The following is a 57,049-nucleotide window of genomic DNA, read 5'->3' as shown; positions in this document are numbered from 1 at the left end:
TTCTGTGTCCCGCGGCCAAAAGATTGGACGGAAGGACATGAACTTCTACCGAAAGTAAATTCCAATCGGAAAAGGAACACAATTAGGATACAAGATAACTTTTTTCAGAGCAGCAGGAATATTGCATAACACACCGTCGAATCACTACATGCGAAACAAATCGGTGAAACGCAAAAACAACCGTAAGGGAAAACACGTCATTAATTCAATTTCGTCGTATGATGATGGAAAAGACGATAATGAAAATGACAATGATGACCACGAAGATAGTGATATCGGCGATGATGACCAAGGTTTTGATGGCAACGGAATAAATGAACAGGAAAACGACTTTGATATGTCTGACGTCGATGATATGTGTAACGACTGGGATGACTTTCTTTTAGACGAAACATGTAGAGGTATTTATGGAGGTGGGAATGACGGAGGAGGTGGTGACTGAGTTGGATTTGATAGCGGTGGTGCAGCTTGCGTGAGCGCGGGAGGAGGAAGTTTCTGTGGGGGCGGTGGGGGCGGAGATTGAGGCTGATTGGGAAGTAGTTGTGGTGGTGGTGGAGGAGGAGGAGACGACTAGCTGTTTTATCATACACCTTTACTTTGTTTTCACATGGCTAGCTTAGACTTATCTATTACATATACTGTATGACGGATGAACATTCGGTGGCTTCGGCGGATGTGGTAGCAGTGATGCAGCTTGCGGAAGCGCGGGAGGAAGAAGTTCCTCTGGGGCGGTGGTGGTGGAGATGGAGGCGTATGTGGAAGTAGTTGTGGTGGTGATGGAGGAGGCGTATGTTGAAGTAGTCGTGGCGGTGATGGAATAGGCGTATGTGGAATTAGTTGTGGCGGTGGTAGAGGAGAAGAAGAAGATAAGCTGTTATGTCATACACATTTACTTTGTTGTCACATGATGAGCTTGTACTTATATACTACATATTTATTATACTGATACGTTTATGTTTCGTATTTTATATTTTGTACGATTTTTATACTTATGTAAATAAAGTTTACGAAAAATAAAGCTGCCTCCGTAAATGACAAGGCACACCTTAGATCCCAAGACGGCATAGATGTTGAAATCAATAAAGTGGCGACGTTCTGCATGTATCAACGCACAAACAAACACGGGTGTTTTGATACAGGTTTACACACAGTTAAGTTCTAATACTTTAACTGAATACATGTCTATAAATATGGTCTCTTAGAGAAATCTTAGAAAATGTTTTAGATTTTTAAATCGGTGTAATTTTATTTGTAGTTAGTATCTATATGTTATGATATAGAACTTTTTGTATCTTTCATATAAATGTTTAGTGTTACCATTAGGCCACACCAAATTAATCTTCTGTTCTACTGTTTTTCAAGCAAAACAAATTTGGCGAGCGATTGATAAGATGTATATATTATTTACCTCCACATATTTGATGCAGAACACATTATACTCTTATATATGAAGGTTTTGTTGGCATATTCTCATTATTTATACAGGTAAAGCAATTGAAATCAAATCACCTTAGCAATTATTGTACATGTTCTTTAACATCGAAAATAGAAGGTGACATCAGGGAAAGAAAGATGTTTGCGCAGCAGCAGTCTATGCAAAAAGAACGTAAATCGAGGAAATGTTATCTGAAGATTGTTACAAGACCGAATAATCTACTTCTCCCATTGCCTATTGTACATTGAGTCGATGAAAGCTTTTCCAGAGTTTGAATCCTGTTTAAATACTGATGTCTATTCTTCACTCCAAATGCTCAAGTACAATCTGTTTTCTGCCACGACTGGTAAATGTTGCCCATCTAATTTCTTGTCTTGGTGATATCTTAAGAAGCAGAACATATTATGAAACTGCTTAGCACAATCACATTTTCTTTTTTCAATGTGCTTACAATATCGTTTCTAGGTGTCTTATGAACGGAAATGAAATATAATCTCCTGTTAGCCATGATAAGTCGCAAGCAGAATGATATTCGAAAACTCAACATGTCCGAAATGAATGACAGCAATTAACTTCGGCATTAACTGCTTTACCATACGGCCTTTATCAACCTGGTTTCAGGTTCAGTTTCAGGATAGTATGTTCCATCTTCATGTGTTAAACCAAAACATACAGACAGTTTGACAAAAACGTTATATCCAATAAAATGCGGCTTTTTAATTTCCAATTTGTCATTGTTGAAATTTACAGGGTATCGACTTCAGTTTCTGCCGAGGATGATTAAATTTGCCTGTTTATTTGAACATTTACTTCTCAAAAACAAAGCTTATATGTTTTTTTTTTACAAATAAGCATTAATAATTTTATCAGAAAGTTGAAAGAAAATGTTTAAAATAATGCACTTTTTCATTTCGATAAAAAAGCGATTCTGTAAATTACTTCACACTAATTTTATTCGTGCTATTGTGCAAAAGTCTTACCCTCCGACCAGTTTTGAACTCTTACACGACCGGTCATTTCCCAGAAAGAGTTTATTGTCGTTTCATTATAAAAGTATTGAAACAGATACCCTGACGGATTTATCACATGACAAAATAACGATGCTTTATTGGTGCGACAATATTTTTTAGTTTTATACGTGTCATTTCAATACCTCAGTGAAAAACGTTTTGAGTAGAGTTGACGCTTGTGCCCCCCCCCCTCTCCAGTTATGAATTCCAGTACCATCATTATTCGGGCATGTTCTTTATCATATTATTTTTGGAGTATTTCGTCTCGAACCGCAAAAAAAATCAGCAAACTGGAGGCTCTGCACACGGACACCTAAATTCTATCATATTATAGTACACTACGTTTCGTTGCTGAATATTGACTCTGGTATTAATAACATACAAATCTTAAACAAGAATTAAGTGCGTTTAAATTCTTGTTTAATAAAACTGTATTGACCAAATATACACATTGAGCGAATACAGCGAGGAGTTGAATGCGATCAATGCCAGTTCAGGTATTTGAATAGGTATTTAAAGCTGGCATATCTCCAAATAGCTTAACTCCTTCAACCGCGAAGATGCACTTCTGTCCAAGTAGACAGTCATACCTGAGTTTGTACAATTACTCAAATACTTTTTAAACTAGAGATTATTTAATGAAAAAGTGCCTTTATTGGGCTGATTCGTTCTTATCGACTAAATAAAGAGTTACTATACATCGGGATTATTGAGAATGTAAGTTTGTTTCGTTTTCAGTTAAATAATAACTTTCAACTGATATTTTTAATCAATAGTTTTTCTAGGTCCGACGAGATCAATGGCGGACTTTGAACTATAGCAAAACTATTGATCGATCAGTATATTTACGTTAGCAAAGGGAAGCTAGAAGCGATGAAAATACTATTGCTGTCGATGAACAGAACAGTTTCTTTTAAACCGAACCTTCTCTTTTTGTCGTTTAAAACAGTTCTCATAGCTCTTGTTTATAGTGTCTTGCCTTCCCGATGTATACATATGATTTTTTTTTGCTTTCAGAAATAAGGCATGGTTGTGCTTCCGAGAAAATCTCTTCAATAATAGATTTTTTTTGGATTGTACGTTTCTATGATTATTACAGTTATATTGGAGAGATAAAAAGGAGGAGTCTGTATATGTTTCAGGTGAATTAAAATTTGACAGAAAATGTTTTCTCCAGCGGAAAAGGCTAAAAACCTTTACCTGATCGGTGACTGTAATAATCTCGATACACAAGCGATCCACTTGGTTGACTTCTTAAGGGAAGTGGATCAAAACAGACACATCTACGAATTGAAGAATATAAAACGGGCTGTTTACAGGTATTCAAATATACACATCACTGTCTTATTATTTATAATGCGAATCTGAATAAGGAATCACATATATGACAAATAATGCAAATCGAACAGGGAATTTATTTGAGCACAATATAAGTTAAATGCCCGAACAATTATTAATGTATGGTAAATGTACATTTCTTATTACTTACATAAGATAATCTGTAACAAATATTACTAAGAAAATATTGATATATGGACTTCAGGTATGAGCATTTCTGGCTCCCATTAGCTGCTAAATACCCGGATGAAACATTGTGTGCGCCGCTGGATATCCAGTGGGTGTGGCATTGTCATATGCTAGCTCCTAGGGCCTATGTAGAAGGTTTGGAATATCAATTATATATGTTTAATATTGTAGTGCAGGTACTTATTTATTGTTTTGCAATCACATTACTTTATAAATAACTGTTATCCGTTTTTCTTGTACGATGTACATATTATTAGAAAATACAAGAATTTTAATGATTATGACACTTCAATTTCAGACTGCAAGGCAATTGTTGGGACCGTGCTTGACCATGAAGAAAAGAACAGTTATGAAAGGCACATTTCGTTGAACAAGAGCGCTTCTTATTGGGAACGATTGTACGGAGATGAACCGTTTAACGTCAACTACTCGGATACGTTCGATGAAACGATGTTAGAACACTTTAAATCTAAAATATCATATGATATTTTATCATCTGCCAAGCGGCAGTCTAGTTTCTACTATCAGGTATCGCTGCCTCATTACAAAGACCGCACGTATCTGCTACAGGCGAAAGAAAGGTATAAGAAGTTCCTCTACCTTCGGAAACAAAATGTTGGCGATTATCTGGTGCCTTGTTATGATATTGATCTGATCTGGCACACACATATGAAAACGCCGCTTGCCTACAAAAAAGACACAGAGAAAATCCTGGGCTACCATTTTAATCACGACGACTCAACTACTGACAGAAGCGACGGATCAAAACTGAGCAACGGCGATCGTGTCACTAAGCGCAAATGGAAGGATTTATATGGAGAACCATATGTCAAAGCAGGTGCAATGTATCGCGGAGAGCCTTCAGTTGGAACACTTGAAACAATATCAAAAAAGTCTTTGTTTGAAATGTCTGAAAAATACTGTTGTATTTCGATTAAAAAGGTGATTGCAAGACGAACACCATCAGACAACCGAAGGAAAAGTAAATTCAAGATTGATTGTTGGTCTCGAGAAGTAGATGGTACAACCAAAGATGACCATCTGTTCCATTTGACGAGCAGCAATGCTATTAAAATAGATGATGATATATTTGAATGGGATGTTAGTGTACCTGTTATTTACCCTAAAAACAAAGCAATTCCATGTAGTAACCTGTTGTCTTTGGTCCTAACTGAAAAACGCCGTGTTGCGTTGTTTTGGTCGTCCAGAAAGGAGACAGGATCTATGGAACATGTATTGAACGTTGACAAAATCTACAAGGAAACTGAAGGCGACGTATCAAGGGTCATCACCTTGTATTTTAGACTTGGCTGTCTTGATGTTACAGTAGAAGCTAAGCATACGGACATCAAGGCTAAACCTCTGAAACTGCATTTATCACCCGGATGGTATACTAACGCAATCATCCCAGAGAATATCAGACAACTTTGGGGTCCTGTGCCATTTCATAAATTGCCTGTAGGAGTTGACAATTCTTGTATCGTAGCCACACACAGGTATATTTGACCGTAAATGTGTACATTGTGTCGTTTTAATACAGCGCAGTTGTTACATATCCGTAAGCGTCTTTCTTAACAATATTAACGAATGCATCATGAGATCATTATGTGAATAGTCATCAGCTTTATATGATTGTATCTAAGTTAATGCTTTGTTGTGTTCTCTTCTGTACAATATACGCACTTACAGGTTGAATGCACGGCTTGCTCACCACTTCACAGTCCGTGTGGTTCATAGTGTACCACTGATGACTTCAGTCGTGCAGGTGTTTCACGAAGATCAAATGCTGGCAATATCTCACTTGATTGGTACCGAACAACTTCCATTACCGACACAGGTACTAATATAAAATATATCTTCAAATCTGTTCGTTTATTTTTGACGATAACCCTTTTTATTGTTACCGTGTGAAGTAATGTGTAATTGTATTTTAAGTTTGCACTCCTTGTTAGAGCCATAGTAAGGTTTAGGTCAGAAAACCAGTTTGCACGGATTCAACATAAGACGTTAACATTTTAAAACCAGATAATCCAGTCACAGTCGGAAATACCAGCACTGAACCCTAAGATAGGACAGCGGGCAATGTTGATCAAGAACACAGGCGGAGACTGGGGAATAGTGACGGGCGAGTGGCATGGTTTTAAGAAGGGCAAAACCGCTATCAGAGGTTGGTTAATACTTTGTCCCATTTTGGTACTAGTATATGGGGGCATAAACATGCAAATATCTATAGGTCTGTCTGTCTGTCTGTCTATTTGACTGCTTGTCTGTCTGTCTTGTCTGTCTTGTCTGTCTGTCTGTCTGTCTGTCTGTCTGTCTGTTGTAAGATCATGTCTTTCCACAAAAAGTAGAAAACAAACTCACCTAAGGAAATGGAACTTTAGAGGTAGGTTTACCCTGCAGGTAGATGATGTGTAATAAGATTAATGACATGTCAAATATCAAAGTTCCGGTCACGGTCAGCAGTCATATGAAATTCTCTAAGCACAATCACTCGATGGCCCATTTTGATTTCTATGTAATTAGGTGAAAGATCAATGTAGCAGTCAGCAGTGTAATTATGTCTGCAAAACAACTCGAGAACTGTTTGACTTAGCAACATGACACTTCAGTGTTAGGTTTTTCATGATTAGTCGATGACGCCTTCTTGTCGGATCGTCTATCTGTTGGTTATTATTCTGTTTGAGGCTAGTTTTTCAATTTACGAGGTCAAGTTCAACAGTCGTCAACACAATAACTCGCATATGGGTTGATCGAGGACCAAGATACTTTACAGGATGTTCACCTTGACATGTAGATTACCCTTGTAATGAGAGTCAACGGTCTTATGGAAAGCTCATTTACTTCATACACATTTTCTCGCGAACGGTTTGATCTTGGACCTCAGTGGTAAATTTTCCTTAATTAGGCTTTTAGGTCAGTAGGTCAAATGTTAAAGCTGTGGGCAGCGGTTTTATAAAGAATTCGTACGCTGAAAAATAAATGAGAATGATTTTATTTAGGACCATAAAACTTCGATTGTAGGATTTCAATGTCCAGAAAATGACAGAGTGGGGTTGTATGCGGTTGTAAGGCTTTCATCAGATCAAAGAACACATTCAACAATCTCATGAACACTTTGTCCGCCTTCCAAGGTCGAAATGTTTGTCTTGAATTTGTGAAACCGTTTTAGAAAAATACTCGATGCATTTTCTTCACAGAAAGCCCCCAACATCCAATCAAACTAAAAATGTTTCTGACAAAGCGGCGCTCAGTTGGCATAATGTTTGAGAAACTGTTTTTAGTTTGAATAAAAACAATTTATGTTATGGTTCAGGGATATGTTGCATTTGTAAACACTTATCCGTTTACAATGTCATACAATGTTATACAATATAGATAAGCTACAGACCTTCTTGCTATTATTCTATCGACTCATTCAAGAATGATTGCAGTTTTGCTGGTATATATTTTTATCATGAACATATAAACCCAGATTAACTTTTTAATAGCACGTATCAATAAAAGTATTATGACATAATTAATATTTAATATTGTGTTTATTCAGACATATTTATATCGATATAATGTATCATGTGGTTAGAGTTGACAGTTATTATTTGTATTTCAGTTGGACGAAGGACTTTCGGTGGTGTAAAGAGAAATCTGGGTGCTCTGTTGGTTAATTTGTATAAAAACTGTCCCGAAAATTCTATTGAACACACGAGTTCTTCCTTCAATTACAATCAATACGCAAATTGGTCTTTTAAATTAGATGCCGTTCAAGCAAACTTCAACCATGGCCATGTCAACATCTCTTCCACTACTGAGGTTCCCGAGAACATTGCCCTTACCTTTTCCGTTGCGCTTCTCCACGTGTTCTGTGTCCCGCGGCCAAAAGATTGGACGGAAGGACAACGCTTTGAACCGAAAACCAGTTATTTCGAATGGAAAACGAGTGATATAAGAATATCTGATGCCCTTACGTTTTTCAGAGCGGCAGGAATTTTGCATAACACACCGTCGAATCACTACATTCGAAACAAACCGGTAAAACGCACAAGCAATCGTACGGTAAAAATCGTTCGTTCACGGAAATCAAGTTCATCGGAAGATGATGAAAAAGACGATAGTGAAAATGACAATGGTGACTACGAAAATGAAGATGTCGGCGATGATGACTACAGATTTGCTGACAACGAACTTGATATGTCTGGCGTCGATGATATGTTTATTGACTGGGATGACCTTCCAGGAGATGGAACATGTGGAGGGATTTATGGAGATGATGACGGTGGAGGGGGATATGGTATGTACGATGGAGACGATTTTGGTACCTGCGGCGGATATGATAGCATTGTTGCAGCTTGTGGAAGTGCAGGAGGAGGAAGTTCCTGTGGGGGAGGTGGTGGAGGTGGTGGAGGCGGATGTGGAAGTAGTTGTGGTAGTGGAGGAGATGACGACGATTAGCCATTATATCATACACCTTCACCATGTTGTCACATGGTTAACTTACACTTACACATAACATATTTATTATACTCATACGTTTATGTTTCGTATTTATCATTTTGTACGATTTTAATATTGATGTAAAGAAAGTTTACGAAAAAATGAAGCTGCTCCCTCGTAAATGAAAAGCCACATATGGGATCACAAGTCTGCATAGACGTTGAAATCAATTGATTTGTTTGAATAAAGAAAGAGGTTATATAATATAATTAGTTGTATATTACATATTTGCAGGAGATATTTTGCTTACCTTAATGAGCCTTCTATCATTGACCAAATGGTATACTCGTATATTTAAATTTTGGTAAAAACCTTTTTTTAACTTTCGTTTACGCATGAAAAGCCAATGAATGACTAAGGCGATTGGTGAGCCTAATGTTGTTTATCCTAACTATATATACGGAATGGCGCACACTGTCGAATTACATAAAAATAGAACGAGGCTATACCCGTTCCGTTGTAAAGAAGTTCACAGACGCGTTCGGTTTAAAGACTTAATGTATATTTTGTTCATGCACGATGGTCTGACAATCATTAAGAAAGTGATTTACATATAATATATGGTATTTTGTTGAATTTTCTAGACTCTATTCCGACCTATCTTCTGTAACCTAAGGTGACTGGTCCAACATGTGCATCGATATAATGGTTGTAGAAGTATTATGTTATTAACGAAAATAATGAATTTATCTCCCCTCCCTTCCACACCAATTTCCAGTATGTTACCACTAGGCCAAAGATGCGCCACTGACAAAAAAGCCCATATTATTAAAGAAACTGTTTACTTTTATACTTGGAATTAAGAAAGCATAATTTATATAAAGACAATAATCACGCGTACAATGCTAGTTTCATCAAATATTTCTATTAAAGCTAAATTATATTTATTTTAAGAAAATAGAGATAACAAGACAGTTTGAATTGACCGATGAAATCAGCGATTTTCTCTTAACAAGATTGATAGTTTTCATTCAAAAATGCTTGCATCACATTTCAGGCCCCAATTTCTCGAAACTTCTTAAGCTGAACAGGCTTAAGTCGCCTATTTCAATTAGCCAAAATACATACTAATAATGGATTTTGGTAAATGAAAAATGGTTTCTCCTAATTAGCATACAGATATTTCTTATATTATTTATAAAAACTCTTAAAGAAATAAATATAATGCATATTATAGAACAACAAAAATAGTGAGTTTAGCTTAATCCTGTTATAAGGGACTTAAGATGTTTCGAGAAATTGGGGCGGTTAATTGTCTTGATGTGAAATTAATTTTGAAAAATGTTTTTTTTATTTGTCCAGTTATTTGTGAAAAGGTGCAGACGCTCCTTTTAGAACGAGACGGTACTGTTTACAAAGCGCTCTGTTTGGCGCACGAAATACCTAATTAGCATATCGCGAGTGATTAGTCAAGTTAGTGATTCCGTTGGACTTTCCCATACATTTCTGTTTAATGAAGCATTGTATGGACCTCGGGTTTTATCAGACATTATCTTAGACTCTATCATAGTTAAATGCTATTGTCTTTTTTTTCTTAATTATTAAACATAACTCATACTGGGACCTTAAATGCAGCTACGCCACTTGGCACCAAAATAAAAATATCCTGGTCCCATCTTCATGGTATAAGATTACACTAATCGTAATTACGGTTTAGGCGCGTTAAGATATGACTACTTATCAGAACCGCAAGTTAGCATTTACAGCTAGGTTTTCAATGTCATATTTCTTTAGATGTTTATATACATGAACATGTTTTCAAGTAGATGGCCAGTCTATTATTATATTTAAAGATTTGTGAAAATAATCTTCAAAATTCTTAGGTGCATAAACATTTAACAATGCCAATGACAAGTAATTGAGTCGGGTGTGCAGATAGTCTACTCTGCATGTTTTTGCCTCAAACGTAAGGTATATAGTGGTTGCATTCATTGTCCGCCCTTCCGTACGTCTGATCACAATATCTCAGCTATGACTTCCGATATCAAGAGCTTTCAAGTGTCGTAAAAATTAATACATTTGAAAATGGTATATTCGTCGACTACAGTTTCGACATGCAATAATACTGTGTTTATATTTTGTGCCAACACTTTGTGTTGAAAGGTACATTTTACACAATGTTGAAGGTAATATTACTAACGTATGATATCAATAGCTTTATCTTTTATTTCAATACCACCCTTATTTACTAAGGGATATTCTGTAACAGAAATTACCGGAAAGTATAATTCGAAATTTGTGCCTTGTTAAAAAAAGCAAACTGTCTGAAAACATTTCCTCTCTACGTATTTTTTTTTCTAAAAACCCCCAATAAGACTCAAGAATATGTGTGTTGAACGAAGGATTGTCGGTGAAATAGGAGTGCGGTAGTTTTTAATTCGATGTTGTTTTTTTTTTAAATTTTAGCAATCCATTTTAATAGCAAATAATTCTCAAAGAAAGACCAAATAGCCAAATTTGGAAACGAAAGAGCTAAATCTGATATAAAATGGTATTTTAAACATTACAGTCCTTTATAGAAATAGAAACAGCCAGCCGTGAAATTAGAAAAAAAAACCAAACAACATATTAAATAAAGTTGTTTTTAGGACAATGACCTTCCTTTATTCTGTTTTATTTGTCAATTATTAACTGTAAAACTTGCCCAAATCAGAATACCCTGGGGGCATTTATAGTAATTACATGTATAATATCAATGACAAAGCAATGAGCTAGCACTCTCATTATGTATAAAATCTGGCCTGGCCTGGCCCGATACAAAATGCTGAGTCAGCAGGCCAGGCCAGGTTTGGGAACATGCCCCCACCTCCAGACAGGCAAATTTGCACCCGAGGGTATATTTACTCCTGTGGCTATTTGCGTTTCAAGATGATAGGCACATATTTGCCACCGAGGGTAAAGTTCGTTATGCAAACGCAACATACGTCATTCTTGAACACTTCATAAGCATATACGATTTACGCTTCCGCACAAATCAACGTTAGCGCTCAATAGATAACCGTGTTAAGGGCCGTTCGACCCTACCAGGCAAAACTTCCCGACTCAATTTGCGTTGATTAAAATTAAAACAAATAGGATTAATGAATACACAATATACATGTACCGAAATGTCATGGTACGCATTCGCGACTGGCTTTACTGTTTATATTTAAAAAACAACAACAACAAAACATTGTCCCTACCCTACCTAACACTTTTGTGACCGTTGCCCTAAATGTTATATTTAAGGCCTAACTAATAAGTACCAGTAATTTATATGTTTATTTCTCTGCCGTGCATCGGTGGTTGACACTTGGATTAATCTGACGTCCCGAAACTCTTGTGGCACGTAATGCTCCTAAACTGTTTGACCTATAGTCACCAAATGTTATGCCAGTTAATCAGCACCAAAAGTTAAATTAATATATGAGATCACTGATGATATCAACACAGTTATTGTCCTTGGCTTAGCAGCCAAATAATATTTTCACCTTGCGGAACATGTAAGGTAAAACTAATTTAATTTTAATATCGTTACAATCCTGGAAACTGCAAATATGTTTATCAATTGAGATACTAGTAAGCATAAATTTAGTATTCAACGTTGAATTTTTACCCGACTTCAGTTGATCAGTTTTCAATGAGCGTCCAAATGTCATTCGTGGAACGGGCTTTTATAAGTTAACGGTCAGGGTCAGTTATCAACGTTAACAAATGGCCATTCATTTGAAGCAAAACATCATAGGGGTCCATTTTAAATTTGATGTTACATGGGAAAACACAAAAACAAAACGTTTTCATCACCCTATCCTATCAAAAGTACGCAGTATCCTACAAGGGAGGAACATTGATTGCCCACCTAATAACGTAATAATAACATGCTCTGAATGCCTTTTTTTGGACGGTACTGCGAAGCCGTTCATAGGTATCATGCTACTTTTCGACAGGCATGCATCATTTGGTCCCCGGCTTCATACCTCAAACAGAAGCGTCCAGGAACCATTTTTAATCGGAAGTGCACGGCCAAATAAAATAGACCTTTTGTCTGCTATTCATTAGTACGCGAGTCAAGTAGCGCCCAAAGGCGGCTGATTTATATATTGTAAAATATATTCTTCAACTGTAATTCCACAATATTTAACAGTGCATTGTTAAATAAAAACACAATGGTTACACATGAATTGTTGGTAGGTTATACCTTTCTATTATGACACTAGTGTTTCATGAAAAACGTATTCAGATCGGCTTCTTTCAACAAAAAAATCGCCATTTTGGAACTATCTTAGCAGGTGCGCGTTGTCTTGTGCTAAAAGGCTGACCCGAGAGCTGACCATATAAATGAAGAGGGAAAACGCTGACCAGAAAAATGGAAATTGAATTATTTCTGTTGAATTAATTTTAATGGGTTATTTTGATTTCCTTGTACTATTAAATGCATTATAATTGATTTATTATAAATATTTGTATAATCTATAAGAGCGTTCAGTTTTAGATAGATGACTTTCTATCATTTGTAGATATAGAAGTATCAATCTACATTTAGGCCACACCACGTACATCAAATACATTTCAAAACTCGGCAACCCATAATACTTATAAAAATATATATCAAAATATTTTCATTCATTTTTTTTGGTCAGCCTTTTCCTCTATATCTATTGTTCAGCCCTTAGGTCAGCCTTTTAGTATCTCTCCGTTCTCTTGCCATTCGATAATACTTAGCGCTGGGATCTGTCATTCTTGGCTAGGAAAACAACAAGTGGGATATAGACGCGGCTAGCGCGTCAAGATAATTGACTTTCATACATAATTCGCAAACAAGTACCTAACTATGCGATTCAAGGAATTTGATTGATATGTTTCAAATGATGTATGAATAGATCGTCCGAGTACTCGAGTATTAATTTTACTACTCGTTGCCATCCCTAATGAATACACATCGTTCCAAGCGTCTTCCAATCATCGGCCTGAAAGTTTCGGTGAGTGACTACTTACAATAGAATTTTCGAACGAATTTAGTTTGTTCTTTATCTTGAATTTCGCTGATTTTGGTATCTTGTTCTTGTTTTGAAAATGATATGTAGAAGCACATACAGTTGAAAAATTATTTCGGTCAGTTATTAAGCTATAAATATCTTAATTTGTAGGAAATTCGAAATTTTGTTGCTGTTATTATTTTTGTTCAGTTAAAATTCTTCCTATTGACAGGAGTCCTTCACATGCTGTCACGAAGATTTACAGAACAAAACAAGGACTATGCAAGCGACTGACTTCAACGTCTATGTATATAGTGAGTATTATTATTGCCATTTAAACGTGAAATTATTGTGCATCAGCTTTGGAATAGCCTGTCGGTCTGTATTCAACTGCATTTAAACAAAACTGTGCAATATATTCGTTGTTTGTTTATTAACATCGAAGTCTAAATATAAACGTAGAAAGTAGGTTAAAGCATAGGTAGGGTTATACTGCGTAACTTTTACAGTTAATTTAGGTTTGATTTGTGCGTTTACTGTTTTTATTGCAAATGCTAAAAAGTCATGGTGTTGCAGGTATCGAGTGTGCCATTACACAGCTCAGAAACAATTTATTCATTTGTTTTGTTTATTGTCCACCAAAGGAAGCAACAACTTCAAATAATTCAGTTCTTTTCCAAGAACTCAAAAAAGCTATTACAGGTCAAGATCGCTTTATTGGGAGCTTTCAATTATGATCAAAATGAAAGGGCTTCTATTGCACACTTATTTCATACCAATTTCAATCTACGCCAATTAATAGATTCAGTTACAACTGATTATGGCTCATATTAATACCATAAATACACAAACTTGGATTCAACTTGTTTAAGATCTTACGGCACTCTAGAATCATACTACTCTGATCACATACCATTGTACCTTGTACTGAAAGTTGACTAAATTTTAGTTAAATGCTATAATATGATTGACAGTAAGTTACCAACTATGCTTCTTTGACTGAAAAAAAATGCCCACAAAGGCAACAATGCACCTGCCTGACTAATATCATAACTAGGTGTTTACACAATACCATATTAAGAAGTCTGTATGAATATTTAACACCCATGACATTGAAAGTTCCTCCTTTAAACATGACTAAAAAATAGAGTATTATTTTCTTCTTATCAAAATTGATATTGTGCAAAACAGAGTTAGATGTTTATGTGTATCAATGACTAGCCCTGGGGTAAAGCCCTGGGGCTGTATTTATTAAGCATCTTTGATTGAAGATTATTATAAGTGAAGCCAGTGGTCGAAAATAGCACCAGCCCACAAGCCCTGCACTGGTAAAATGACTTCCGGGCTTGCTCAAATTCTGAATTTTAAATAGCACGGCTTGTTCAAAAATATGATTCCATGCAATAGTATAAGAATTCAGGCTTGTCCAGGATAAGGCTAATATCAATACTGAATACTGGTCCTGGTCTCAACATTTATCACTGTATAGCAACACTATTAATTCAACCGTTACTTTATCATTTTGAATTATATTTTTGAATTATTGATTGTTGTTTTAAAAAAAGTCCAGCATCTGTAACACAGTATTGACGCACTACAAATGTACCTGATTCTTCAATTTCCATATGAAATAATCATTAAGCTGATCAATTGATAAAATAGAAGTCGCCACTTTAAAATGAAACATATGTATTTGCAGATGAATTCATTCAATGAAGCCTTTGAAAAAAGCGGGCTATACCCCAGTTTTTGCCTGTGGGAATGTGGTGTACCACAGGAGGTCAGATGGCATTCCATGATGGAATTACATCTCTTACCAAATTCAGCAGGTCAAAAGTGCTCTTTACCATCCACAGACAGTATTTGGCAGACTAGGAACAAGAAATTCCACTTAATGTAATAGTGGTTTGGTTGTGCATGAACAGCACATGCATCCGGTGCTGGTTTGTTAACATGCAGGGGCTGCCACTATCTTCCTTTAGGATAACAAGGATGTCAGTTTCCAGCAAAATAATCCAGGTATGGAATCTTTCATATATCATACATTTTTTTCAATCCATTTTACCTTCAAAATATAAATTTAACTACTGAAAAATATCTAACTATCAACTTGCTGATATATCAGTTTCTAAGTTTGCCTTAATCTCTTTCACACTGACACAGCCACCAGTTACATTTATATAACTTTGCTTTTGTATAGTGCTAGTACATGTTTTTTTGTGTTTCTCTGTTAATGTAAATCACTGAGTTTATTAAGCATTTTCTTCTTGTCTTCTAATGCAGGAAGAACCCCAGGTCTTACTGTTAAGGAACGCAATGAGGTTGTGACCATTAGGCTCAAAGCTGTGGAGAAAGATGTCTGGCCAGGAGACATACTGATGTTATGCTTTACTGATGTTGTTGCCAACACCTACAAACCATTCACTACAACTACCACAATGAACAATATACTGATATTGTAGGTGAATATAATTTTAGAATAACCATCAGATATCTAGAAAATTTCAGCTGAGTGTCATTCATTTGGCCCAAAAGCCTATGATCTTTTGTCAGATCATACTTAAAACAACAAGCATCAATGCTGTTTGAAAACTTTTTTTTTCATTTTTGTTTCATTCAGCTTAAGATTTGTGTTTGTCTAGATGATACATCATGACAAATGCCCATAATTAAAGAAAAAACAACACTTGTTTCCAAATAAAATACATTCGTTATTTCGTCTCTAATTTCAGATGTATTTCTTATTTATTGATTAAAATATGTTTGTTGATTTGGTATTTTAAAGTATTCAAGATTTGAATTTATAATTAGCATATGTGAACATTTGCAGAAAATCTGAGCTACCTTTGTGAAAGAGGCCAAGAGAGGATTGGATGGTGGAGTTTCAGATGACACAATGCTGACTGTTTCCACCCAGCTGATTTTGCTTCCTACTGGCTGCAGAAGGAACACTTCACTTTTATTTTAAACAAATCAGTTTTAATGCCACTAATTTGTCAAGATAACATGTAACTGAAAAGATTGAAATTACACCAACTTCCTTCATTAACACAAAATATCTGTGTACCTAGACCATCAGCTTGAACAGTATACTACTTCAACTACCATTTCCTCATATTCAAACATTACTAGAAAGGTCTGAAAGGCAATCATGCTATCTTCAGTGATAAATGAAGAATGATAAACTCCTGTGTTATAAATTCTGCTGCAACTTGAGATCACCAGTATGTACAGACATTGCCAAATTTACTGCATTTATTACTTGTGTCTTATCAGTGCTCTATGCATAGATATTGTACTTGAAGTTACATATGATTTTATTAAGATGCGAATTTTAACTCTGTATTGATGTTCACATACTTCAATTTCTGTTGCTATACCAGTGCCACTAACAGATAATCTAGATTAATTTGTTTTTATTTACTTCTACCACTGTTGTCTTTGACCATTTTCATATCATATAGTTAGTACACTTCATTATATACAAGGCAGTCAATGTCTAATTTCCTATAACAACTCAGCAATAAGCCTTTTGACATTTCTGCTTTCATTTGTCTTTATATTTTTCATTAACATTTCTTTCTAAGTTTGAAGTCTGATCACTATTAAAAGACAGGCTCTACTTTATGGCTGCCTAGAAATGTCTTCCAAATTGATAATTATTTAAAATAACAATAACCTAATGCCCTTATGGAAACATAGTCCAAACATTCCTCAACGGCTATGAAATTATTTTTGAACAAACCTTTTTGCAGTTTACAGCCTTTTTTCCCCAACCAAATGCACTGCTTAACCTATAAATAAATGATTTTTGACATATTATAATCATTTTCCATCATTGCATGTTTTTCTGCTACAATGTTATCGCGTTTTCATGTGTATCATTTAGATTCATTGTTTTCACATTATTACTTAACTCATGATTCATTGCTAATCTCATTTTATGTAAATGTCTCCTTGTTTAATTGTAAATAATGACAAATGCTGTTCAAAAGAGTGTGATAATGGATATACTCTTCCTGTTATTCATGTTATTTGATAATTGTCAGCTGCGGCATCTTCCATGAATTGCATTACTTTTACTTTGCCTCAGATTTAATAGTATGTGTGATGGTTTTATGTTGTTGCTATTAGAACAGGGGTTATTTTAATAAGCCAAATATCCTGTACATTATCATTTCGCCAAAGTAGTTCATTATAGATTCATATAACACTACAGACTGGTTAATTGTAATGCTAAACTTTTTTTCAATTCTTTTAAAAGAAATCCATCCTTTGATATAGCCTTCATCTTACACCATTATTTTCTCGAGCTTTACCTTGCATTTCTGTCATTCAGGCATGGTTGAAATACATTTCAAGGGACTAGACACCAGATGATACCATTGCAAGATGAAAAAAACTGTCCAAAACTTTAATGTAATTTATATCTTAATGTACATTTTAATTGAGTTTTTGGACCGAGTAAATCCCAGTTATTTTAAAAAATAGCTTCTGAGTGTGTCTTGTAAAAATCACAGGACCCCCACATGCTATTCTTTAGTGTATACACACAGCTGAGACAGGGATAGAAATATTTATTTTTTCATTTAAAATATTGCATTTTTGACCTCAAACTAGCCCTTATTCATAAGTTCAGTCTGTTTTAAGGAAAAAATTGAACTTGCTGATTTTGGTACTTTTGGTTCATCCCCAATCAATCCAATAAACCCTGGTATAATATTGATAATTATGGAGAAATAAAGACATACTTTATATGTAATGTTAATTGGGCTCAATTTCAGACCTATTCAGATTATGAAATAAAATACTGCATTATAACTTTTATTAAATCATAGACTATAAAAACGCACAAAAGAGAATGTTCCTTTTCATATACCTTGATCTTATTTTTCTGAAATTGAACTGCTGGTGTTTAGGCATTGGTCTATGACAGGTGTGGTTGACTGTTGATATGTAAATTTAACCAGCTACGATAACAACATCATATGCATACACCACTGTCAGCATTTTAACTGCTACAGCTAATGAAGAACCTCCAATAGCTATAATCTTATATTAGCTGCCATTTATAAATAATATTCAACATTTAATTGTTTAAATCTATTTTGTATTACATTTTTCCTTTGAGATTTATTAAAAACATTTACAACCTATCAATAAAATTTATATCCGTATGCACTTCAGTGTTCATGTTTTGTGGTTTCCTTCTTACCAAAGCCAAAAAAGTTGTTGTCATAGCCTATTAGTTGTTACCCAATTTTTTAACATTGCCATGCTTAAGCTAGGCCTGCTTCAATTTTCCGACTCCTTGCTGCTGTATTACTATTCCCCACTGTGCCCTTTTGTTAGGCAGAGCTTCCATCAATAATTAGGAATTATATTTGATTTTAAAAATAATACAGAAACATAATTGTGATACTTATTTGAGATAAAAGCAACCCTTACCATTTGTATTGGTATTGAGAGTAGTTACAACACATGCACAATCATTTTTCAACATTGACCCATGCAAATGCCCTATTAGCGCTCTTTCAATGCACATCAAAAGATCACAGTCTGACCTTGCACCCTGCCCTTTTTAAATCACAGCTCGGGTCCTGAATTTTCACTTAAGAAACTTCCTTCTACAAAACAATACCAGACTAGGAGTATTACAAGTAATACATACTATAAGGTTAGTTACTTAGAAATCAATTCTTGACTTTTGCTTGACAACATGCCTTAAATTTGTTAAAAAATCCTCTTAGTTTGTTTAGAGAAATGACATGAACTTATGTATAACTATATGTATTAAGACGATGTACAATTGTATAAGTCTAATAAAATATCTGTTCTGTTCTGTTCTGTTCAGTATTGTAGGGTCTGATTCAATCTCCTCTTTCCACACATCTGACATTCATACAACCAGTTGTAACTCTCCTGCTGCCAGCTTTAAGCAGTGCCGTCCCTCAGCACTTTCAGTGCTTTGATTACGTTCAGTGGATTGATGCATCTATTCGTAAAGTTATAAATATATAGATACAAAGATACAATAACAGATAATGGAACACCTCGAATAACCGTTTTGTTTTTACGAACAAGTGGCGAAGTTCTGCACGTATCAACGCACATACAAAACACGGATGTTTTGATATACATGTTTGGATATACAACTAGGCTCTAATACTTTTATCTTGAGACATGTCTATTTACATGTTTTTTTTAGGGAAATCTTAGATAAATGCGTTAGATTTGTAATCGGTAATCTTTGTTGTAATTAGTATGCATATGTTATGTGATAGTACTATTTGTATCTTTCATATACATGTTTTATTTGACCATTAGGCCACACCAAATTCATTTTCTGTTCCACTGATTTTCAAGAAAAGAAATGGGGCGAGCGATCGAAAAAACAACATTTCATTTCCATTTCAAAGGTATAAAGAAAGAGCGAAATGCGATTTTTCATACTCAAAAGAAATTATGAAGGCGAGCAATAAGTTTTATATATATTGTTTACCTTCACATAGCTCATGAAAACACTTTTGTCTCTTATGTAATGCAGGTTTTGTTAGCATATTATCATTATTAATACAGGTAAAGCAATTGAAATCAAATCACTTCATCAGTAGTTGTACGGGTTGTTTGAAAGCGAAAAGAACACTACTGTGTTGTTGTATACAGCATGTAACATCAAGATTGTTACAATACCTAATAATCTACTTTTCCAACATGCCCATTGTTCATCGAGTCCTTGAAAACACGGTTGTAGAGTGCCAATTAAAGGTCAGTTATCAATTAATGGCCAGATTCTCTGGAAAGCAAGTCTTATCTTTTTCCAGAGTTGAATCATGGTTAAATCCTCAGGTACTTTGTTCACTCCAAAATGCTCAAGTACAATCTGTTTACTGCCATGATTGTTAAGTTTTGCCCATCTTGTCTTAATGATGTCCTAAGAATCAGAAAACATTATGAAACTGCTTAGCACAATCGCATTTCCTGCTTTCAAAGTACCTAGAATTTCGTTTCAAGGTTTGCTTCATGAAAGGAAATGGATTGTTTTCTCCTGTTAGCCATGGTAATTCGCACGCAAAATGATATCCGAAAACTCAATATGCCCGAAATGAATGACAGTAATTCACCCCGGTACTGCTTCACCATACGATCTTAAACAACCTGGATTCAGGTTCAGTGTTAAACACACAATACAAACAGTTTGACAAATACGTTAAAACAAGCCTTTAATTGGTTTTGTACGAACATGCGTAAATAATTTAATCAGAAAATTGAAATAATATATTTACAGTTTTTTTGTAAAATTTACAAGAATAACTACAAAAATAGTCAGTCTCATTTTTCTTCCATTTCGGTTAAACGGGTGTGGTAAATCCGAAGAAAAACCGATCAATTTGTTTTGGCCGTACTTAATTTATAAAACTCGTTTGCCAAAGAAAATATGAAGCGAAATTCTTCTGATGTTCACATTACTTAACACTAATTCTATTCATGTTATTGTGCAAGTTTCTGACCCTCTGGCCAGTTTTGAACCCCGATGCTGACCGGTCATTTCCCACAAAGACTATATTTTCGTTTTGCGGACATTTAAAACAGATATTTTTAATTCATGGTCTGCATGATCTCTGTAGATTACAAGCCAACTGTTGATGCAAGGCATAAAAGACACGGCTGAATGGGTTTTATTGAATATTAATGTATATTTATTGATGTTCACATGAGAGTTCGCACGAGTTGAATAACTGACGGTAAAGCCTTTGTAAAGTTGTTACATAGCAACCTAATTTTGTAAAACATTTTGAATATATCTGTATCATTGTTCAAACGGTAAAACTGTATTAAAGTTGTTACATATCAGCCGTTTTTTGTTAACATTCCGAAAAAGCACGACAATAGCGATACTTTATTGGCGCGGACAATGTTTTTCACAGCATTTATACTGGCACTTTGAATTATCACGGCTCCTTGGCTTATTGGCAATATGCCTGAATGTCAAACCAGGGGACGCAGGTTCTTCTCCCCGCCGCACCACTAAAATACTATTACTCGTCTTCCAGGAGGGACGTTAAATGGGGGTCCCGTGTGACAGTGCTATACAGTAGTGTACATTACAGAATCAGGAAAGCTCTAACCAGGGCTATATTCTGTTTGTGCACTATGCTCCGAAAACCTAAAATGACGAACACTCTTATCGGAGGACTAGCCGAATGATCCTGGTCCCAGCGCGGGTATATATATATAATAGCTTACTTACCCACTATCACCGATAAAATTCAGTGGTGTATAATCGATTCGGCCTGCGAGTAGGATAATCAGTTAATCAGTTATATTCAATTCGTCAATTAACGCGTTCTTGCACTTTGTCAAGTGAATAAACTATTTTTCGGAATATACCTGTATATTCTGAAATATTTACTTACTAGCACAACGTATACATAACTCGTTTTCGTAGAAAGTGATGGATATTTCTAACATAACAAACTCGTATTACCGGAGACCAGCCAAACTGAAAAAACACAGCGAAAATGCCAATATAAATTAATTGGATGATATGATACTTTTTTATATTTATATTGGATGACTGTTTCACCGTTTCATAAGCGTTGGTGCTCTTTCTTCTTGCACAATGGACTATATACATGTGTTTAGGACGAACCACGAACACGATCGTAACACAACGTCACTGTAGGTATGAATAAACGCCGTTCCCGGACAGTACTGGACCGATAAGCAAAAATAGAACCTAGTTCAACATTTTATTTATATCAATAACATCTAAGAAACGCCGGAAAAATGGGTGACGGGCGGGGATTTAAATCTAACAATGAATTTATAGTCGCCACGGTTCGATTTCTCGTTCAAACCTTAAAGCATATTCATGTCAAATGCCGTTATATGCTGTTCATGGAAGTCTTTACACACATCAAAAGTGTTCTTCTCCACAGAACTTAAGTAAAGTTGAACGAGAGTTGTTATGAAACAAAAATATTTTTTTGCATATTTTTTTATCCAATTTCACATCCCCGTTGTAAATTGCAAACATGAATCCCTCTTGACCGCGAATAATGAGAAATCGTATCACTGTTTGTCGACACTTAGCTTGAACACTTTAATATGGCCATTCAGTCCTTTGATATTCTTTAAATAGATAAAGTCAATGTTTCCAGAAATACCCCAAACCACAATTGCCATGTACAACGTCAAGTATTTCTTAATATAATTGACAAGGTCTTATTCTTTTTCCACTGCAGACGACAAACTGAATGTTCTTTGTTATCAACGACCATTATTTGCATTCTCCGTAAAAACAAGAAATGCAACATAAGCACACATATTAACGTGTCTTGATCGGTGTCAATGTTAAACGGTCCTGTTTGAGTAAATAACAAGAGATAACTTTTATCGAGCGACAAATTAGATTAGTTTCCCGCGTAGTAGTACAGTCAAAAATCACTATGTCGAAGTCATTGGGAAAAAACTTCGAGATAGCGAACATTCGTTGTAACCGAAATACTGAAAGTGTTTAACTTAACCAAAAAAAAAATCGAAAAAAATCGACACATCCAGAACATCGAGATAACAGAGTTTGACATAGCGAGTTTCGGTTGTTTGTGTTTTCAACATCACGCACATTTTCTTAGCCATTTACTTTTATTTTGGAGTCCAAGTGACGGTCCTAGCGGGGCGGGACAAGGACCCGCCCCCCCCCCCCCAGTTTGCCGACAAATGAGCCCTAAAACACCTACTTTAATCCTTAAATTGATACCTCTTAACAATATTAAACGCTGATATATGAATATACATATAGGTTTTCTTTTAATAGTATATCCACTTTTAAAGATGTATAAAATAATTCTTGAATGAAGGCTTGAAATGTATTTTATACGTGCCATTTCAATGCCTCAGTGAAATTAAGCTTTGAGTGGGTTTGACGGTTGTGCCCAACCCCTGTTAAGAATTCGAGGCTCCGCCACTAGAAACGTATCATTATTATTATTTGGGTAAATTTTGGTAAACACTGTCCGTACTAAATTTGAAGATTTTCGTCACGAACCGCAAATATGTTGATAAGCCACAGTGCACGCTTAATTCTAAAATGATAGATTACACTTACGTTTCGTAGCTGAATATTTATGCTAGTATTAATAACATCTTTGCCATAATATAAAAAGCTCTATAAATTGTATTGACCCAATATTATCTGGAGCGAATATAGCGAAGCAGTTGAACGAGGTCAAAGCCAGTTCAGGTATGCGAATAGTTATATGAAGTTGGCTTATCTCCAAATAGCTTTACTCTTTCAACCGCGAAGATGCACTACTGTCTAGCTAAACATCCATTTCAATAGCAGCTCTATACCTTGGATTGTACTGTTAATCAAATACATTTGGTGCACATAGAACGTATAGATTACTTAAGGAAACCAAAGTGCCATTATTAAGCTGATTGGGATATTATCGAGTGTTTCTATTAATCGGGATTATTGAAAATGTAAGATTGTTTTGTTTTAAGTTAAATAATAACTTTCAACTGACAACTCATAAGCTTTTCTGTAGTAAAGAAACCGATGAGTTCCGTGGTTCTGTGTTCTGTCCGATTGATCAGTATATTTATGCGTTATAGCAAAGGGAAGTTAGCAGCGATTCAAACACTACTGCTGTCGGCGAACAATTTCTTTTAAACCGAATCTTCCCTTTTTTCGATTAAAAAAGCGATTCTAGCTCGTGTGTATGGTGTCCTGCCTTCCCGATGAATACATTATTTTGTCTTTTCTTTCTTGTTAAAAGACAATTAGATATTTTTGTGCTTGCGAGAACATCTCTTCAACAATAGTATATTTCTTGATTATATCTTTCTAGGATTATAACAGTGATGTTGGAGAGTTAAAAAGGAGGAGTTTGTATATGTTTCAGGTGAATTAAAATTTGAAAGGAAATGGGATCTTCAGCGGAAAAGGCGAAGAAGCTTTGCCTGAACGACGACCAAAATAATCTCGTTACCCAAGCGATCCATTTGATTGAATTCTTAAGGGAAGTGGATCAAAACAGACATCTCTATGATTTGCAGAATATAAGACGGGCTGTTTACAGGTATTTAAATCTTGCTTCTGTCCATTTCGCGACAATTCTAATACTTAGGGGAAATGTGAGTTCGGCATACTTGAAAACATGGGTTGGGCTTTGGGAGCTGGGTATGTTAAGCATATCACTTACACATTTTTTTTATCTTTCAATAAACGTGATTTTTTTTTATCTTTTAGTATCTGTATACATATATTAAACTGAAACCTTAAAGTGATGATGCTCAACAAGAGTGGAATCAATTAGGCTCAGATATGCCCTTTACCAAGGAAATGCAGAGTATGTGGCTTTCTGAAAAAAGTTAATTAATAACAGGGATTATTTATTTTTTAATCGAATAATGCCAAAGTGAGATATAAGTCATCATAAGCTGTACTCTAACACAATATTTGGTGGGAAAAATATTGGTGCTGATGAACGTACAATAAAAGTCATGCCGCACAACAAAATATATAAATGAACTTCTTTTAATAACAAAATATTGTTAAACTCTGTATATTTGAACAGGTAATAAATGACCTCACCGAATTTGAGCCTTATCACTTATAACTCTTCCAAATACCCTCTGGGATTAAAAACAAGGTATCATCTCCTTAGCTGACCTCTTAATGTTTTAGCCGCCTTCGACTGCTGTATGAAGATCAGAAATACAAATAAACAATTCCAGGTCATGACCCAAGATAAGAAAACAACAAAGTCCATGGGCCCATCCCACGAGCCCAGCCGACAAGCCCAGCCTACAAGTCCAGCCCAGGTTTTCTAGTATGCCCATCCTTTATTGCGCCATTTCAGCATTTTAATAAAGATGATATCACTCGATATATAAAAGATAACACGTTCTGAAAATAGAAAACGTTGACAAAGTTTAGTACAAGACATATAACTATTCTTGTAATATTGAAGAATTCTTATAATATATCTGTTGCATATATATGATATTACATATATTAGATATAAACTTAAAGTAATTGCCTAGATGCGTTAAACGTATAAAAACATACAATGACATATAGTACACACATATTATAATCAAACACAGTTCATATTTATCACCTACCAAATCTAAGGGACTTAACTCTTTGCTCTCTCACTCTCAACTTAAACAGTGAATGTTGTTAACTCTGGTTATGACTGAAAACCAAATGTCATGAAGGCAACATTAAAAATAAATAACAATTTGAAAGGAATGTTATTATTGAAAACAATCCCCAAAAGTCTCAAACCACAAAAATACAAAATTCATTCCAGTAAATCCACCAAATGCAAGTTAACATCTTCAACACATTGCAAACAAATGAAACAATACTGACTAAATTGGTTTCCTAAACATGGACAACATAACAGAAAGCTTGCATTAAACTTCTCAAACTTTCATCATAGAGGGAAATCCTTTGCACACAGATTACCTGACCAATGTCATCACATTATTTATAGAATAATACATGGTTGACCATGGCTTTTGGTTGATAATTGCCCAAGTGGATGCAATTATTTTCACTGGGGCAATTATCAACCAAAAGCCATGGTCAACCATGTATAAGCCGGTATAATACATTTGTTTTGTCATTTGTCGCTGATTTCGAATGGATTTAAAAACATGATTTTATGGAATAATGAAGGATATGTCATATCAGTGTAGACATACCACGTGGTTTATAACGACACATTTTGTTATGACGTGAAGCAAAATTCCGCTCGATTCGGAAATGATTATCGCCGTAAGTTTGTAAATTACTTATTATTTTTTATAAAACCTAGCGGAGGCTAAGCGGAATATGTACAGTTTACCCGGTTACTGAGCGATATGTTGAGCAATTTTTAGTTTTTCAAAAATCGTGGGCAATTGCTGATAATATACAAACTATTGTTTGTTATGGCGAAAAATTACGTTTCTGGTCTAAAAAGTTGTTTATACATGTATATATTCACCATGTTTGCCTTAAAACGGAAGTCTCGGAATGCGTATTCTATCCCCAGGATATATTCATACCTACAAATGAGGCACACACTACATAGAAATATTAAATGTTTTTATTTTGTTAAAAAAAACAACAACTAAAAATTGCTCAACATATCGCTCAGTATCCGAGTATAGTGAACAATTTTTCGCTTGGTTTTATAAAAAAAAAAAATGATATGAAATTAACAAACTTACGGCGATAATCATTTCCGAATCGAGCGGTATTTTGCGTCACGTTATCACAAAATGTGACGTAACAAAAAAGTGGTATGTCCATACTGCATATAATTAGCATGGAAATCAAAATAGCAAAAGATTTCTTTAAAAATATTTCCTGTTTACATCAGCTGATTGTGATGTTCATTTCAATAGCCAAACACAGCTCGATCAGGGTCGATCAAGCCAATGAGTTTCATAAGAATCTCGGCTTGAATGACCCTAGCCATTTCGCTGGAATAATAAACATTTCTCAGCGAATAAAGTAAAAAAAACGATTCAACAAAACATGTCCTTGTCTCACTGCTTCATGACCTTTACCGAATATAAACATCCGGTACGGTTTCGGGTAGTACTCGTTACTGGAACACGGAATGTGCCATTATTGGTAAAACTTATTTCACTATTATTGCACCGATAGTTCCATTTTAATCAGAACAGAACAGAACAGAACAGATATTTTATTAACACTTGTACAAAGGACATCATCTTCTTAACCACAAATGAATGATAAGTAAACAAACACACGGTATGACATAGGTTATACATTCTATGCAATAGAATCATAAATACATTAAAAAGTATATATTCAAATCAGGTGAAGATGAATAAAACTATAATATTTAAAAATCAATATTTAACGTTGATCTTCTCATACTCAGAGTTTGTTTGACGAATTAGGATAGTTTTATAAGTTCTTGTTTATTGCTTGTGTTTAACGGTTCAATGAACTTAAAAACAGACCGACGTAAATAATAATACCGTTTTATGTATTTCTTTCTCATAGTTTCAAAACGTGTACAAATACAAATAAAATGAAATTCATCTTCTATATCTCTTGAGTTACAGCCTAAACAATATCTTTCTTCACGTTGTATACGATTACGATTATATCTACCCGTTTGAATCCTTAACGGGTGTGCAGAAAGTCTAAGTCTACAGAAAAATAGTTCTAAGCTTTGATGGGTAATAAATCCAAATAATCTTCATACACAAAAGTAGTCCTCAATTCCTTATATAAAAATAAAACTTGGCTATCAAGGGATCTATACCATTCTTGCTTAAAACAATTAATTATTCTTGTTTTAAATTCAAATAAAAAGTACCTTTCATTTATCATATAATAATTATTGAATACGTATGCAAAACCTTTATGGCTCCAAAGCTTTTTAACATTAGATACCCAGTTAGTTTTTCTATAATTACAGTTCGATAATGCATATTTATATACACAACTTATTAAAATGCCATCGCTATTTGTAACCTTTAAACAATATTGTATAATTCTAACATATCTATGTACATAAAGAGGATATCTACCAAGCTCTCCATACACACTTGCTGTACATGTATTTTTTCTAACGTTTAACAAACGTTTACAAAACTTTAAATGGATTCTTTCAATTTCCTTAGACTTAGTTAATCCCGGTATTAAATACACGTAGTGACTGTAAGTAAACAGTATGCGCTTCAATACATTCAGCGTCAAACCAGTCATTCTTTTTTTAAAGAAATAAGGTTTATTACTATAATGATAACATTTTGAGAATAAAGGCTCCGCAACAGATCGTATAAGATTTGAAAAATCATTTACAGATTGTCTAGTGCTATCAATTATTATTAATAATGATATTGAAGTGTGGCAAACAGCCAATAATTCCTGAACGAAACTGTTCTCTATATTCGTTGTTCCATTTGTACTTTACCTCTGATCCTTCTTGAGTAATATAATTACATAACAGTTTAAAATGCAAAGGTGGGTGGTCACTCCATTGATTGAATGGACTAATAGTGAAGTCGCCAATCATTGAACAGTTTCGCTCATGCATCAAAAGATAATTTATAACGGAACAACCATTATTTGAAAATTATGTATAACTATTTGGGTTTCCCACTCTACCATTAACAATGCGTATCGATGACGATTTACATAAATCAAATAACTTGATTCCGTGACTTTAATTTACAATGTCGACAGAGGCCCGCACAGGGGTACTGTCTGGTTCATAAATAAATCGTTAAATGAAATATTAACATTATCATGTATAATAAAATCATGTTTTTAATACCAGTTCTACTATTTTAATCGCCAGTAATAGCTTCACAGCCTAAATCACTGAACTCAGATATATTGTTTTCAAGCATGTCAAATAAATCAACATTTTTAAAAGCATTATAAGCTGGCAATTCTTCACCCCATAAGTAGACACTACATAAATAAATATCTTCTTTGGTCTTAAAATATGAATGATCTAGCTTTAACCAAATAATTGTATCATGTTGACTTCTAATAATTTCAATTCCATCTTTTAAGTGATCCTTATAATACAAGTCAATAACTCCACTACACCTACGAGCATTACGATGTTGAAACTTGCGATAACAATTCAGTGAAGTATAACCATTTAAAGAAACATTGCTATGATAATAAGACCATGATTAATATAAGAAATATATATCCGAATTAGAAACTATATTTACAAAATCAAGCGATTGCTGTTTCTCCCGAGTAAGGCCGTGCACATTCCAGGAGAAGATATTCAGCTCACCATCGGCGTGCCCCTAGTCCCTGACCGGCCGACCGTCCACATTAAGGGTGTCGTTAACAATACACGCCTTTTTTCCGCCGTTCTGGCCTCTTTCATTCTCTTCACCAGCTCCCCTCCGCTTGTCCGTCACTTCCTTCGGAAAATGCTTGAACATGTGGAAATTCGTCCCTTTTAAAACTTTGCCCCTGATTTGCTGGCCCGGTGTCCTGTGGACACGATCAAACCGGATGTTGTCCACCGTCTCCTTGGAAACCTTCAAGGCGTCCTGCAGGTGTTGTCGCATTTTCCTCTCGGTGACATCGGCTCTCTCGTTTTCGTTACTGTTGTCATCGGGGATGTTGGTACATACAAGGTCATTGCGCATAGATTGCGACTTCATATATGTGCGATCGTCGCGCAACTCCTCCCCCTGCATCTCCAGGACCGCCACCCTGTTGGAGACAAGGCCCGTCCTCATGTTTACTGAATCTACGCGATCCTCCAGTCTTAGCACTCAATCCTCTGTTTTCTTCGCTCGATCGTCGAGAGCCAACCATATTTTCTTTAATTCTTTATCAAATTAAATCCCTTTAAAGCTTTTAATAATGTTTAAATGTTTTCCTACCAAGTGTATTGCGGCCATTTTTACTTTCGTGAAAATGACGTCAGTGTGCACGTTCTCGTCTTCGTCAGGCAATTATGCCATAATCGCCCTGACGTGGTGTGATAACCTCACGGGCGGAGACGATAATCATTATCCCGGGAACGTGTTTCTATAGTAAAATGTTACTATTAATTGTAACATGTGTATTATATGTATATAATTGAACTGACCATGGTCTAAGAGAAGTTATTTTAAAGGTGCAGTCAAGGCCTGCATACATTGTATCCCTTTTATTATCAACAATGTCATATCGACTACACAAATATACACAACAGGGTCTTTTTATTCTCAATGCGAACATGATTAAGGGACCATTTATACAATGCAAATCGAACAATATGCTTTATTTAAGCACGATAGTCTAAACAATGATAAATGAACGCTGAATGGACATTTGCAATAACTTCCATAAGACAATATAAATAATACTATGAAAAGGTTTATTCTATGGAATTCAGGTACGAAACATTCTGGCTGCCTTTAGCTGCTAAATATCCGGACGAAACTTTGTGTGCACCTCTGGATATCCACTGGGTGTGGCATTGTCACATGCTTACTCCTAGGGCATACGTGGAAGGTTAGGACTAATAATATATATATGTGTTTCATATTGTAGTGCAGGTACTAAAACTATTGTTTGCAATCACATAACGAATTAAATAATTAATTAGTTTTTGTTTGACAATGTAAAAGTGAGTAGGAAGTCCAATACTTACAAAGAGTATAATTTCAGACTGCAAGGCAATTGTTGAAACCGTGATAAGCCATGAAGAAAGAAACAGCTATGAAAGGCACATTTTGTTGAAAAAGAGCGCTTCTTATTGGCAACGATTGTACGGAGAAGAACCGTTTAACGTCAACTACTCGGATACGTTCGATGAAACGATGCTAGAAAACTTTAAATCTAAAATGTCATTTGATATTTTATCATCTGTCCAGCGGCAGTCTAGTTTCTACTATCAGGTATCGCTGCCTCATTACCAAGACCTCACATATCTGCTACAGGCGGAAGAGAGATACAAAAAGTTTCTCTACCTTCGTAAACAAAATGTTGGCGATTATCTGGTGCCTTGTTACGATATTGATCTTATCTGGCACACACATATGAAAAACCCGCTTGCATACAAGAAGGACACAGAGAGCATACTTGGTTACCATTTTAATCACGACGACACAACTACTGACAGAAGCGAAGGATCAAAACTGAGCAACGGCGATCGTGTCACTAAGCGCAAATGGAAGGAGTTATATGGAGAATCATATGTTAAACCAGGGGCAATGTATCGCGGAGAGCCGCCAGTTGGGACACTTGAAACAATTTCAAAAAAGTCTATCTTTGAAATGTCAGAAAAATACTGTTGTGTTTCGATTAAAAAGGTGATTGCAAAACGATCAACGTCAGACAACGGAAGTAAAAGGAAACCCAAGACATTCATGATTGGTTGTTGGTCTGGAGAAGTAGATGGTCAAACCACAGATAACCATCTGTTCCATTTGAAGAGCAGCAATGCAGTTCAAATAGATGAAGATGCATTTGAATGGGATGTAAGTTTACCTGATATATACCCCGATAACAAAGGCATTTCATGTAGTAACCTATTGTTTTTGGTCCTAACTGAAAAACGCCGTGTTGCGTTGATTATGACGTCCAAAGAGGAGACAGGATCCATGAAACATGCATTGAACGTTGAAGAAATCTACAAGGAAACTGAAGGCGACGTATCAAAGATCATCACCTTGTGTTTTAGACTTGGTTGTCTTGATGTAACATTAGAAGCTAAGCATACGGAAATCACAGCTAAACCTCTTAAACTGCATTTATCGCCCGGAGGGTATACTAACGCAATCATCCCAGAGAATATCAGACAACTTTGGGGTCCTGTGCCATTTGATAAATTGCCTGGAGGAGTTGACAATTCTTGTATCGTAGCCACACACAGGTATATATTGCTATAGATATGTGTATTGTGTCATGTTTTAATATATAGCAGTTCTAACATATGCGTAAGCTTCTTTCTTTACAATATGTACGAACGCACCTTTTGATCATTAGTTGAATAACCATCAGTTTATATGATTGTATCTAAGTCAATGCTCTGTTCTGTTCTTTTCTGTACATTGTACGCACTTGCAGGTTGTATGCACAGCTTGATCGACACTTCACAATCCGTGTTATTCATAGTGTTCCACTGATGACTTCAGTTGTGCAGGTGTTTCACGAAGATCACATGCTGGCAATATCTCACTTGATTGGTACCGAACAACTTCCTTTACAGACACAGGTACTAATAGAGTTTTGTAGTTTAACAAATCACATCTTCGATACTGTGCGTGTTTTACCATTACACGTTTTCATGATCACCGTCTGAAATAATGTATGTGTTCTTTTAAATTCACTCTTTGATTAGAGTTAGAAAGGTGTAGGGTCAGAATTCCAGCTTGCATGAATTCAGCATAATACGTTCACCTTTTACAACCAGATAAAGAAGCAAGAAATGAAAATACCGGCACTGAACCCTAAGTTAGGACAGCGGGCAATGTTGATCAAGAACACAGGCGGTGACTGGGGAATAGTGACTGGCGAGTGGAATGGTTTTAAAAAAGGCAAACCCGGTGTCAGAGGTAGTTAAATAGTTTGACCCATTTTGGAATAAGTATGCAAATATCAGTAGTGTCTGTCTGTCTGTCTGTCTGTCTGTCTGTCTGTCTGTCTGTCTGTCTGTCTGTCTGTCTGTCTGTCTGTCTGTCTGTCTGTCTGTCTATATGTCTGTCTCTGTGTGTGTGTATGTCTGTTTGTCTGTCTGTTTTATGTCTCTTTCCCTTGACTAGTGTATGAGAAAAATTGTGTTCTGTCTCTCTGTATGACCGTCTGTCCGTCCGTATGTTTGTCTGTCTGTCCGTGTGTCATTCTGTCTGTCTCTCCGTCTGGCGAAAGATCATGAAAAACAGATTCACCTAAGGCAATGAAACGTGACCGGTGTACCTTGCAAGGTAGATGGTGTGTAATGAGATTAATGGCAGGTCAAATATCAAAGTCACAGTCAGCAGGCTTGTCTTATGAAAATCCCGTAAGCGCAAACACTCGATTAGACCGTAGGATCAATCATCATTAAAGGCCAATTTTCATTCCTTTGTTAGTAGGTCAAAGGTCAATGGAGTAGACAGCAGTCTTATAAAAATTTGTTTCTGCAAAATAACTCGCAAACTGTTTGTCTAAGGACCATCAAGCGTCGGTGGAAAGTTGATCATGATCAGTCGATGACGCCTTCTTGTCGGATTGTCTGTCTGTCGGTTTGTCGATATTTCCCCCACAATAATCCCAGAATGGTGGGGGGGGGGGGTAAGGCGGTCATTAGATCGAAGGACACATTCAACAATCTTATGAACACATAAGTCACCGTTTAAATGTGGAAATGTTTGTCTTGAATGCGTAAACCTGTAATTTTCAATTCGTGTTCTACTAAAACTCTTTCAATCAAGCTCCAAAACGTTCTGACAAAGCGGTGTTCTGTTTGCATGATGTTTGAACTGTTTTTAGTTTGAATTAAATCAATTTATGTTACGGATAAACACCCTTTTGCTCGCCCTGTATATAATTATTCAAGGATGATGGCAGTTTTGCTCGTATATATCATTATCATTACATATAACCCAAGATTAACATCTTTATAGTTTTTATCAATAACATTATAATGACAAAAATGATGTTGTGTTTATTTAAATATTTCTTTTAAAATATTAATATCGATATAATATATCATGTGCTTGGATGTTACATCTATTTTTTGTATTTTAGTTGGACGTAAGATGGTCGGTGGTGTGAAGGGAGATCCAGGTGCTCTGCTAGTTAATTTGTATAAAAATGGCCCTGCAAATTCTCTTCAACACATGAGCTGTTCCTTCGATTACTCTCAAGACGCAAAATGTTCTATCAAATTAGATGACCTAGAAGCAGACTTCAACCATGACCATGTCAACATCTCTTCAACTACTGAGGTTCCCGAAAACATTGCCCTTACCTTTTCCGTTGCGCTTCTCCACGTGTTCTGTGTCCCGCGGCCAAAAGATTGGACGGAAGGACATGAACTTCAACCGAAAGTCAATTCCAACGGGAAACGGAATACAATTAGAATACCAGATGACCTGACGTTTTTCAGGGCGGCAGGAATTTTGCATAACACACCGTCGAATTACTACATTCGAAACAAACCGTTAAAACGCACAAGCGATCGTAAAGGAAAACATGTCCGTTCACGTAATTATTCGGATGATGATGGAAAAGACGATGATGAACATGGCAATGATGACCACGAAGATGAAGATTTCGGCAATGATGACCACGGTTTTGATGACAATGGAGTAAATGAACAGTTTGATATGTCTGACGTCGATGATATGTGTACTGACTGGGATGACCTTCCTGGAGATGAATCATGTGGAGGGATTTATGGAGGTGATGAAGTTGGAGCTATTTACGGAGGTGAAGATGTGGGAGGTGGATATGGTGGGTATGACGGAGGAGATTTTGGTGGCTACGGCGGAGGTTTTAGCAGTAGTGCAGCTTGCGGAAGCGCGGGAGGAGGAAGCTCTTGTGGGGGTGGTGGAGGTGGATGTGGAAGTAGTTGTGGTGGCGGAGGAGGAGACGACGATTAGCTTTTATACCATACACTTTTGTTTTGTTGTCGCATGGTAAACTTACACTTACCTTTAACAGATATTATTATAATTATACTTTTATGATACGTATTTTTTCCGATTTTTATATTTATGTAAATAAAGTTAACGAAAAATTAAGCTGTCTTTGCTCCTCTATAAATAACAAGCCACATATGAGATCACAAGACGGCATAGATGTTGAAATCGATTAATTTGTGTGAATGAAGAAACAAGTTATATAATAAAATCAAAAGTAACTTACATATTAGGGAGGAAAACTATATTAAGTTAACTCAGCTGTTTTGTATCCGGATAAATGGACAGAAGGGAATATTGTACCATTGCATAAAAAGGTGGTGTAAATGATGTTAACAATTATAGGGGTATTACTCAAGTTAGTTGCTTTTCGAAATTATTTTTTAACAATAATATTATTTCGGACGCCCCATTCGGATCTCATAAAGGTCGATCGACTGTCGACGCTGTATTTTTACTCACGTGTTTAGTTCAAAGTTTTATAAATAAAAATAAACGATTGTACGTTATATTTGTTGAAATGATGAAGTTTTGATAGAAATAGATAGTATTTATAGTATATTGACATACGAATGATATGCAGATACCTTTCATTAAAATGCTACTTTTATTTACTTATCTGTTATCATATTTAAGAAGTTTGTATTACAGTTACATTATTATGATTTATTTGTTGCCAACAGTAAACAATACCCGAAGTTAATAATAGAATAATACATTGTTGAGTGTTGCTTTTGGTTTATAAATGTCCCAGTGGGAAGAAGATTACCGAGGCTTATCCTATGACATTTGCCCTGGTTTTGGAAATTACAATTGGGATGAAATATAACCAATTATATTATAAGGTATTGGATTTGACTTGCAGGAATACTGCAAAGTAGTGAAAATGATTAAAAGACCGTTGTGAATGGCATTACCTTTTAAAAAAAATCAAGAATAGGTAATTTAAAAAGCAATTCTTTGATACGTGTTTACGCAATTTGATGGTCAATACTGACAGTAGTTCCATTCTTCCATTCTTCAAATATTTTTAGCAGATTATGTCGACGTTCATTTCAATATGTGAGCACAGTTAGGGTCGATCAGGCCCCGGAACAGTTTTATAAGAAAGTGTGCTTGAATTACCCTAGACATCTAGGGCGAATAACTTTCATTTCTCAGCAGAAAAACTTTTCAACAGAATTTCACTGGACATAAACTTCCGGTACATGTGCTAGGGCCACATGCAACTAATATTGACACTAAAATTAAACGGGATGATGCACTACAAGAATGAATTAACCTGTTTATGTCTAAATCAAGTCTTGAACAATATTCAAATTGAATTTGCATTATGATTTTGCCTGTTGTTGACCAAACTATAAATATTAAGCAAATATAAGAGCTTTATAATATATATTTTTCAAGTAATAACCGTGTCGTTACATTAAAGGGTAACTCCAGACATCTGAAATGTTGTCTGCTACGCTTTCGAATTATAAATAAATTATAAATAAATAATGACGCCATGTTTTAGAAATAAATTCCTAACAAGTACAAAAGCTGTTGATCATCTTGTTTGTGTGTCATGTTTCAAACATTTCTTCATTAGACGTTGAATAAAAGAAATTTATTAAACGATTTTTAAACTCGGCCTCGAATATGCAATTCCTGACGCACGTTTTAAAAAAGACGCCTCGTTTCAGTGATGCGCTAATAAAGATTTGCAATGCTGATATTACAGCAAGTTCCTGGTATAAATGCGTAGCGAAAGCGTTGTTTATCAGCACAATTGACAAAAGATAAGGCTGCCAGATCGTGGCAACATGTCAGCCACTTTTAAAGTCATTGGTTCACTTGTTTTATGTTCTATCATACATTGCGATAGCATAACTTTGGGGATGTTGTTTGATTGTTCACTATATTGCAATGAATATGTACACTTATATGCATTCGTATTGCTTTATTTTGTATCTATTGTTACAATTTTGGCGTGTATTTTGTTTCTAATTTTACACTAATGTAAGCTCTTGGACGCCCAGTGTGCAAGTCGTCAATAATATGTTACGAAGATGTCAAACTCGTGTTCAGAATATAGTTTTGACGTAGAATAAGTGTGGTTTTATTCACTGTGGTTTATTATTCTAGTCTCCCATTCTAGTTTGAACTTGATACGGCGAGCCCCTTAATTATTCAGTAGCAATAAATAAAAAAAGTATGTAACTTGCATTCAAAGCTTTTAACAGATGTCAATACTATAAACGAGTGCTGATTTTATAATTTCTTGTACAAATACAACACAAATAAACATTGATATCTGCGATTTCATTAAGTTCACCTTATATATATATATATATATACATTCTAAAGATCAATTATCACCGTTCATTTTGATAAAATGGCAAGACTAGGTGCACATACAAGCTTAGCACGTGGTTATAGGAACGAAGGACCACAACCTACCTCAGCAGTTGAGCGTTACGAACAACGTAACACAGAGTAAACAAATATTAAATATAATTATCAATTATGCGTTCATGTAAAAAGGGATTATTTAATGCGTTAAGATAAAAAGAAAATAGATTAAAGAAAATACCCTGACATAATGAAAGTATATTACCTGTAGGTCATTTATTTTTGCACACAACATATTACGAGTCAGAAGGATTGAAAAGACTGATGTTGCATTCTAAAACGACTACACACTTAAGTGATTCATTTACTTAAACATTAGTAGAAGCATATAATGAGGCGCCATACCATTTCGAAGAATCATTTGAAATATTGGTTAATCATGCAGACGACAAACTGAATACTTCGAGTTACATATTGATTATCTACACACCATTCCACGGCAGCGTTTGAATGAGGTCAGGTATATACAGTTGGTATGTCTCCGTGAGGTCAGGTATACTCAGTTGGAATGTCTCCGTGAGGTCAGGTATGTACAGTTGGAATGTCTCCGTGAGGTCAGGTATACCCAGGTGGAATGTCTCCGTGAGGTCAGGTATATACAGTTGGTATGTCTCCGTGAGGTCAGGTATATACAGTTGGAATGTCTCCGTGAGGTCAGGTATATACAGTTGGTATGTCTCCGTGAGGTCAAGTATACCCAGTTGGAATGTCTCCGTAAGGTCAGGTATATACAGTTGGAATGTCTCCGTGAGGTCAGGTATATACAGTTGGTATGTCTCCGTGAGGTCAGGTATATACAGGTGGAATGTCTCCGTGAGGTCAGGTATATACAGTTGGTATGTCTCCGTGAGGTCAGGTATATACAGTTGGAATGTCTCCGTGAGGTCAGGTATACTCAGTTGGTATGTCTCCGTGAGGTCAGGTATATACAGTTGGAATGTCTCCGTGAGGTCAGGTATATACAGTTGGTATGTCTCCGTGAGGTCAGTCATATACAGTTGGAATGTCTCCGTGAGGTCAGGTATACTCAGTTGGTATGTCTCCGTGAGGTCAGGTATATACAGTTGGAATGTCTCCGTGAGGTCAGGTATATACAGTTGGTATGTCTCCGTGAGGTCAGGTATATACAGTTGGAATGTCTCCGTGAGGTCAGGTATATACAGTTGGTATGTCTCCGTGAGGTCAGGTAAATACAGTTGGAATGTCTCCGTGAGGTCAGGTATATACAGTTGGTATGTCTCCGTGAGGTCAAGTATACCCAGTTGGAATATCTCCGTGAGGTCAGGTATATACAGTTGGAATGTCTCCGTGAGGTCAGGTATATACAGTTGGTATGTCTCCGTGAGGTCAGGTATATACAGGTGGAATGTCTCCGTGAGGTCAGGTATATTCAGTTGGTATGTCTCCGTGAGGTCAGGTATATACAGTTTGAATGTCTCCGTGAGGTCAGGTATATACAGTTGGAATATCTCCGTGAGGTCAGGTATACCCTGTTGGAATGTCTCCGTGAGGTCAGGTATGTACAGTTGGAATGTCTCCGTGAGTTCAGGTATACCCAGGTGGAATGTCTCCGTGAGGTCGGGTATATACAGTTGGAATGTCTCCGTGAGGTCAGGTATACCCAGGTGGAATGTCTCCGTGAGGTCAGGTATATACAGTTGGTATGTCTCCGTGAGGTCAGGTATATACAGTTGGTATGTCTCCGTGAGGTCAGGTATATACAGTTGGAATATCTCCGTGAGGTCAGGTATACCCAGTTGGAATGTCTCCGTGAGGTCAGGTATGTACAGTTGGAATGTCTCCGTGAGGTCAGGTATACCCAGGTGGAATGTCTCCGTGAGGTCAGGTATATACAGTTGGAATGTCTCCGTGAGGTCAGGTATATACAGTTGGTATGTCTCCGTGAGGTCAGGTATATACAGTTGGTATGTCTCCGGGAGGTCAGGTATATACAGTTGGTATGTCTCCGGGAGGTCAGGTATATACAGTTGGTATGTCTCCGTGAGGTCAGGTATATACAGTTGGTATGTCTCCGTGAGGTCAGGTATATACAGTTGGTATGTCTCCGTGAGGTCAGGTATGTACAGTTGGTATGTCTCCGTGAGGTCAGGTATGTACAGTTGGAATGTCTCCGTGAGGTCAGGTATGTACAGTTGAAATGTCTCCGTGAGGTCAGGTATATACAGTTGGTATGTCTCCGTGAGGTCAGGTATATACAGTTGGTATGTCTCCGTGAGGTCAGGTATATACAGTTGGAATGCCTCCGTGAGGTCAGGTATATACAGTTGGAATGTCTCCGTGAGGTCAGGTATATACAGTTGGTATGTCTCCGTGAGGTCAGGTATATACAGTTGGAATGTCTCCGTGAGGTCAGGTATATACAGTTGGAATGTCTCCGTGAGGTCAGGTATATACAGTTGGAATGTCTCCGTGAGGTCAGGTATATACAGTTGGTATGTCTCCGTGAGGTCAGGTATATACAGTTGGAATATCTCCGTGAGGTCAGGTATATACAGTTGGAATGTCTCCGTGAGGTCAGGTATATACAGTTGGTATGTCTCCGTGAGGTCAGGTATATACAGTTGGTATGTCTCCGTGAGGTCAGGTATATACAGTTGGTATGTCTCCGTGAGGTCAGGTATATACAGTTGGTATGTCTCCGTGAGGTCAGGTATATACAGTTGGTATGTCTCCGTGAGGTCAGGTATATACAGTTGGTATATCTCCGTGAGGTCAGGTATATACAGTTGGTATGTCTCCGTGAGGTCAGGTATATACAGTTGGTATGTCTCCGTGAGGTCAGGTATATACAGTTGGTATGTCTCCGTGAGGTCAGGTATGTACAGTTGGAATGTCTCCGTGAGGTCAGGTATGTACAGTTGGAATGTCTCCGTGAGGTCAGGTATATACAGTTGGAATGTCTCCGTGAGGTCAGGTATATACAGTTGGTATGTCTCCGTGAAGTCAGGTATATACAGTTGGTATGTCTCCGTGAGGTCAGGTATATACAGTTGGAATGTCTCCGTGAGGTCAGGTATATACAGTTGGAATGTCTCCGTGAGGTCAAGTATACCCAGTTGGAATGTCTCCGTGAGGTCAGGTATATACAGTTGGAATGTCTCCGTGAGGTCAGGTATATACAGTTGGAATGTCTCCGTGAGGTCAAGTATACCCAGTTGGAATGTCTCCGTGAGGTCAGGTATATACAGTTGGAATGTCTCCGTGAGGTCAGGTATAAACAGTTGGAATGTCTCCGTGAGGTCAGGTATATACAGTTGGAATGTCTCCGTTAGGTCAGGTATATACAGTTGGAATGTCTCCGTGAGGTCAGGTATATACAGGTGGAATGTCTCCGTGAGGTCAAGTATACCCAGTTGGAATGTCTCCGTGAGGTCAGGTTTATACAGGTGGAATGTCTCCGTGAGGTCAGATATATACAGTTGGAATGTCTCCGTGAGGTCAGTCATATACAGTTGGAATGTCTCCGTGAGGTCAGGTATATACAGTTGGAATGTCTCCGTGAGGTCAGGTATATACAGTTTGAATGTCTCCGTGAGGTCAGGTATATACAGTTGGTATGTCTCCGTGAGGTCAGGTATATACAGTTGGTATGTCTCCGTGAGGTCAGGTATATACAGTTGGAATGTCTCCGTGAGGTCAGGTATATACAGTTGGTATGTCTCCGTGAGGTCAGATATATACAGTTGGTATGTCTCCGTGAGGTCAGGTATATACAGTTGGTATATCTCCGTGAGGTCAGGTATATACAGTCGGTATGTCCCCGTGAGGTCAGGTATATACTGTTGGTATATCTCCGTGAGGTCAGGTATATACAGCTGGTATGTCTCTGAATAGCCTAAGCCTTTCCACCGCGAAGTTAAATAATAACTTTAAATGTCAGTTTGTACAATTGATTAAATAGTATTGTCCACATAAAACATTAAATGATTAAAAGAAAACAAACAGCCATTTATTTATCATTTGGTCCCAGTTGATTAATAAGAATGTTGATATACATCGGTATTATTGAAAATGGTATTTTCGTTTCCATTAGAGTTTAATGATAAGTTTGAAAATTGTTTTGCTATAATTTAATCATTCAAAGAGAACGATGACTGATTAGTACATTAACCTTGCGACTAAAGCTGGTGATAGCATGGGGAAGTTGGCAACTTTGTGATTATGAATTTTGTCGATGAACAGTTTCATTTTAGCCGAAACTTCTGTTTATTTGGTTAATGAAGGTCTACGCGCTATTGTTTACTGTTATTGGCCTTATTGACTGAAATAAAAATAATACTTTTCTAATTTAATTAGTTTCTGTTTTCATCCCATTAGATGGTTGAATGATTTCCATAATGCTATAATTCTTGATTATAGATCTGTATGATTTTACGGTGTTTTTATTTTTTTTTATTATTTCCCATAGACACACTCTAAACATAAAACTTTTTTCGCTGTTTGTAAAAAGTCATTGCTACTCTCGGGTGATAAGTGCCCTTGAAATGGAGTCATTTTAAAATGCAAAATTAGTCCAAATAAAAGATTTCCATTATGACAGGGTAAATCTTTTATTTGGACTAAGATTGTGTCACCCGAGATTAGCAATCCAAACTGTTTTTGATTTTGAAACAATCTTGACACGATGAAATACTGAAAAGAAACATTTGTTCTCGTTTTTTACCCATTCATATATATAATGTAGAGTTTGCTTTATTTGTATATGCAGTTGTTAACAAATGACTTCATTTATTTAAAATACAATAAATTCATTTAAAAATCCTTTTAACTTAAACCTGAGTCAAAGGTTAAATGTCAACACTAGAAATTAGATTCTATGTCAAACAGGTACGCCATAATAATTGTAAATCAATATTATTTGTTGTTTAAGCTAGCTTGACATCATCTTTTCGTAATGTGAAATTTCATTAGTCAAAGCTTACATTATTTAAGAACAATCTAAATAAACTGAATATCGTTTGTCAAGCCAGCATGGCATTGACATTTGAATGTTGTTTGTTTAATCATTACGAATGTTGCGTGGTGACCCAGCTAGACAGTCTTCGTTGAATATGTCAATTGTTGGTTTTCGACTTTTCCTAAATGTCAAATGTTATATATCGATCAAGCTTGACATTAAGTGTCCTTTGGCGAGCCACCTCATTTACATACATTTAAATGAATTACAATGTTAAAGTTTGTTTGACAGCAAGACATTCATTTTTTGAATGTTGAATGCCGTTTGTGCAATAGACAATGTTGACAGTCGAGCCAGCCCAAAATTCATTTTCCAATTGTTTAATGTCATTATTTTTTTCCAAGCAGATTGGCAATCAATTGCGCATTGTCAAACGTCGTTCTCAGTCCGGGCTAAACACATATTTTTGTCTAGCTAGGTCAACCTACATTTCCTGAATGGCGATTGTGTCTAGCAAGCTTAACAATCAATGTCGTTCGTCGAGTCAACTCGGCAACCGTATTAAACAATATGTTTAACTTTCTTATATGCTTTTATATACATTCACAGATCATGGAGCTAATGTGCATATATATTTAGGTCAGAGTTTTTATATCTTTAGATTTACGGGAACTCCGTAGTTTTTTTCCGCTGTGCGTTCCTCAAACGTAAAGCAGAAAATAAAATTAGTATTATATTACCCATACCTCAGAACCAACTGGTGTACCAATTGTTATTTATTATCGGTCTTTTTACCTCAATACGACGTAAACCAGTCGAACAGAACAGGTACCCGTAACCATAACATCGTCAAAGTGAAAGTGCATTTATCTTTAATATTTCTCGTAAGGACTGCATTTATATAGAAATGTTTTGTTCACTACAAATAGATTCCGATGTGTATGTTACTTATCTTAATAAAACCGTTGAGAACTTATATAGTTAAATATTGGCAGCATATAATTCGCAATTCGTGAAATGATTGCGCAACTTCCGGTCAAAATTAGGAAACAGAAATTCCTGGGTTGTATATGTAAAAAAAAACACGCACGTAGTATATTGACAAGGATTGATTGGAATACAGTGCAAATGAAATGTGGATAACTCCTTTAAAACACAAACTGCAAAATAATATCGTGTCCATCAAAGTCAAAAGGATTTTTTTCTGAATTCGACCTTGAGGAGCATTGACCACATCCTGCTTCAAAAGTAGTATTGGAATCGGTGGCACTTTCTGCAACAAAGATTTAAGATATATCCGACCCTCCGGCCGTAGAATTTGAATCGTTGCCACTTTCAACCAAAACAATGTCAGACATGTTGGACCCTCCGGTCGTAGTGTTGGAATCGATGGCACTTTTAGCCACAACAATTTAAGACATACATTTATCTGACCATTCGGCCGTAGTATTGGCATCGTTGACTTTCTTTTAGCAAACAAGATTTTAAACATATCTGACCCTCCGGTCGAAGTATTTGAATCAATATATGTTTTAGTCACAACGTTTTAAGACATATCTGACCCTCCGGCCGTAGTATAGGAATCGTTTTAGTTTGCAGCCACGACAATTTAAGACATATCTGACCATTCGGTCATTGTATTGGAATCGTTGGCACTTTCAGCAACAACAATTTAAGACATATCTAAACCTCGGGTCGTAGTATTGAAATCGTTGGAACATTCAGCCACAACAATTTAAGATATATTTGAACCTCCGGTCGTGGTATCTAAATTGTTGACACTTTCATGCACTGCGACATAAGACATATCTGACCCTCCGGTCGTAGTATTGGAAACGTTGACACTTTCAGCAACAACAATTTAAGACATTTCCGACCCCACGACCGTATTATTGGAATCGTTGACACTTTCTGTCACATCGATTTTAGACATATCTGACCCTCCAGCCGTAGTATAGGAATCGTTATATTTTAAGTCACAACGATTAAAGACATATCTGACGCTCCGGTCGTAGTATTGGAATAGTTTGCACTTTCTGAAACAACGTTGAAAGACATATCTGACCCTCCGGCCGGTAGTATACTAATCGTTATATTTTCCAGCCACAACGAGTTAAGACATATCTGACCCTCCGGCCATAGTATAGGAATCGTTATATTTTTCAGCCACAACGATTAAAGACATATCTGACACTCCGGTCGTAGTATTAGAATAGTTTGCACTTTCAGCAAAAACAATTTAAGACATATCTGACTCACCGGTCATAGTATTGGAATCGTTGACACTTTCAGCAACAACAATTTAAGACATATCTGACTCACCGGTCATAGTATTGGAATCGTTGACACTTTCAGCAACAACAATTTAAGACATATCTGACTCACCGGTCGTAGTATTGGAATCGTTTGCACTTTCAGCAACAACAATGTAAGACATATCTGACTCACCGGTCGTAGTATTGGAGTCGTTGCACTTTCAGCAACAACAATTTAAGACATATTTGACTCACCGGTCGTAGTATTGGAATCGTTGACACTTTCAGCAACAACAATTTCAGACATATCTGACCCTCCGACCATAGTATTGGAATCGTTGACACTTTCAGCAACAACAATTTAAGACATATCTGACTCACCGGTCGTAGTATTTGAATCGTTGACACTTTCAGCAACAATAATTAATGACATATCTGACCATCCGACCGGTAGTATTGGAATCGGTGGCACTTTCAGCCGCAACAATTTAAGACATATCTGACTCACCTGTCGTAGTATTGGAGTCGTGGCACTTTTAGCAACAACAATTTACGACATATCTGGCACTCCGACCGGTAGTATTGGAATCGTTGACACTTTCAGCAACAACAATTTAAGACATATCTGACCCTCCGACCATAGTATTGGAATCGTTGACACTTTCAGCAACAACAATTTAAGACATATCTGACCCTCCGACCATAGTATTGGAATCGTTGACACTTTCAGCAACAACAATTTAAGACATATCTGACTCACCGGTCGTAGTATTGGAATCGTTGACACTTTCAGCAACAACAATTTAAGACATATCTGACTCACCGGTCGTAGTATTGGAATCGTTGGCACTTTCAGCAACAACAATTTAAGAGATATCTGACCCACCGGTCATAGTATTGGAGTCGTGGCACTTTTAGCAACAATAATTTACGACATATCTGACTCACCGGTCGTAGAATTTGAATCGTTGACACTTTCAGCAACAATAATTAAAGACATATCTGACCCTCCGACCGTAGTATTGGAATCGGTGGCACTTTCAGCCGCAACAATTTAAGACATATCTGACTCACCTGTCGTAGTATTGGAGTCGTGGCACTTTTAGCAACAACAATTTACGACATATCTGGCACTCCGACCGTAGTATGTGTATCGGTGGCACTTTCAGCCACAATAATTTAAGACATATCTGACTCACCGGTCGTAGTATTTTTAGTCGTTGGCACTTTAAGCCCCAGCAATTTTATTGGGGCTTCAATCACAATGTGTTATGTTCATTACATTTTGCTAATTGGGTAGATTTAGTAACATAAAACGTATTGGAATTAAAAAAAAGTATTTATACACATGTCTACACACTCAATATAATGACACTTGATCAGAAATAACGAGAAAAAACACATAATTTACAAATTTTCCGGCGACATGCATGAGATATCTGAGTTTCACTGTATCAGTGAGTTTAACAAATTCATCATTTGACAAAGGGGTTCGAAACAAGACAAAATTATACTCATTTGTTTTTAACGCATTGGGAGTCACATGGACCTACACTGTCGAGGTTCAACTGGTTAACCTAAATAATGCGCAGTTTTTATTCGCCATTGTCTAAATTAAGGTCCAGTTGCAAAAGTTTCAAAAGTTAAGATTCACATTTAATTTGTGTTAAGTAATAACTTTTGGCATGGATCTATTGTCAATAGCAACATTTATTGATGTATGTGTAACTGCGTGGAGTAATGAGAATTGAGAATTATTCAATATTTAACCTGTATATATTCCATAAAACGATTGGTCGTTGACAACATTAACTGATAAAATGTTTCTAACGTTTATATTTAATGGAAAAAGTACAAGTTTACGAAGTGTTTCATATGATTATCATTCCGACGCGCTCACTGACATTCAGTGCCACTGATATGATTTTTGATTTTATTTCCAAGTTAAAGGTACTCTGGTAGCTGCTCACATAGTTTGATACTTCCACTTCAAGGGAATAGTTTCCAATGAGCGACGTGAGGAACATGAAGTTATGAGTGCCAGTCACCTGCCCTGTCAAAATTTCCGCCTCAAGTTGTTGAGTGTGCTGTTCGGAGTCTATTATCATGCATACAATCGAAACGTTTTCGCCTTGTTTAAAATCAAGAGCTACGTTGAATCGCCGATCTGCCGAAACAGCATATGGTGGGGCCAGGTACTCGACCAAGGAGGAGGCCAATATCTCAATGCCGGTTTGTACTGCTATAATGGCGTTTGTCTGTATCACTGTGGATATGGGATTATCCAGAGAAACTTCCACTGTATATAGACCGTTTGAGAACCATGCGGCGTCGAGTATAAAGATGTGGGAACCATTGGCCGCAACAGTTTTGTTTTGAGTATGCCCATTGACTGTTACGTTAATTGTGACATCTAAGCCTGCTTCAAATTCTACATTGAAGTATATATCCTTTCCGTCTAAAATTTCAGCGTCTGTAACACCAATGAAAATATCTCGTGTTTTATTGCTTATGTCTACCCCAGATATTTCAGTACCGATGTACTTGTCAAGTTCATGGGCAATCTCAAAGGAGTCCTCGCCACAAATGAGAGCCAGGTCGTAATATCCGAATGTATCGTAGTGTATGTCAATGAACTTAAAGGTTTCCGTGGTGACGTTCATAAAGTACACCTCATCGTTGTTCATGTCAAAGCTGCAGTGCACCTGTGAGGGCGGTGTTTCGGCGAATGCATATTCCACGTAAAGTCCGTTGTCCGAGCCCGTGGCGTTGAACGACGACGACATAGTCCATGCCCGCACACCTGATATAGAGGCAAATATAGTACACAACTTATAGCTCCAAAGTATCCTGTTTCCTTAATATATAACATATATAAGTCGGTATTTAAAATTTTATATATACTTTCTAGCAAATCATACTATTATGAAATGAATTCGAATAATGTATTAATGCATGAAGCGAACAGAAATACTGTTTTTAATACCAATGGTTATGCAATAAAATATAATATTAATGATAAAGTTGTTCGTGTTTAATATCTTCTTCAATGTAAACACTACACAAATATAACAATACCATGAAGAATAAATAATATCAACAGAAATATCACGGTAAAATTGATATTGATATTTCCCGACATCTCGCATCTAAACTGTCGAATAAACTTCTGATAGAAACATTTTAAATCCGTATATAGCTTCATTCAGTGCCATTAAATATTCTTAGAGTCAGTAATCACGATGAAAATACCATTGAAGCAAAACTGGTTTGATGTTAAAAATATGAATATTTCATTAAAACAGAACAGATAAGTAAATTGATTTTAAAACAAAGCTGAAAGTAACATGAGAAGGCCTTTAATCATTATCACAATACAATATTTGTATATATATATACTGGAGTATTGTCATCTTTTGCAAAGCAAAACGTTTCAAACATGGAAACAACAAAAAGCACATCCATAACAACAGCAGTAGCAATAACAGCAATAACATTCTACCTGTATAGGCGAAACATTCAGAACACACACTTTAGGAAACATTAAATCCATGTTCAATTTTCAATTGCAATATCGCCTTTTGTAAAGAAGGAAATTGTAGCAAGAGTAGGTGATGACAAGGAACTTTTCAAGGAAATAATAGCTAATTTGATTCGAAGTTGCATTGGTACTTCTAATTGCAGACTTTTAGACAACAGTGTCCGGAAAGTGCAATTTTTGTTTCAAAAAATCTTAATTATAAGGGAGTTATCTCTAGTACCTTTAATTCATTTTCGGTAATTATACGCTTGATTTCTTTTATTTGGCGCTCACATTCATTGTTAGTATATAAGTCGCGGGAATGGTCGTCTAATATTTTTTCAGAGGTTGCACTGGTACTTCTAATTTCAGACTTTCAGACGACATTGTCAAGGAAAACTGCAATGTCTGCGTTTATCTGGAAAAGTTCCTCGGACCAAAAGCTAAATAATCCCAGAAACAACGTCGCATATGCATTATAGATGAATTCAGACAGCCTAATTGATTCAGAGAAAAGCTAATTGATATTCCATAATAACAATGGCAATTCATTATAGGCTCAATGTTGAGTCGCCATTTCTAATTTATTATTGACAAGTTGAAATTGAATTCCAACATCTATTGATGCCAATATCAATAATTCAAATATGCAGGGCCCAGGCCCGTCTCTCATGACTTAGCGTGTCACCCAGGGTGTAGTAGTGCCTTGTTGAATAAACAGGAAAATTAGATGATAAGAACTGATGATCAGGGACCAATTTCAAACGTAGCGAAATCTGGACATATTCTTTGATCACTTTGCAGTTATCCAGTACACTATACATCTTATGCTCCAATATTATCCTGACAACATCCGAGTTATAACAGAATCAATGACATGTTCGTCTGGTAATATAATGTTTGATGACTTAATTTCATATAAGTTTTGAGAGTACGTTTACCCATCGTTGTGAAGCTTCAATGTGAAAGGAATACAACTGGAGTGGCGTTAAACTTTAAAGGGGCTGTACCCCGTATGATAAAAAAGTAAAAAAAGAGAAAATTGTCGAAAACTTACATAAACTTGGCATCGATGTGTACAATGCATTGAAATTTACTAACTGAAGAACCACATAGTTTACAATCTATTTAAGTTTAGCAGTTATTTCGTATCTTTCCATAAAAAGAAGATTACTGGGCATGTCTACCAGGTAGAATTCATTCCTTATGCGTGACTGGCTAGTCGGTGTTATCACGTGATATGACCGAGGTAGGAGTATAGCTTAAGTATGTCACATAATAAGAGTAAGCCGTCGTAGCTCTAGACTCTAGACTGCAATTTTGCCGACACGGGTTCGAACCCGGTCTCCGACACATTTTTTTTTTTTACATTTTGGTACTTTTTTTACAATTATGATATCAAAGCGTAACACATTCTATTAGATAATTGCCGGAGATTCGTTACAGAAAAAGAACTTTTTTTGGTGCCAATCCCTTTAAAATTTATATAGTAAACTTATTAAAGAATAACAGTTGGACTGTCTTGAAATTAAATAAGGTTACGCATCATATCAAAATACAATAAATGTTTCACTTTCCTGAATGGGATAAGTCGTTTAATCTCATTTTGTTTTAGATTACATGTTTTTCTTTCCCTTGATCGAGCACACAATGACTTGTCGAGTTTTAGTAAAAAGCTAAAGTAAGTCAAAATTCTTGAAATGTATTAATAACATCATATTTTGTTTATTTTTTTACTTCAGTATCATCTTTTTTCAATATCAATCATGGCAGTCCACGAATTTATCGGAGAAACCTCGTATTTTAATATTCCTAAAATATCCAATCAAGTTTTATTAAATGAAATATACGTAAATATAAACAATTATGAAAATCTCTAAAATCGGTCCAAATAATAAATGTGGTTATTATGATTATATAACTCACTACTTTCAAAATCGCAAAGTCCAATACACAAGCAAATACTTATTAAATAAATGGTAAAAGGGTACCAAAGTCGACATCTTTATATATACATAAATTATTCTTAAACGGATATTAAAATGACTTTGGAAATACGTATTGTGAAATTTTAGTTTCTAACAAACAAGTTTAGTCAGATAGATTATTAAATAAAGATAGAAGGGTACCAAGATAATATTAATATACTAATAATAGACAAACTTCATATTGACATAAACTATTCGTAAACGAAAATTAAAATGACTTTAATTTGGAAGTACGAATTGTGAATTTTAGTTTATCACAAACTAGATTAATCAGCTATTTAAAATATATGTTCAATTTCGATCACAGATGGATACCTTTTTTAAGTCCATTTTTATTTTAATGCACCAAGGGTTATCCAATAAAACCTAAAAAAGGATCAACATGTAAATATCAAATAAATATTTTAAAAACTCATTGCACTCAGAATCGGGGCGATCATATCGCACATATCGCCATAGTGTACGAGAATATATACGGGACAGATAAAGATGAAATGAGGGTGTTAATTCCATGAAGTGAAGATTTAGATAAATGTTGCAAAATACCCCCAACATATTCAATATTCCCTTTTTATAAAGTTCACAATAATGATGATTCACCTAGGTTATCAAAAGAGCGTTATTTCATTGACATTTTGAAGCCATTTTTAAATAAAAATTTATGAGGTCACAATTGACATTGCGTACGAACATGTGTATACACATGTGAGGCTGCGTAGAAATTACACATTTATTAGAAGCCCCAATGAGCTACAAGCGAAACCGGCCGGCTTATTAAAGAAAAGAATACCATTGTGGTGTTACTTTTTTATTTGATTATATATAAATGCATGTATGTATGTAAGTTATAATTGTCTGAATGTACCTTAAACTTCCTCATTGGGAACGCTTCGTCCTATCTTATAAGTGTATCTGTTCACAGGATCAAATATATCACATCGCCTACAACTTCCTCAATGCGACTGTCAAATTACATTTTGAAATTACGAAATGGAGAAATGAAATGTTTGTTAATGAAACAAGATCAACATTATAATTATAGTAAGCTGTATTCATATTTACACGAAGTAAGACAGAATAGACGTTATATTTTTTTCATGTGCTGCTCTACTCGCTCACTGTAGATAATTAAACTAGAATGTGTCATTGACTAGCACATGCCACTCTGTATTTTTAAACCAATATATTTCCATTTTTGATTATAGAAAATTGAACAATAAGGAAAATGTGTATACTCAAGGTGATCGTTAAATTTTTAAACAGTCTTACTTGATATCAATCCCATATTTTTAAAAACGAAATGCTGGTTTAACGCGAAAGATTGGTAGATGGCAAAAGAAATATAAAATAGTGTCCAAACGTCATACTCAACAGTTGAAATAAGAGAATGTCTTGGAACACAAACTGACACAACAAAAGTTATCAACAACAACAACAACAACAACAACAACATTACGATAACAACAGCAACAACAACATTTGATGCATCGTGGCTAGGACAATAGAAATACATATATCGTACGAATGTAAATTATTCATATTGATAATATATTCAAAAAATCAGTCAATGTGCTACAATATCAAACATGTCTGACTAATTCCATGAAACTTTATTAACGGCGTATTGTCTATTAAAACATTTCCAGGATGGAATTGCAAACATTTTTCCAAGTGGTCTTCAGTATGTTTTGTCCCTCCACTTCCGTCCACACGATCCTGGTGTATCCTACTTATGGAAGTGATTCCTCAATATTGGAGGCATTATGTTCTCATTTACTCGCTCCTTCACCATTACGATCATAGGCTTGTTCTCGTTGATTGCGAACGTCAGCTCGGTCTGACAGAAGCGGCTGGTACAGAACGAGTCCGTCACCATCAAAACAACCACGTTCGATTGTTGGATGAGGCGGACCATCTCCTCGTGTATGTTCATTCCTATCCTGAAGTCAGCGTCACCCGAGCACACAAGGCGCCGGTCCGTGTCCATGATGGTCTGAAGGTGGAGATTCAGTGGCATATCAATGTTCTCGTGCACGAAATCGAAGTCATTGTTGCTGTAGCCTAGAAACACAGCGAACCGATCATCGTCCGCCTTAAGTTCTGTAATACGATTCTCACGATTCTGAAGCCGCATCGAGGATTCCCGGCGTTTGTGGAAAACATAAAGTGTGGCAGTTAGAAATATCAAACATATATAAATATCAAACGGCAATGCATTCGCCAAAGCTATTCTGGTCGGTCTTAAGCAGGCATCATTTAGGCTGTCGACAACATGTTCGTTTATCATCAGTAATTGACCGGACTGACCAATACATCGCATATCTGTCCATCTGTAGAAGTAACTCTTCCGATGAATCAGCCACTTTAGTGTTGATTTAGGTTCTCAAGAGGAACACAATATCTTGTTGTTTGTGAATGCAAATGAAAGCTGTTCCACGATTGACCAGTTTTTATGGACGAAAGCTCTTCTGTGGATATCCATAAAAACACATAAGCGTATTTCCACCGTTGTTGCACCTGCTGGGTTATGTGGTATAACGTCGTAACAAACGCCATCTTGTTCGATCACGTGACACTCTCGGATCGTATCCGCACAGGTCTGGGTTTCCACATTCCGAGCAATAATTAAAAAGAGAAATGCTTGAAGAAATGCGTCCTGGCTTAATTTACAGTTTTTCATCTTAAAGCTATCTGGGCGAAATATAGTGAATACCAGTAGTGTGGACATAATTCCTTTCAGAGAGTAATATAAAGATGGGCAAGGTTGTTGAACACCATAAAACCCCACGTAATTTGCCATGAGATGTAAATGAAAAAGATAGATATAATAAAATACAGCAGAAGACCAATCAAGCATTAAGAACACGTTTTAACTGAGTGATTTTGTTGCGATCTGACAATGATAGATATAAAACTTCCTTATCGTTCATTTATATACTAGTATTGCATGCAAAACAAAATAATGAAAATTATGGGACAGCTGTTAAAAAGTGCAAAAATCAGTACTAAAATAAATTACTTAGGACCCAGGGACTGAGCAGCATGCTTACAATAACCTCAAGTATTGGTTTGGAAGTTCTGCTTGTCAAATGTTTTTAACTTTTCATAAGACATAACTAAAATCTTATTATTTCATCTTATATCTTCAGTTTCCAATTGCATATTTGTTCAAGCATGATTTTCTCCAGTCCCGCACCAATTACTACGATGGCAAGTTTATGTTTTGGTTTTAGCAATAATATGAAAATGACATTTAAATCAAAGGATTTTTGGGAAGAAAAAAACTGATTTTTTCACTCAAATCGTAAATGAAACAATCATTTCCTAATTAAAAATTGCCAATACCAGGTTGAGGAATTACGTGACTTTAACGGGGTTCTCACATGTGTCACCACGGTTCAAACTCATGTAAACAAGCAAGAAAGTGACAGTAATTCCTAAATTACTTTTTTGAGAGAAAAGATAGGAAAATATATTTTTTGGCCTATGCAACACTATGATATTTTCTGCTTCCACTCGTTTAAAATATTTTAGATTTGCTTGTATTTTAACAATGCAATCCTTGGCCAAAAGTTCAAATCGACGGAACTTTGTGGAACGATGCAACGCTGTGTGTTTAGTATACATTTCCTAAAAAGTTAGTTTTGCTCATTACTTTCATAAAACGAATTGTTCTTTAAATGTTATTATAGTTTTTCAATAAATATCGAATTTTCAAGAAAGGCTGTTGTAAACGTGAATGTTATATGTGCTGCCGTTAACGTGAACTTCTACTCATCTAAATAAAGCTGACTATGTTTAATCGGTATGCGTAACAAACTTATCATTACATGCTTATTTTATTCTATTTTATAGTTTGTATTGCGCTCTCATTTGTGACGAGAATGTATACAACCTAAAACTCTTATTCATGGTATGAATTTACATCAAATTGATCGATTTGATAATAAAGTTTCATAGTTTATTCAAATGCATAAACGCCATGATCATACATCAATGGAATTTATAATATATATAATTAAATGCACTTCTATCAATCGATCGTAGGTCACAATATATATTAAAACACGTATACTTATTTACACTAAAAAGGTACTTTCGAAACACAAATTGAACACAGACAGTACACATATAATATAGTATAAACGTAATGAGGTGTTAGTGGTTACAAATATCATTTAAATGAGTTATTTAACATCATTGTAAATATAACAGGGACGCTCAATTCAAAAGCCTTGTGGATCAACATTGCTAATTTCCTTTGAATAGTCTTATTTGTATTTGTAAAAGTTCAACAAATTTGGTTATAGTTGGTCTATTTAAAGCTGCACTATCACAGATTGAACGTTTTGACAACATTTTTATATTTTGTCTTGGAACGAGCCAAATCCATAAAAAAACAGTTATATAAAACTGCTAACAAAAAATAGATCGCAGATTTTTATATTTAAGTTCAAAAACTGATGTTTTATGCATTTTTCTTAAACCGTTATCCATCAAACATTAATTAACGGAAATATGAAAATCTACGATCTAATTTGTTGTCAGCAATCTTAAATCATTGGTTTGCAGAAATTTTCCTAGGTCTGAATTTATAAACTGTCAAAAGTCTTCATAGCTTGTCCTGACCAAGTGTCAAACGTTGTGTTTAATGACCCACCAGTGCTTAATACTATTCCTAGATAAGTAAATTTATTCACAATTTCAAACTCAAGCCCTTGATACAAAAATAATTTCGCCTAATGATTCAGCCTTTTTTTAAAAACTATTACCATTGTTTTATTTGCATTTACAATAATATTTATGTGAAAAACTTTCTATCTATAACAGTAATCTTTTAACAACAACAGGTCATTTTGTAACTCACTTTCAGATTTTGATAAAATAGACTGCCCTAATTAATACGTTTCCTTTTTGAAAACAAAACTACAGCTATTTATAAAAAAAACTCAGATTGTTTTGTCATTTGTGTACACATTTCCGATGTATAATGTATTCAAAGTTGTACAAAGGCCATGCCAAACTACAATGGAATATGATTATATTTATGTAAACAACAACATGACTATACTTATGATCATGTTGGGTATTCAGGGTGAGTAATCACGTGATGCAAACATATAATATACTAAAGAAATTGTTATTGCATCTACTAAATCCACAACTTAAAAAGGTTGAAAGTTTACATTATGAGCGCGACGTTTTGAATCATTTCACTCAAAGGGTTTGGCTTATATCATGAAAAAGAAATGATGACGTCACATAAAAATAAAATGGATCCAACCAGCAACACATGTAATCATTTATTTCTTCTATTCAATTGTTTAATGATTAAGTGTACATTAGCACGTATTTCAGTAATTTCTTGACTGTTGACTTTCTTTTACCGGGGGATGTACATGGAACGGAGTTGGCTGGAGTATATCTTGTCTTCCATTTGAATGTATTCATCACTGCATCAATTGAATTTATATATCTTTTGTCAACATTTGGTAAAACATATGGGGGTTGAGTCCGTCTCTAACAAAGAGACGATGGATAATTTGGACGTACCACCATGACGGCTTACCTAGTACATTAATTTAACATTTTAAAATCAAATAAATGGATGGATATACATTCATTTCAAGAAAGAAATATCATTTGGAATAATAGTTCAATGTTGAATGCAATATCGTCACGGTTGAGAGAATAGTTCAAACTACTCATTAAATAAAATTAGCAATGTTATGAGTAGAATTCACGTTAACAACCGCATATATATAATTAACGTTAACAACAGCCTTTCTTGAAAAATTAATATTCATTAAAAGAACTAACAGACATTTTACAAACAACTCGTTTAATGAAAGAAATTAACAAAATTAAAATTTTAACATATGTATGAGTTCTTAAATATTACTAATTACTAAGAAATGTACACAAAACAAAGACTCACGGCGCACACAGCGTTGCATCGTTCTACAAAATTCCGTCTAGTTGAAATTTTGGCCAAGGATTGCATCGTTTAAATACAAGCAAATCCAAAATAGTTCACACTTGTAGAAGCAGAAACTAGCATAGTCTTTTATAGGCAAAGACATATTTTCTTATCCTTTCTCTCAAAAAAGTTTCTTAGGAATTACTGTCACTTTCTTGCTTGTTTACATCGGTTTTGAACCGTGGTGACACATGTGAGAACCCCGTTGAAGTCACATGATTCCTCACCCTGAATACCCAACATGATCATAAAATTTGTCAAGCAGAAATGTCGGGAACACGGCGACCCTCCGATTGCAGGCGGCCAAATCTGGTGTAGTGAGCAGTTCTCATTCAGGAGCGCCGGTAGCAGATTATTCCTGCAATAATCAATGTCGAAAAAGACTGCAAGACAGCATACCTGCCGTATGATTAACTATACATGAACAACAAAATGTATACCGTATACGCTGTGAACACTACTGGTTATAACTAGGATTGTGAATGGAAACAGTTAACCTTTCGCGTATTGAATGTCCAGGTTATTCGCTATAAACTTGATGACACTGATTTTCGAAACTTTCAATCTGATTTTGATATTCTGTTATTAAATGAAACATGCAAAAGTAATTCATTCAATAATAACATTGATGGACTTTGGTTATTTCCCGCGCTAAATCATTAATAGCAAAGCTAAACGTTCCATCGGAGGTGTTATTCTGTATTTTATAAAAAGGTTAGTCGGGCCATATATTTCAAGATAATATTAAGGATATTGATGGTTTAAGTTAAAAAAGGAATTTACCAATTGTTTGAAAGATTATCATTATTGTCTTAGTTATGTACCTGCGCATGATTCCAAAGTTAACAGATTTTCGAACTCAATTTGATTTCAGTTTGTCTGTTTTAGCAACTGTCTTGGTAAATACAGTGACCGTGGGAATGTTTATTTGACTGGCGACACAAATTCTCGGTCTAGTGATCAACTGATCAAGAGATACACCCGGATCGTTATGTCAACATGCCAAAATCGCTTCACAAGTCAACAATTTGCCTGTAAGTAAACACTTCGATAAACAATGCAATGCTTTTTGTTTAAAATTATTAAGTCACGGTAAAAGGCCGAAAACTGTCCATTATGTCAGAGAAAGAACAGTCCGAGGCAAGCACTGCCGAGGCTGTTTTTCGCTGACATAATGAACGGTTTGAGACGTTTCCCTTACTTAAAACAACAATGTCCATATCATGAATTTCAGGGCGCTATTGTCAACTTATTGGACACTGTCATACTAACTGAAAAGATACTAATCATATAAATCTTTTAGGCAAAGCAAAAAACATTGCACTCATTTGCGTGTACATATAAATTGTAAATATGGTTTGGGTTATTATTTGAAGTAATTATTTTTACAATACAAGCTATATTTACAGCCAATGCAATTGCAGATAGGCAATTATTA

The 57,049-nt window shown here is 35.7% G+C and overlaps 3 protein-coding genes across 4 annotated transcripts; 2 read left to right on the top strand and 1 right to left on the bottom strand.

Annotated features, from left to right (window-relative positions):
• Positions 1–2,991: 2,991 nt before the first annotated feature.
• Positions 2,992–8,653, top strand: LOC128238905 (uncharacterized). The gene is made up of 7 exons (XM_052955218.1): positions 2,992–3,162; positions 3,588–3,764; positions 3,989–4,107; positions 4,271–5,468; positions 5,662–5,809; positions 5,998–6,139; positions 7,583–8,653. Exons 2-7 carry the CDS (start codon positions 3,610–3,612, stop codon positions 8,419–8,421), a joined length of 2,601 nt encoding a protein of 866 aa, XP_052811178.1. The 5' UTR covers positions 2,992–3,162; positions 3,588–3,609; the 3' UTR covers positions 8,422–8,653.
• Positions 8,654–23,771: 15,118 nt separating this feature from the next.
• LOC128239039 (uncharacterized) lies at positions 23,772–34,696 on the top strand. Its single transcript, XM_052955471.1, has 7 exons — positions 23,772–23,906; positions 24,329–24,505; positions 30,323–30,441; positions 30,598–31,804; positions 31,999–32,146; positions 32,345–32,486; positions 33,661–34,696. Exons 2-7 carry the CDS (start codon positions 24,351–24,353, stop codon positions 34,515–34,517), a joined length of 2,628 nt encoding a protein of 875 aa, XP_052811431.1. The 5' UTR covers positions 23,772–23,906; positions 24,329–24,350; the 3' UTR covers positions 34,518–34,696.
• A 10,785-nt stretch (positions 34,697–45,481) lies between these two features.
• Positions 45,482–55,878, bottom strand: LOC128239216 (uncharacterized). 2 transcript variants are annotated; one of them, XM_052955762.1, is made up of 2 exons: positions 55,839–55,878; positions 45,482–46,926 (listed from the first exon to the last, which is right to left on the bottom strand). In XM_052955762.1, the coding sequence occupies exons 1-2, from the start codon at positions 55,858–55,860 to the stop codon at positions 45,995–45,997; spliced, it is 954 nt and encodes a 317-aa protein (XP_052811722.1). In that variant the 5' UTR covers positions 55,861–55,878; the 3' UTR covers positions 45,482–45,994. The 2 variants fall into 2 exon arrangements, with proteins under 2 accessions (XP_052811722.1, XP_052811721.1); XM_052955761.1 differs by lacking the exon at positions 55,839–55,878 and adding an exon at positions 47,202–47,277.
• Positions 55,879–57,049: the final 1,171 nt, after the last annotated feature.

The sequence above is a fragment of the Mya arenaria genome, chromosome 6 (genome assembly GCF_026914265.1).
Source record: "Mya arenaria isolate MELC-2E11 chromosome 6, ASM2691426v1".
Lineage (NCBI taxonomy): Eukaryota > Metazoa > Mollusca > Bivalvia > Myida > Myidae > Mya > Mya arenaria.
This window is presented reverse-complemented; position numbering and strand designations above follow the sequence as displayed.

Coding starts and splice junctions, on each gene's coding strand:
- LOC128238905 (XM_052955218.1), top strand. CDS start 3,610: ATGTTTTCTCCAGCGGAAAAGGCTAAAAACCTTTACCTGATCGGTGAC. Junction 4,108..4,270: donor TCCTAGGGCCTATGTAGAAG/GTTTGGAATATC, acceptor CTTCAATTTCAG/ACTGCAAGGCAATTGTTGGG. Junction 6,140..7,582: donor GGGCAAAACCGCTATCAGAG/GTTGGTTAATAC, acceptor TTTGTATTTCAG/TTGGACGAAGGACTTTCGGT.
- LOC128239039 (XM_052955471.1), top strand. CDS start 24,351: ATGGGATCTTCAGCGGAAAAGGCGAAGAAGCTTTGCCTGAACGACGAC. Junction 31,805..31,998: donor TGTATCGTAGCCACACACAG/GTATATATTGCT, acceptor ACGCACTTGCAG/GTTGTATGCACAGCTTGATC. Junction 32,487..33,660: donor AGGCAAACCCGGTGTCAGAG/GTAGTTAAATAG, acceptor TTTGTATTTTAG/TTGGACGTAAGATGGTCGGT.
- LOC128239216 (XM_052955761.1), bottom strand. CDS start 47,265: ATGTCGGGAAATATCAATATCAATTTTACCGTGATATTTCTGTTGATA. Junction 46,927..47,201: donor GATATTATTTATTCTTCATG/GTATTGTTATAT, acceptor CCTCTATATCAG/GTGTGCGGGCATGGACTATG.